At 36.9% G+C, this 72,089-nt stretch overlaps 2 protein-coding genes across 2 annotated transcripts; both read right to left on the bottom strand.

The window, feature by feature from the left end:
• Positions 1-22,535: 22,535 nt before the first annotated feature.
• On the bottom strand, positions 22,536-28,319 carry LOC115923860 (homeobox protein unc-4 homolog; the record flags this gene model as incomplete). The annotated part of the gene is made up of 4 exons (XM_030985250.1): positions 28,187-28,319; positions 27,260-27,537; positions 24,210-24,464; positions 22,536-22,607 (listed from the first exon to the last, which is right to left on the bottom strand). Coding segments are annotated over exons 1-4 (738 nt in total), but the record flags the coding sequence as incomplete, so codon positions are not given.
• A 3,633-nt stretch (positions 28,320-31,952) lies between these two features.
• Positions 31,953-41,111, bottom strand: LOC764662. The gene is made up of 3 exons (XM_030984799.1): positions 40,746-41,111; positions 34,828-35,022; positions 31,953-33,923 (listed from the first exon to the last, which is right to left on the bottom strand). Exons 1-2 carry the CDS (start codon positions 41,070-41,072, stop codon positions 34,873-34,875), a joined length of 477 nt encoding a protein of 158 aa, XP_030840659.1. The 5' UTR covers positions 41,073-41,111; the 3' UTR covers positions 31,953-33,923; positions 34,828-34,872.
• Between the last annotated feature and the right edge of the window lie 30,978 nt (positions 41,112-72,089).

The raw sequence follows: 72,089 nt of genomic DNA, 5'->3' as shown, positions 1-72,089 counted from the left end.
TTAAATGTTCGAGGTCTGGCTGTTGGTTCTCGGACCGGGCACTTGAGTCTATAAAACAGCCAGGCCTCTCGTGGCAGTCGATATCTCTATACTATTATCGAATTGAAATGGACCAAATGTCAATATCTCTCCATTAATCTCTAGAATCACATGACTTGAATAACGTTAACTGGGAATATGGAATCCAGGACAACTGCCCGATAAACTTGCCCTGAGGAAAACATTATACCCGGACAGGGACTATACATAAGGGATCATTACACCGGCCGACTACCAGCAGTTTCCTCTTATCTTATTACCCCTTCAGAGTAGTCCGAGTATAATCGACATAAGTTTCAAAGAGTATCCTAGGGTAAATGTCCCTGGGAAGCTGTCCTGGGTAGTTTTCTGAAGGGTAGTTACCTAGGAGTAATGGTCCTAGTGGCAGTTGCATTTTTTGTTTGATTTTTCTTTATTTCAAATGTAATAATAATACTTTGTACACATTCATTTTTATTATTATCATGATAGTTGTATCTTGTTGGCAATACAAATGAATAAATGAAACGAAATAGAAAAATTATCTTTTTGGTCAGCCCCTTGGCGGAATGCCCAAATACGGCATAGTTGTCCGGGAAGTGAAAGTGCTGTGGCTAGTCGTCCTGATGCGGTTTCGGCGACGTTAGATATCTATTGGCGATTTCAGATGGGAGGACATCACAAAGGACAGGGAATTTTAAAACGTTTCGCTGTACATACGGTCTCGGATTGCACGCTATGTTCCTTAGCACGTCAAAACACAAGGCAGGGACAGCGAACATGGTTGAAATCACGTGATTCTTATAACCACTAGTATCACTAAATCAAACACAATCTGACAACAAAAATCTGAAAAGTCGAAGGGGGAGGAGGGGTGGGGGAGGGGCAAATTGGAAACTCTGCTGACTGTTTTTGAGAAAAGAAACACACATAGAGACAAACAAACTACATAAGCAAACGAGTAAACAACCAAACAGGAGCTTTTACAAAACACATGCATTAACAGTCACCTACTGTATAATACAAAAAGTAGGAAGGCTCACCAGGGAGGGGGGGGGGGGGGGGGGGAGGGTTGGCGGAGGATGCACGAGAAAATTTGAAGAGAAAGTGGGAGAAAGGGGAGGGAAAACACAATGAGAAAGAAAGAGAGAAAGAGAGAAAGAAAGAGAGAGAGAGAGAGAGAACAAAAATGACCACATGCATTGTACAAAACCATTGCTAATACACTCAACATGTTGTGTTTTACTTGACATGCTCAATTTCTAAATTCCCACTGCACTCATTTCTTTCTAATCATCCAATAAATCCCGAAAAGCGATCGTTTCTGTCCTTAATATTCAGATTTTAAACTTTCAAAGTGAGTTAATGGATCATTTAATGTAGACCAAAGTTCTTCATCACAACGGTTATTTACGCTTAAAATGTACACCTTAATTAATCCCTAATGTACATTTCTATTTAGATAAGAGTATTCAGACTATTTTTAAACCATTGGCACATTTAACAGAATGATCAATAATTTGGAAATTTTGTAATATCACTATAATGAGGCCGACAAAGAGATTACATTTTATTCCAAACTTTTTGAAGAAAACAGATTTCCTTCGACTTTTATTTTTTGTGGCATTTAACGAGCATGCAATTTGTATGTTCTTTTCTTCTTTTGAATAATTATATTACACGAAATTCTATATTTTATAAAGCATGTTACGAGATATATATATACAATTATTGATTATTTCGTCGCTGTTTTCACGAAGTGACGGTAGTGAAAAAAAATTGCATTCACTTTGCGTTACGATTTTCCTCGGCTACCGTCACTTCGTGAAAACAGGGACGATTTATCATGATTAGCAGATTTAACGATGTTATGATTTTTATGAGGCCAAATGTTCGCCAACCGATTTACAGTTGGGTCACTAAATAACTTTAAAGAAAATTGTCGAAAGGAAAAACAAAAAATATAATCACTTATAATTAAACAAAAAATGAAAAAGAATAGAAAAGAAAAGAGAAAAAAAACTATCATAAAACAAAATTTCCTCCGAACAACTTCTTAGGAATAACCCGAGAACTAACACTTTTCAACTTCAAACAAACAAGTTTGACTAGATCATAGTTCATGGTGACATCTTAATATTAAGCTTCTACATATTGTATAGTACAAAAACGTTCAAATGTTAAAAGAAAAAAGGAAAAGAACCTCGACGTGACTATAATAATAGAAAATATTGCTGTCAATTTAATATAAATTTGTGATTATCACCTCGACATAATCGACGTCAAGAAAATGACCAACGAGCTATGGTAGCTTTCAATCTCAAAACAGACGCGGAGCCAAGCAATAATCTTCTCCGCCAAGTATTAATGGACACGTTATAGAATTAAGATGGCTCCTTCCCAAAGTTTGGCCACGAACGTGTGAAAGTATAATCAATCTGGTAATTGGACTTTTATTGTAGTTTGCACAAGGATTTGTTTCCTTGTGGGCAAATGAAGAGACGGAGACGTGAGCAAGATAATAAACCCTGCGAAGTTTTACATTGAAATCTTGGATTCACGAAGCACGACGTTCATTCATCTTTGATGCAAATCACATCTTGGTATTTTTATCATGTCTCATCTAATTATTACACCCGTCGTCTGCTACACCTTCTTTTTGTTCCGAATAAAAACTTATAAGCAAACAACTGTTTCTTTGAAAACTGCAGAATTAAGAAGAAGAAAAAAAAAGATTGACAGTCAGCAGCTTATCACCATTATGTCGCCTCATAATTATGAGGGGTAATATCGTGATTATGGAATTAAGCAACAAATTGTCATATTTTTTAGCACAACATGTAATATTGTATACCGTAAATGATCAGAACCCAATGTTTAATTACTGCATTCATAACCGTGACTTTATGATGGACATTTTTAGAATATGGGAAAATGACGATAAATGTTACACTATCACCATTTGAAGAAAAAAATACACCAAGTCCGGGGCATATGGTGTATTTAACTTTAAAGATAAACTTGAGTTCTGGTAGAAAAAGAAAATGAATTCTCACAGAATCTAACGGAACTTACATTGAATGTTCAAGATTACAAATAAATGTCATGTGACAAACAATTTTGGAAGAACATGTATACTGGCTGAGTAATGAGCATACTATGAAAGATGTATATGGGACAACACACATGGTGTCGGGGCTAGTACTACCTTGATTTCCTTATCTTTCTGAAAGATAAGGAAATCAAGGTCGGGGCTAGTACTACCTTGATTTCCTTATCTGAAGGAAATCAAGGTAGTACTAGCCCCGACACCATGTGTGTTGTCCCATATACATCTTTCTGTGTAAGTGATTGTTACTTTACCAAGACTCTGCCAAATCTATGATGATTTTGATGACTCCAGAACCTTGCATTACACACCATTACTTACATGCTATATGATCAACTTTTCTGATCCATTCCACACCTTTTCTTTCACAATGCAATTGCATTACCAGAACTCAAGTTTATCTTTAATGTCATTGCAGAATAATGTCTGATATCTATCAATTCCAAACTATTATTTTCGAAACCATAGTATAACAGAGATGTACAAAATGATCATTAATTTTGTGTGATATCATAATAAAATTACTTAAAGGTACTATGTCCCATTTGCAGGCCAGAAAAATGAAAAGATTAAATTTCAACGGCACTTGAAATAATATACTTATTTAGAACTTCCCTAAAAAAAAAAAAAAGGGGGGGGGGCTTGAAAATGTCTTTAAGTGGGAAAAAACGACTATTAGTTGTCGAATCGACTTAAGAGCTATAGAGCCAGTAAGTCATAGTCTGATTTTTATATCATTGTACCGAATGGTCGTATGTTTTATGCTGATCAAAGATTCAATCAGTTTAATTTTGGCCATTACAAGAAGTGGGTTATTAATGTAGACAAATGCTTACGTACCCTTTACAGCTCATTTTATGTATGTTACTACCAAAGAAGAAGAAAAGCCAGCCAGTCACTCGATAGTTTCTGACAGTGAAGTCAAGCAAGTAAACGGGTTTCCTTGCATAATTTGAATATGAGGACACTGCTAACGTTTACATTTTACAGATAGGACATACATGACATCATAATTCCTGCAAAGTTCTACAGAATTTGATGTTGGCTGCAAAAGGGACATAGTATCTTTAATATACATTATTAGCTGTCATAATATGATAAGTAACAACACACTTTATATATTCGATAGAACATAGAATCATACGATGTTTCTCAATTAATCCAAAGCATTTCAAGTTATACCTTACTTTAATAGAAAGAGTCGCAATTACATGTGACCTTAGAAAATGGCTCGCTCAGTTCTCAATCATTTCCGCTTGGAAAACTGCGAACTTTTAATTTGTCAATCAGCACTGTATTTACAATATGAACTTAATTCATCAAAAGTCAATAAACATGTTAATGCAGCGGTTTCTTTTCATTTAAACAAAGTACAAAGTAAGACGGCTGAATTGGTACACACCTGGAATACTCATCAACCTTCGTCAAAACCCGCCCGTCTCGATACATCAGCCAAACCGACCCGTCTCGAAGGATTAATCTGGTCGACTTTTAATGAAAAAAGTATCACTCAGGCCTCAACTACCCAACTTATGAGAAGTAAATTGTCCTTTCTGTCTCATTATCAAATTAAATATCCGGCGACGTCTACTAAGAAAATAAGTCGCACGATTGATGTACGCAAGTAGCCGTACACTGGATACGCAACCATGGTTTTCTTATTGGTTTTTTCCAGCCTCGCTTTCTTAATATCTACTCTTGAATGCCTTATCTTTCCGCATCTTCCTCCACAGGACGGTTACCCGATACCGCTGTGGGTTTTCCTCGCCTAGTTGGCTTTGGTAAATACTATCTCCTGCTGATGAGCGAAGAGCTATATCATACCGCTGACAGACTTATTGGTTTAGGGTTAATGAAAAAATAAATGAAAAAGCTTCGGGTTGAAGCTACTGGTGCTCGTCCGTGCGCGAACGCTACTTTACTTTTTTATGGAAGTAGCGCACCCGCTCATGCGCAGTAGATCGGAGCGAACACACGGTGCGTTATAAATTACGCTGTGTTAACTTTGGGGGTATGGGGGCAGTCCCCCGGGTGCATTTGAATGAATTGATACGGGATCGGTTTGGAAGAAATGAAATTTACGGGCCAAACATAATAAGCGTGATATGCCTGCAGTGTATAATAGCAATTAAACGCTTTGTCCTAGTCACGCTGTCAATATTAACAATAACAAACTCATAAATCTAAAATAAACCAAAACACATAGAAAAGAAATTGTTATTTTCTTAGTGTAGATCGTGTTAAATTAGGTCCTAATAAATAGCGGTTAGGACAGAAAGGTGATGTATGATCAAATGTGGCTGCAGTTTGAAATAAAGAAATGTACACTGGTGCCAAAACAATTTTTTGAACCCTTTTCATGCAGTGATCTTGAGATTATGTTTTCTTTTTAGTAAATAAAGTTAATATTTTCTTAGAATTGTATTGATCAATTTAAAGATTTCTAATGATTGATCAATACATTTTTGAGAAGATATAAACGTTGTATTTCAAGAATGAACTATATTGTCACAATCGCTTCATGAAAAGAGGTTTAAAAAATATTACTGCAAGTTCATGGGGAGCAAAAGTGAAAAGTCCACTCTTAAATAGATAAGCAATGTTACATCACTGATTACTTTGAAAAATAATAAAAGAAGAAAGTAGAATTTTTCAATTAATCAAAGTACCAGATAAGATAGAGGAGTAATGAGGAGTCAATTAGACAGTCTATTGTATCCTCTTCATCATTAGATATACAGTTAAGTTCTGGTCATACGATTGCATTGTGAAAGAAACGTTGTGAAATCGTTCAGAAAAGATTGATCATCTAGCATTATGTATTGGTGTGTACTGCATGGATTAAAACTGCAGTGTATTAGGTATTATACCCACTGAATTTCGTTTTACACGATCAGCCCCGGCATTGGGATATGTTATTAATAAAGTGTATAGCAATAATGGAGGGTTTCGTTGCAGATGCATCGTCCTGGCCATTTTTAGTGGGAAGTCAGGTCAAATTCCTCTAATACTGTAGTTTAAAGGCCGACTGTAATAGTTTGGCCGGCAGGGATTAGACCACACATGAAGGTCAATGACAGGTGGCTATCTCATCATCTCAGCTCTTAATTACATAATAAAAAGAGGATCATGGGGGACCAATGGTCACCGATTAGGAATTCTTTCTGTATAGAGGGAACAAATAGCTACACAGAGGACAGTGGGGCTTTAAGTCTTCGAGAAGCCATTGGACGAAACAGTTGTTTTCCTTCCCTATAGCCTATGTTTTTGGTTTTTTAAAAGAATTACGATAACCGTTTTGCCGACATCCATTTACAATCGATGTCACATCCCTTAACCATATCCTACCTCACACATCTCTCTCCCCTCATCAAGCGACACCCTTAAGGATGATGAGTTAGCTACTGTACCGATGTAGAATGTGAAAGGAGCGGTTGTGTGCATTGGTAACGAGCTTGGGTTCATTCCGCAGGGTGGTGTGGCGATGTCGCCATCTACGGCAGATAGTGAAAACCTCAGCACTCGTCCACGGAAATCTAGAAAGTTCATTACCACTCATTATACGAAGAGTTTAATTCAAAAAGGAGCTAAATCCATTTTTGTAACTTCAGAGAAAAAAAAAATTGTTTACCTGATTTTGTACAGGCGACTATGGAAAAGTGATATTAGAAGGTGCATTTTTTCATAATTGCTCCCAAAATTTAGGTAAATAATCTTGTTGAAAGACGGGTACTTAAGTGAACAATGTTCTTTTGGAATTAAAATAATAATTTATTATTTTATTACGTTGAAAAGTTCTACCGGAGGTTAGACGCTAACTTTGCTTGAAGCTACAGAAAAGTGCATGTCATGGGGACACAGTCTTTGTAGGGCATTTTGATTTAGGCCCCGTTTCATAAACCTTGTTTCAACAACAATTTACATTGATCCTGCTGATATCAAGTTACTGAAGTCATTATATTTGATTGGCTGTGAGGCAACTCTTTCATAGATCTAAGATAGTTGATTTTGATTTAAGCAATTTCACTAAATCATGGTCGTGTTGTATAAGTGATGAAAAGCTAAAAACTGGTGGTGATGTAATTTTTGTTCTGCCCTCCCCCCGAAACTATTTTGCTCATTTCGCCACTGGGGATCAACAAACAGAAAGCTCACACGTTATTACCGTTACAACAACACATTCGTCATTTTTTCTCAATGTTTGAAAATTAAAAGGGAAACAACATAATGATTTGCTACAAAAGAATTAGGTCTAAGCCTAATTCCATTAAAGAAACATTGTAACAATATAAGTCTATTTCTAATTTATTTTCAACATGCCCCATTATCTAATTTGAATTTCGTTTAATTGTCACGAGGCGTAATTCATCTTTCTTGTTAGGATTTAGTTAATTGAGTGCAGATCCAACCCCATCCTCCCCCTACAAAAAGGGGAGGAGTGGTAAAAACATGCCTATGACACCCGCTTTCGTTTTTCCAATGGTTTAACAGTTCCAAGACTGCATTGTAGCCTACGTGTATTGAATATTATGAGGCTTTACTGGGAAAAGTAATTATTTGTATCAGTAACAACAACAACAACATCAACGATGACACTTTGATCCTGGAAATGTTGTTATTTTGTTTTCCGGACTTTCTAGAAAAAATTATTTCTGTCACTAATGTCAATAATGTCGATTTCTGTTTTAAATTTCAACCCATGTGCTTTTCGGTGATTTCAATTATATTGCTAAACTTTGACATTTGTAACGTGTTTTGGCAGCCTATTATGTCAAACCATAATTAATATGATCAGCAGCGACCCGAATACCATATTTTAACATGTAAAACTTGAGGAGAAAGTGTAATTATATTTACATAACTTAATTTGATTTTTACATGAGTGACAATTGTTTCTTTCCTCCTATATGTTTTATGGGCGATTTCGACGATAAAACGTTGAGCGCGACTCCATACACGGCCAACATGAAAATCGTATCTGAACAAAATATATTCATTATTCATTCATTAATTTATTATAAAAAGCTCAAGTTACATCGTATTTCAGTATGAAAATAACTATAGTCAAGTTATATAGTCAAGGTTGGCCTGATAAAAGAGGAATATCATTTAATGCTACATAAGCGAGCGTTCCAATGTTCAGTCACTCAAATAATGAACGATTTTCCTAATTTCAATAATTGTTGACATTATAGGCAAAGATCACACATGTTAGTTCGGTACTATATGGCTGGTATTGTGTTGAGCGAGGCATGAAGAGTTCGTCAGCACGATGTCAGCGCCCAGTCGAGCCATACATCCCCCGCAACCCCTGGGCTCGGAGCAGAGCCTTCCCCACTCCCCAGTGGCCAATCACTCACTATGAAAGCATATCTCCGTGCAGGAAGAATATTAATTGCAACTCTCTCTTTAAAAAACATTAAGTAAACTAGTAGAATGAAGTCCTACAATATATACAATTACCAAGAAGAGCAATAGATCAATGTCTGTATGCGCACAAAAAGTAATAATAATCAGGATAATAAAAAAATAGATAAAAAAGGTAAACATGAAAATTAAAAAATAACAAAAGGGAAAGAATGGATACTGGTAAGAACAGACATTGCACGTAGGACGAAATTTACATAGTAAAATATACAGACTATGCAGTGATGTATATACAGTAAAACCTGCTTTAGTGACCACCTGTCTACAAAGACCACCTGTCTACAAAGGCCACATTTGTTGTTTCCCTTGAAAATAGTTTATCATTGAATCATGTACTAAAGGAACCTGTCTACAAAGACCACCAGTCTACAAAGGCCACTTTTTGTTTTTCCCTTGGGTGGTCGCTATAGACAGGTTTGACTGTACAAAAAGACATATGCACTTTGTATGTACAGCCAAACCTGTCTATAGCGACCGCCCAAAGGAAACACAAAAAGGTTGTAGACAGGTTCCTTCAGTGCATGTTTCAATGCGAAACCATTTTCAAGGGAAACAAAAAATATGTTTTTTTTTAGACAGGTAGTCACTAAAGCAGGTTTGACTGTAATAATAGGGAGTAGAGAAGTATGGGCGAGGGAGAGGTGTATGACGGCTTCATTCAATAATAAATATATACTGACACACTCACACATATACTTTTGTATGATAATACTATTCGGATTTATTTCCCCCTTGAATGAAAAAATATAATTAAGTAGGATTGAGGAAACATACCGGTACATGTTTGTTTGTTTAAATCACAAGAAATTCAAGCCTTCGATTCTTATGTTGCTAATCGGTGTGGGTTGAAAGACTACTATTTTGGCCGAAGAAGAAAGTCACGTGATCACAACAACAAATGTTGCAGTGTTGACCTTTGATCCCGAATAATTTTGTGATATTTTTCATTTTCTGAGCCTATTCACGGCTCGATGATCATGTTCATAACCATTATGAATTTTGATTTAACAAAATGTGCAGATAGGCGAAAATAAACTTATTTTTGTATCGCCAACAATTTAAGAGGGTCCACTGTTGTTTTTTTTTTTTTAGAGGAACCCCCCCCCCCACGAAAATGCAGTTTTGTCATTTTGTACAAGTGGCAACGATTTTCAAAACTATATTATGACAAATACAGAGTCAATAACAAAAGGGTTATGGGCCTACATTATAATCCTATTCGTGATATTCATGATTGAAGGGCCTCTTAAAGTAACAACCGAACAAGGAAATTAAATAAAACATGAAATCCCTGTTAATCGTCGTTATACGTTTTGATTTAATCCAAGGTAATGAAAAACAAAATCTTCTTTGTACAGTTCTTGTAATGTTACCTTTGTTTAAATATTATCGTTAAAATACATGACATAAGAATGTACAAGGTTATCTAAGTCTTCTCTCCCAAACGTCTTCTCAATTCCCTCTCCATACTCCTCACTTTCTCTACATCTCCGATCAATAATACATTATTTATCGGCTTGTAGACCACCTCGATCTCGATGATGGCTTAGTACAAAGATAACTCAGCGCGACACCGTCTTAAGTACACAATATCCTGCTATTTTCCTTCCACTTAATACAAACACCGACCGACTTATTACCCCCGTAGTGGTAAAGCGGTCACATGAATTATGGTCGAAGAGAGGATTCTTGCCTTAGCAAGGCGTGACCCGAGCGCCCTCTTTCGCGCTAGAATTGTGACTTATTATGAAATAAAAGAAGTTTGGTTATTAAATTTTTACGTAGCCGAAAACCATATATTAATCTTGCTTCTGCTGACAGTATTGCGGTGGAAGGATGACAATGATTAATTCTGTGAGGTTTTCTTCTTTCGTTGCTATCGCTGGCAGATCTAGGATTCACTTGATGGTGTTACGGAGGGAGGGAGGGGGGAGGGGGGTGGGGGTGGCACGTGTCACTAAAGATGCTCAGACACCACGGAAGCAAACACACAAAACAAACACGCATTAGAAAATAATATAATCATAAAAACAAATATAACAAAACAACAGCAATACAAAAACAAAAACAGCAGTAAAATATAAATCAACAACAACAAAACAACGAATACGACAACAACAGCAACAACAGCAACAACATGATGCCACATTCTCTCGGGGGTGGGTGTACACAAGTTAAAAAACAAACAAGCAAGCAACCCTCCCATGATAAAAGCTTCTCACATTTTAAAGGAAGCTTTATTGGTCCAAATATCTCCTACAACATTCGTGATACTGGCTGCATTCTTCGCTACGATGATTGATCGTGATAGCTGTGGTATAATTAGGGGGTCTTTTTTTATCCCAAAGAATGATCACAACGCCCAGCTGAGTGATGAATAATAATAGGTCTTTAATCAAATCATATCAAAGTGTGAGTGGGTTACAATGAGGGTTTATATCTCTTTCTAAATCATGAGGGGGTAATAACCTGTTTATCAGAATATGGATATAATATGTTCATGATAGTTTCTATACAGGGCTCATTTTCGCTAATACTAAAATGTCAGCAACAGCAATGTGTAATGATATTTTATTCACACCATTACACTAGAAACCCCCGACCCCTTTGAATAGCTACACACCTCGTCATTACCCCCCCCCCCCCCCCACACCACCACCACCACCACCACCACCACCACCCTGTTTCCTGGTCTTAATTATTGATTAGATAGCTACGTGCCGTCTGTAAATCATTCCAACGAGCATGATACGGCTTCATGCAGTCAGTTAGTCAGTGAAACCAAATTCCTCTTAAATACCTCATTAAAATGGATTCTCACTGCGATGCATACCAAACACACCAACACGTGAGAAAATTCATTAAAATCAGCCGCTCTCCAGATCTCCCTCTCCAAGAATTATAATTGAGCGTTTGAGTGTTATTAATAAATGAATACATATCTCTTTCGTTATTATGTATAACAAGCAAGGCGAGAACCGATCGCGGGGAATTCTGGCTTCCCTCTTGTCTTTTGTAATAAAGACCATTTCTCGCCTGTCTAGCTTATTCCAAGCCACGGTTTAGCATGGACTAAGTCATGACGCTAAAACTGATTAATATGTGACATGCCTGCTTGGGCGTTTCATAGAAAGTGATCCTTACAAATTACAAACCGCTTCCTGACATATCCCCTTTATACTCCATGTACAGAATATATGTTGCATTGTAATGAAGTCATTCGCGTATGTCAGAATAGAATTGTATGCAAAATAATGTGCACATTTTTTAATTACAATTTTAATTTGTCACATATTTACAAGTTATATGGATAATAACCAATGTTCATTGAACCTCATTTCTAAGTGCATGCTTTTTCTTTCTTCATTTTCTGAAAGTCTGGTTTAATTCGATACAATTTCGTCCAAGATTTCCCATCACATAATGCTTATACAATATTAGTTTTCAACAACATTACACAAGACGACAGTCAATGCCCCAAATTATCGTGTTGAAGGTTCATACATTTTAGGACCGCCTATTACTAAACAAAGTTACCTAGTACCAAGCGCCAAGCACCCAGCACCCATCGCCAGGCACCAAACACCAAGCACCTAGACCCTTCACCAAGCACCCAACGCCCATCACACCGGCAAATCCAGCACCAATTACCAAGTATCTGTCACCCAGCGCCAGGCACCAAGCACCAACCATCCAGCACCCAGCACTCATTTCCAAGCACCCAGCACCCAAAGCCTGCACCAAGCACCAAGTACCAAATACCAAGCACCTATCACCCAACACCCTCTGCATCATCATCGGCACCCCTATCTCCCACGTCCATGGCTGAGAGGCATTCTTCTGTAGAAGCTTCAACATTTTTTGAATTATTAAATGTTCAACCCTTAATACAACACTATACATAGTCCTCACTCCAACCCTTCAACCTAGACGCTACCCAAATCATATAATCCCGTATTGCGAAATAAACCCGTGTCCAAAGGGTCAGATCACCAGTAACTAAGACATCAATTTGATAAACAAAATAGTGAATGAACGAATAACAATTATACATATTGTACCTAACAAAATAATGAATATACACAATTTGTCCAGGAATATAAAAGTAATAAACACATTGACTTTAGGTTGATTTGATTACCGATAAGATATATAAATATATATATATGATTGGTGCATGCTTAATCACTTCATTAAAGAAGGTACAATTCCATAAGTTTTGATAGCTAAACAAAAAAAAAATCGAATTGAATGATTCATGTTTTTTAGGAGTCGTATCATACCTAGTAAGAATAAATACTTTCTGATGAGAGAGAGAGAGAGAGAGAGAGAGAGAGAGAGAGAGAGAATGTCAAAATATATACATGCGAATCATTGTTGGTAAGCTTCTTGCATTGTCGTGTCGTGTTACTCCAAGTCGGGGATGATTTGCAAATACAATAATCTAATACGCTCCCAAGATTTCCCTCGTTCCCCTTCCAGTTCAATACAATTACAGCCGGTCATGTGTGTCATCAGAAAAGACGACAAAAGTCCATGAATGGTCCCCGAACGCGTATCAAACTAAAAGCGACAATGTCATTTCAATCTAATCCACTTAAAATACAATCTACCGTCCTCACACAACCGCCACATATCAGTTTAATGCAAGTTTAAATGAATTTGTGACGCGCGTGCCTCCAGTGACATTGTTTTGCAGGCTTTTCTTTCCCTCCGCGGGAAAGCGTGTAATACTGGACGATATCGGAAAGGAGGGAGACAGGGTGGGTGAGAGAGAGAGAGAGAGAGAGAGAGAGAGAGAGAGAGAGAGAGAGAGAGAGAGAGAGAGAGAGAGAGACTGAGAGACAGAGAGACAGAGAAAGAAAGAGACAAATTTCAAAAAACACTTTCGAAAAAATATTCAAAATATGGATATGTACTTTTTAGTACTCTTAATTTCTTTTGCAAACAACAATATAACAGTTTCCATTAATTGGACTAGACATTGCATGAAAGAGCTATCGTCTTAAATGCAACATCGAAACATTAAAACAAATTTTAGAATCGCAGTAAGAAGGTTAAGGTCAAGCGGGCTTATTAAGAGAAGCGAGAGATAAACAGAGAGAGAAAGAGAGAGAAAGAGAGAGAGAGAGAGGCATATAGAGGGAGAGATGAGGTTAGAGAGGAGTCGGGGAATGCAGAGCAGACGACATTGGGAGGAGAAGAAGAAAAAAAAACCCAGACCTCGCGGGAATTTGTGTTCTCCCATTTCCACGCGCTCTTTTGTACCTCGCCATCACCTGAATCGGGGAGCGGTCCGGCAAATTCAATTACAGATGTAATTATCCCCACAATTAGGATTCGTATTGCAACCAGAAACTGGTGAGGGTGACTTCTGGTTTAGAAGTCGATCATCTAGGACAACTCTATCCCTCCAATCCATTTATGAAATTGCTTTTCCCCCAGTACACGTCGTATGCCATTCATTCCTTTATATCGCGTTTGCTTTTTCTTTTTTTCTATACATTTTGGAGGCGAAAAAACGAAAAGGATGGTAAATGGAATGAAAACATGGTGGCGCAAACATCATACAGTCGGGAAAAGTATGGCATTTGGGTCACCCTTCTTTTGAATTCATGTTGGGATGAAATGAATTTTGATCATGATTTCCTTACACAAACTTCTGATCTTGTGATAGAAACGTAATGAGCCCTCTCCCAGAAGTTAGAGCTTTCTACACTTTGCCAAGTGAATATTCACGTTGCGTTCACTAGATTAATAACGTCATACTTAAAAAGTTTTTACTGTAAAAAGTTTCATTGTCATGTAATTCCTGATGATATAACTTATCAAAATAGGAATGAATTCGCCATTTTCTGTAGACCTTATTCATATATTATTTTACGTCCGATCAAGAATCGGGGATTTATTCTTTTTATTAAGGTTTGATCCTCAAGGAATATCATTCAAACGACTGTATTATCAGAGAAAAGGTGTAGAGAAACTTTAAGGCAGAGAAAAATGTTCTAATCACAATTACAGTCTTCCGACAGAATTGCTATCTTAAACCATTTCACTTAATTCGTTGCAAGTTTTATCATTAACCGGTGACTGAAGTATGTACTCATTCCCTGTAAACTATTATGATTAGCAGAATAAGACAGAATCGTAATCGCCATACAAAGCTGGAAAACCCTCAAAAGAAAAAACAGAAATCTGACCACTTTACGCTTTTTCTTAATACTACATAAAACAAGTTGATTCCCTTTTGTAAATGAGATATATAGAATAGAATTTAAAATGATTTGTCTCTGAATAAAAAGAAATCTTCTGAGAAATCTAAACGCCTTTCTTTCACATTAAGCGAACTCGTATTCAGCATTATGGATATTTGTGTCGTAGTTTGAAGCATCTCTATATTTTCATATTCATTTGAGGCAAATAATTTGAATTGCCCTTTGAAGATATATTTTTAAGTGTAGTCTATGTATGCCATATTCTTTTGTACAAGGTTACCAAATTGAAACGGCGAGGTATAAAAATATCTCTTTCTTTATTTGAGGAAATTTCTTTCGTCCGCTATAGACACGATAGACTTTGGAATTGAGACATTGTAAATCATCCTGCCCTTTCATGGTTTCCGAAGATGACAAAATCACTGAAAGATAGAAATATTGTCAATTTCTTGAAAGAATGACGACCGAAAAAACAACATATTCACTCTTGTATGTGCTTTGAGTCGGGCATTGACGATAGAATTTGGCGGAATTTTCATATCATCTTCAATTACCGGATTAGAGCAAATTTGACAAGCACACAATGAGAGAAAGGAGAAGAGTTTAATCCGATCAGATCGAGTTACAATAACCGACATCTCCTCCAAGTTACCTTTCCCTCGCTTCCTTTCCTAAATTGTGAGGGGCAGGCGATAGGCAGCGCGGGAAAAAAAAGCGCGGGAAACGTGACATTATTGTTTTTGTGCCGTGCCAGTAAAAGAAGAAGAAGAAGACAGGGGGAAAAAAAAAGATACGTGAGCATCTGATTTTGAAGGTTGCGGGAGCAAGAGACGCACAATTCGTGCGGCAATTAGTGTAATTGCAATGCCCGAGACAGGTAAAAGCTGGTATGATGTTTATTCCTCGCCACTTTTCACTCTGGCCGCCGTTTTCTGGAGGGGCGGAATTGGGCAGCATTCCCGGGAGAAACGATGCAGAGGTTGGAGATACAAGGATGAAAAAAGAGGCGGGAAAGTGAGACAGAAACTGGAGCAAACATTTCAATTTCTGATTCCCTAAGCAGCTTCTTTTCCATTCAATTTTGTGTGTTATCTCGACATTGACTCTTGAGGGAGACAGACAATGTTGAAGCAAAGGATCATGGGTAAAGGTTAGAGCTTGTGAGCGTGATGAGCGAGTCTCGTCACTTATCGGAAGTAGGTGAAGAAGAAGAAGAAGAACAAAAAGAAAAAGAAAAAGAAGAAGTAACAAGATATTTGAATAGGAAGAAAATAGTATAAAAAATAGGAAAAAAATAGTATACATCTATAGTAGAGCAAAAATGACTGAAGTAGGTTACCCCCATCCCAGAAATAAAAGTGTGAAGGTAAATAAAAATGGAATTATGAAGAAAAATAGTATAGGATAGGCCTATCATGGGACATTTAGAAAAGGGAATCTAAATATTAAGGACAATATATTCTAAAATAACAGTGGAGTAGAAGGATCATATCATGATGAAATAGGAAGGGAAGGTTAAGAAAGAACCATAATAATGCAGACTTTACAGAGGAATAACGGTACATGGTGTATAAGTACATGTGGTTTTATACTAACGATGCAGAACTCGTGGGTTCGATAGCCGGCACGGCAGTAAGGTAGTTTATTTTCATCGCTTCCCTCCACCCAGAGGCGCGTCTTACAAAGGAGGATGTGCGATTGATTTGGATCAATCGTAACTCTTTGTAAGACGGGGCCCTGGTATAAGTAGGTACCCACTTTTGCTCGCCTTTACAAGGCGACGGGCCAGAATGCTCTATAGTAGAGTAAAGTGGATGCACACAGTGCAGCGGAATAGCTGATTCTGATAACCGGGATAATACAAATCAAAACATTGAAACATAGTTCAAGTTCAATTGTTTTGTTAATATCATTTTAATTGTAATTGTAATTATTATTATCATTATAATTGATTATTATCATCATTATTATTATTAAATGCCTTTTAATTGTCACTGAATAATTAGTGACATAAGTGTACATACCAACAACAAAACATATGATATGATCAACTCCTGACATATCCTGACATAATGTTGTTATCAAATCATTTCCCCCCTCCACACCACTATTTTTCCCTGAACGATGTTAGTTTTAAATTTAAGTGTTTTTTTCTCTTCTGTTTTTTGTTGTTCGTTTGTTTTATTGTTATTTTTTTTAATTTAAAATTTCCAACGAAAGTCTTTGTATTCGCCTTTTTTGTTGATAGATCACTCTTAATCTTCCTCAAACCATCATTTGGTACATAGCTTAGCAATTTATTTGTCTATAATTTCAGTCTTTGATTATCAGTAGTAGTCGTAATAGTAGTACAAGTAGTAGTAGTAGTAGTAGTAGTAGTAGTTTTAGTTGTAGTAGTAGAAGTAGTAGTAGTAGCATCGTAATTTATGCAATATCTCTGCTTGAACAATGCTGTTTTTTAACATCTCATTGGTATACTGAGGACAAGCTACAACCCTTAGCCTTATGCCTCAATGTCTTGTTCTAAGAGTATTGCAGTACCAAGCTGAGCTGCTTCATGCACCTTTATCTTTGTAGTAACTCCATTGTCTTCAGATGTTTAGGAAGATTGCTTGTGATCATGCCTATGGATAATGATTATTATTATTATTATTATTATCATTATTGTAATCATTATTTTCATCACTTGTGAGACATTCATCTCAACGTTCGATACCATCTTTCCATAACATCTTGAAACTGTAGATGTGGCAAACTGTACTTCAGGAATGTATTAAATTCCATATCAGAAGAATTCTCACCTGTTTCTATTTCGCCCACCCTTTGAATAAGACGACTGGGTTCAAGCATGGTTCAAGCAAAGCGCTGCTTAGAAAAGTGTCAGGCTATTCCAATTAAATAAACATAATTTGTGAGCTTTTTATTCTGTTGAAATATCTCATAGTAGTAATATAGCATAATTAAATTATTTCCGTCGAAGTGATATTACAATTCACAACAGAACTGAGACTAGTTTAGATGTTTGTGCAGTCCCATATACCCATATCTGTGTCCGTTATTTTTATATTTTAGTGCTGTTACGTTAATTGTGATGATTCCATTACTACCTCATATTAAACACATCACTACGACATAATTTACATTTAATTTTTTTTTTTTTGACATGCTCTTTCGAAATGAAGTAACATGACCAATATTCAACATAATCTTTATAAAATCAGGCACAGAGTTACATTGCAAATAATGAATTACTCATTGATTAGCTAAGAGTAATCATATTTGATAGCAATGGCCATATACTCCTGTATACCTTGTCAAAGGACAGACAAAAAGCCCCGCGTAAATCACCGAGGAATGGGGTAACGAAGAGGCGTTTGATTATTTCTGTTAATTGACGCGTTCTAATTCCAACATCAATTTTTAATTTCCTCATTAGCAAGATGAGAATTTAATCTCCGCCTGTTTTCTATTTCACGCACACCACGGCACGTCCAACCAGCACTAACCAAACAAAATCGTGATTAAATCGTAAAAAGACAAGGACACGGCTACATCGAGTAAATTATCCATATCTCTTGATTATGTTGACAAATGACCGGTAAGTGATACATAGCTCGAATTTTCTAGACGTCTATTATGGTTATTATTAAGCTTGAGAAGCATCGGACATGACATAACCAATCTGAACCCCCCCCCCAATCCACAAGGACACAAACACACATACACACGCACCGCCCCAATTTCTGACATATTTCGGTTTGGGCAGTTAGACGCAACACGCTTAGAACATAATTATTCACTTCGTTTCTCTCTTGACAAATATATAGGGGAGAGAAAAAAATAAGGCGGAGAGGGGGAAGGGGGGGGGGGGAGAAGGTACACAGCAAGAACTACAGAGAGGAGAGGGAAAGGGGTGGGGGGATGAGGGAGAGAGAGAGAGTTTGCTGGAAATACTAAAACAACATTCAGTTTTTCTTAAAGGTACATTCTTAAAAGCTCATCTTGATTTGAACACTTTGATCACTAAATACATAGAGAAGAATGATTGATGCCAAGAAGATTATGTTTGGTATCTTAATCGGGTATAGATAGGGATACAAATCAGTTATTTGTCCTTCTATAACCGATATTTGAACCTTGGAGTATTGTTGCATGTAAACTATGCCCGAATTTGCGTTTTCATAGTCATGATCCTCTTATTCGAGTTGTGTTTTTAATATAGTGATCGTCTTACTACTCAACATTCTCCTCAAGATCGTCATCTTTGCCCCTTTTATTTATCGTCGCATTAATTATTATCATCTTCGTCATCATCGCCATAATTATCATCATCCTGATCATCATCACCACTATCATCTTCATTATCAACATTTTAATGACCTTCATCATCGTCGTCACCGTCTTCCTCCTTCTTCTTATCATTTATTTGTAATTATAATCATGTTTTTTTTCCTGTCAATTTTCTTTTAGTCTCCTTCGCCTCGGATTGCCATACCGACGGTGTTCTACGGTCTAATTAATCATATTTTCTTCAAAATAAACGCTGGAGTGGAGAATCAATGACAAAACAATTACTTTCTAATTAATTACGACTTCTTTTCATCGGCTCAAAATTAGCAGATTCAATAAGGTAATGGCCGGGTTGCTTTGCAAGAATTCACCTGATTAATTCTATTTTCAAAACGTCTGACATTTTTTTCTAGGGACTGAATAGCAAAGGTCTCATGAAGGTAATTTTCTTTCATGACTGCCAATCCTCAAACCAGTAATACATTTGCTCACTCAACTGTCGATAATCGCTAAATTAATTGGTAGTGCATAAAAGGATTATTAAAAATGCATTGGATTGGTTGATTCTTTTACATAAGCAAGAAGGTAGAAGGGAGAAATAAATTGAAAAATGAAATTAATGGCGTGCAACGGATGCCTAGATGACAGCAGAGGGGTTTATTCATATTCAAAATATACACAGTAGACAAGAAAAGCTAATGCGGAAAGCATGTTTGGTAGTTACGGCAAAAAACACAACAGCAAATAAAGACAAAAACAAACACAAATACTACTGGTCGTATGTAGGATAAAGATATATTTACCATTTTGTGTATGTGTTTTCCGAATACACCCTAATAACTTCATTTAATAAAGACGAACAGTACCATTCTCCCAGGCCTATCACATCCATAACCAAACGACTCATACCAGTGTCTTATCAGTGAACAATTCTGTCAAATTTACCTACTTTCACCGACACAACAGGTCTTCCACTGATGCTATTTAAAAAAAAAGAGAGATGATAATGATAACATTAAAGTCTCACTCTAACGATTGTAGCAGACTGTATTCTCCTTCTCCCAATCTTTACCGCCACCAATATACCCCCTCCTTCTCCTCCCGCTCCTCACCACAACCTCTTCCTCCTCCTCCTCCTCCTCCTCCTCCTCCTCCACCTCCGACGCTTCATCATTATCAGCATCATCATCATCAATTTATACATTTATAAAGCGCCTTTTCATAAGATACAAGGCGCATAAATAAAGAATAGAAACAAACAAAAAGAGACAACATTGTGAGACTATAGCAATTATTAAGTAAAGGGGGAAAAGAGCTCCAGCATTTGGGGGCAATAACGGAAAAGCCATATCACTTATGTGTACTGGTCCTAGGGACGGTAGGCGTTTTACTACTGGCTGATGGTGTATTATACATGGGTGTGTGTGCAAATGGAGTAGATCACCTAGGTATGCTGGGGCCTGATCATCCTCCACCTCAGCATCATCCTCCTCATCATCGATAAGCATTAGCTCTACAACCACCACTATCTCCACCACCACCACCACCAGCACCCCCACCACCACCACCACCACCACCACCACTAACACCACCACACCCCGCCACACCCCACCACCACCACCTACTAAACTACAACCCATTAATACACATCGTAGGTCAAATAATTCTATCAATGACCACAAACACCATCAACAGAAGGTACAAACTAATAAAAAAATATCAACTGACCACAATAACCGCAAATAATTATATCCCCCATCCCGACCATTATTACCCTTTCACACTCATTGCTCTGTGCTTGGAATGAAAAAAATAGGGTCAATGTATCAGTCAATACTTATTAACAGAAACACAAATGATATTCCTTATACTGTGTACCAATGACATTTATGATTCAACTAACAATATAAACCAGTAGAATGGCCTGTTATTCATGTTTGTATAAAATGAATATCAGCATAGTTTAATACTGTGCTAGATAACACCGTTTAGTTTGGGTTTTTTCCCGGCACAAACAGATAATTCAAACTTTTTTCACCCGAATCCCTAATACACGGTCCACTCACACCTAATTCTAAGCATGCACGTCCCCAGACAGACGTAATTAAGATAACCACTTTGCTGGACACAAATGAACCACACTTCAGTACAAAAAATAAATTGCCCACGAATGGTGATAAAATATCATTAACCGTAGAAGCGCCAATCCATGAAAATGAAGAAAATGAATTGAGCCTAATACGGTTTCTTTCTAACACATGACGTTACAAAAGTCGCCATCCCTCGCTCTCTCATTATCAAGGTAAAAACACAGTCGCTTTTCATTTTTCACGGTGGTTACTTTTTGAAGCACCGTCAAATTTGATGGAATTCACGACTTCTCTAAATGGCATTTTCTCATGGGTGAAATAGGGTTTAATGAATAATGATGAACAGGTTTTTAATGACACACATGCCACATTTTATCCCCTATGAACTATTTTATTGTAAATTAAAGAAAACAAAAAGAAAGAAAGGGAAAAACACGTACCAAGTCTTAACACTCTGAAAGCATGTGCGTAGATTAAACCTTGAATAATGCATAATGAAAGTTTTAATTGCTCTAAAGAGGTTTTAGAATTCGTTAATTGTCCTTCAAGCCGCGTGAATCTTCTAAGCAGACATAACAAACTTTAATAAAGAAATACAGTTTTATTTGAGTTTGCTGAGAGTCTGAAAATGGGGTTTTTGAATGAATACATTTCAAATTGATAACTGTACCAAAATTAAAAAGAAAGACCAAACAAAAAGAAAAAAGGCTGGACGACATGCTTCCTCTCTCTCTCTCTCTCTCTCTCTCTCTCTCTCTCTCTCTCTCTCTCTCTCTCTCTCTCTCTCTCCCTCTCCCTCTATCTCTCTCTGTATCTCTCTGTCTCTCTTTGTATGTCTCCCCTCTCTCCCCTCTCTCTTTCTTTCTTTTCTTCTCCTTTTCTCTCTCTCTCTCTATTCTTCTCTCTTCTTGGTCACATCAACCCATTTTCTCTCTCTTTCATTCTATCTGTTTTTATATTTCGAAATGTTGTTTAAATCTCTTTCTCTCTATTTAAGAAACCTTGAACGCTTTTCACGAAACACACCAAAGTGTAAATATTACCAACCATTTTATAGTACGCATATAAAACAGTTTCAAGTGTTTTATTCTACTACTAATAATAATATTTTTTTTCCTTTCTACTTTATATATTATTATTTCTTTTTACTAGATGTTTTCAATATTTCATTTGTGATATCCTCTGCAATTCGGCTTTTATCCGTGATGTATTAACAAATAGAACTCTACGGCCACCCATGATAATCAGATAAAGACACATAGTGTGATGCTCCATAATATCAGCTTGGTTAATCATTTATCATTTGTTCTTATGTACATCAAAAATGTACAGAAAACATATAACCCCCTAAAAAACAAATAAAGAAAAAAGGGAAGGAAAAGAAGAAGAAGAAGAAGAAGAAGAAGAAGAAGAAGAAGAAGGAGAAGAAGAAAAAAAAGAAGAAGAGGAAGAAGAAGAAGAAGACGAAGAAGAATTGTGGACCCCTTTGAAAATCAACTTAAGTTGAAAGGGCAATCCACCCCACTTGTGGAAAAAAAAAAGAAAAAAAAAAAATAAAAATAAAAGAAGAAGAAGGAGGAGAAGAAGAAGAAGAAGAAGAAGAAGAAGAAGAAGAAAAGAAGAAGAAGAAGAAAAAAAAAGAAGAAGAAGAAGAAGAAGAAGACGAAGAAGAATTGTGGACCCCTTTGAAAATCAACTTAAGTTGAAAGGGCAATCCACCCCACTTGTGGAAAAAAAAAAGAAAAAAAAAAAATAAAAATAAAAGAACAAGAAGAAGAAGAAGAAGAAGAAAAAGAAAAAGAAGAAAAAAGGAATTTTGTATCAACTTTAACATTCAAGAATCTTGTTATTAAGAAATATTAGGCATTCCTGTACAAAAATCAGCAAAGTCTTTAATCTCGCATTTTCCCAAGATTTACTCGTGAATGGCATTTACTCAATGATACGTTACCGTTGCCGAAAGAGGACAGCAAATAATATTTGACGAACATGCGAACCTCTTTCTAGTCACATAAGACAGATAGAACAAACTACTTCTTATCACAGATTCACACCATTATACCAGTAAATCTAATTGTATGCTAATTGCTTACAGTTTACTGTTTAAAATGTTTATCATTTCCAAAGAGTTAAAAAAAAAAAAAAAACCCTTATATCAGTGAAAATATTTTCAAATTACCATTACTTTAAATCAAAAGCTAATGAAACTGCATTGATAGTTTAAAAGCCGAATAATCTTGCTAACGATTATTTGTATTTCATTATTGATCACAAACAAAATGGAACAAAAATATTCATATTATATTCTTGTGTTCTTTACAATTTTATTCACAAATGCTAGAGTTTTCATTGTAACTATGCGCAAATAAATTTGTCTATAATCATGTTTTATCCTCGTCATTGAATATTCATTACACTACCATAGTACCATTTATAAAAACCACAGTTCTTTTAATGAATCGAATAATTCGAATGTGTGAATATGCAGATCATATTCCCGTGTCAATTTAATGTATTATGGATGAGGAGAATGTGGTAAAACATGGATTTAATGTCTCTTCCTGTTTATGCAGTTATAACTAAATTCTTAATTTGGTAATGTCCTCTTCTTAATATTCAGGCTTCATCATTTTCCGTAGCCTGTCCTAGTGATTTAGCCCTTTCCCTCAAAATCGCGATGCTATTGGCTTGTCTTTCATCTGACGTCACTCTCATGCGTGGTTCAATGGAACGTCGATCGCGCTCCGTCGTTTCGGATCCGCGCGAAATGGAAGGAGCAAAAGAAGTCGCCTGAGAGAAAAACGGTGACGACTCGGGCGGAAGAAAAAACTGGTCAATTTTTAACGGAGATGGCGCAGTTGCATTTGGTGAAAGCGTACACTTTGATGTCGTCGTTGAATCGGGAAGCGTGTTTTGATGTTGATGATGATGATAACGAGGAGGAGGGATTCGATGGCAAAATAAAGGAAAGTACGAATGACGAGGTGTTTGAAGAGGCGGAAGCCGAGGGGAGGCCGTTGGTGATGTCGGGCATAGTGGGAACATCAGTCGACGACTCACGTCTTTTACGATGTCGGCTCGAAACGGTTGACGATCACGCTGTTCATGGTGATGATGCTGAACCGAAGTCTTGGTCCCTTTAGCTAAACTTATAAACGGATATGGCATCTTTTTGGCTGCTTCTATGGATTCCGTCTTGGATAACCCTTTTAATTCTGCCGGAGAAGTGTCCGTTTTCTTGGGTGAATTTGGTACCTGTTTCCCACAGGTTCTCTCGTGTTTCCGCCACTTTGCCCGGCGATTCTGAAACCATACCTGAACGAAAAGGAAAGTGTGAAACATATTAAAAGAGGTTAGGGGTTTGGATTATAACCATAGCATTATATAGGCAAATACCTTTGGAATGGGATAATTTAATCTGGTGCCCCTTCCTCTGGTCTGTACACTCTATACAGTTAGAAATCATGTCTAAAGAGAAATTAAAAAAAAAAATCATGATACTTTAAACAACAACACGGACACATAAAATCAACTTAAAACCACATAGTAGTCTGCGTCCATTGTGTCCAGGCAGTGGACTAGTACGGATTATGTAATCATTCTAATGTCCACACATTATTTGGGTAGCACAAAAAGCTATTGATATTGTCTTGATACTGGTTGATTTCTCGAAAGTCTTGACGATCGAGTACATTGACGAATTTCAAAATGTCAAACAAAATCGTATTCCCCAAGTAAATTGAGTTGCGTCTTCAAGATTGCTAGGAAAATAATCGTCTTTTCGTTGTGCATCAAATTAGATTTGTGCAGTCCCTTGATGCATACGTATATTTACTGATGGACGTTTTCAATTCAATACATATATTTTGTTTCCAAAGTTTAAAACGTAAATGCAATAAAGTGAACATGAAAATAAATTTTACGACACAACTGCAGTGCCATTAGTAAAGCAATACAAACACATTCATGACAGTTTACAACGTGGTTTCGATTGAACATTATAGACAAGCCGTGTACTGAAATAGTAAGTCGCTATTGAATTGCATTGGCTAACATTGTTAGGGTCTGTAAAAAATGGAAGCGCTCACAAAAACGTTAGCGATATATCCATGCTATTTATCATTTTCATTTTCGAGCGTGTTGCCCGAGTGTTAATTGATCCTCCCTTAATTTATCATGATATTCGTATATATCTTTCTTTAACAGACGATAGCTAGGCCAAAATTAATGACCATCTTTACACAGCTGTGCCCGCAAAAAACGTCCCCCTTAGCAACCCTGCTATTCGCGGGAAACCTCCTCGAGTGATCTAGCCTCTCTATCATACCCGCTCAAGATACTAGCAGCTGAATAATAGACAACGCTGGAATGCTTGTAAGAAAGCTGCAATTTGTAAGTGGGAAGAACTTGTCACGCTAATTGTACGGCTGGTCTTATAATCGCCTGTACTAGGGGCTTTCAATTAGAGAAATTATCGTTCATTTACTCCAAGTGGTTAAGTGCCTACGATTCGATTATAAATTTGCGTTGCTATTGAGCTGGCATGAGGAGAAGGAATGGAATTTTCACCCATGCCAGATATTTGATGGATGAATCCGCAGACCAATGATCATCGTGAAAAAAAAAGGAAGGAAAGAGTTTTTAGGGGTATTTTAAAATGTTAGGGAAAGCTATCGTATATTTGTTAGACAAATTAGACATTGCGAGTGTTTATAACATTTAATTTACTCGTTTATTAAAAAACATTTGTCATGTACATGTATATTGATTTATAACAAACACCTATGCACGAGGTAAGCTTATAAGAATGGGTGCTTATTAAGAAACCCATTAAACCATTTACTATTATCATAACATGTACTATTTTGCAAAGAATGTATGAATAAAACATGACATAAATGATTTACAAAGATGCAGGATGATGATATTCTTATGTCATGTTTTATAGTTTGGGTTTGAGGAAGAGGAGGGGGCGAAAGACGGAAAGAAGTAGATGATATGAAAGGGTTAGCATGAAAAAAAAAGGCGGGATATGGAAATGGGGGAAAAAAGATGAGCAGATGAGGACAAATGAGAGGAGACGGAAAGAGGATGGAATAGAAACTGAAAAGGAGCAGGTTAGAACAGAGTAAGAAAATGAGGAAGAAGGGGAAGAGAGGATGGAAAAGAGCAGGGGAATTGGAAAGGAACGGGAGGGAATGTGAGGAGGGAAGGAAATTGAGAAAGGAGAAGAAATAAGGGAGGAAGGGGAGAGCCTGAATAGGAGAAGGAGGAGAAGATAGACAAGAACAGACATGAGGGAGGAGGAGGGGAGGAGGAGGATGTGGATGAGCAGGAGCAGGAGAAGGAAAGAGGAAGAGGAGAGGGAGAAGGAGAAGGAGGGAAAAAAGAAAAAGAGTACATCTCCCGGGGAGAGAAAGCATGCGAAATGAGAGGAAAGGAAGGGAGAAGGAAGACGAGTAGGGATGAGAGAGATGAATGGGAGAAAGGGGAATGAAAGAGAAGGACAAAGGAAGATGGGTGGAGAGGATAATGGTAGGGGGTGGGTCACGTGGGAGAGGAGAGAGAGGGAGAGAGAGAGAGTGAGAGAGAGAGAGAGAGAGAGAGAGTTGACGGGTGCAAAGAGAGAGAGAGAGAGAGAGAGAGAGAGAGAGAGAGAGAGAGAGAGAGAGAGAGAGAGTGTGAGAGAGAGAGAGAGAGAGAGAGAGTTGAGGGGTGCAGAGAGAGAGAGAGAGAGAGAGAGGGAAGAGGAGCGAGGGAAGGGGAGGAGAAATGAGAGACTTTGGGGGAAAGAGAGGAGGAGGTAGAAAACAAAGCAAATGAAACGAGGAGTAGGAGAGTAATTGTTGGGAGTATGAGAGAGGAAAGGAGAAGAACATGGCGAAACAAAATAAGTAGAAGTTGGGTCCGAGGGATGGGAGGAGGGGAGGATGAGAAAAGATCGAGGAGGGGGAAGAGAAAGAAGATAATAAAGTGTCGGAAGTGGAGAAGTAAGATAATTATATATATAGGAGAGAGTAAGGGGAGGAAAAGGGGCATCTGAAGTAGGAAATCTGGAAAATAGAGAGATCAAACTTAGGAGAAAATAAGGAGAACGAGATGCCACATACCTGAACTCTCGCCTCCATGAGGTCGAGTCTCATCGCCAGAGCTTCCCGCATGAAAATATCTGGATAGTGGGTGGTGGTAAACGCCCGCTCCAGCTCCTCCAGCTGCCATGCACTGAAGTTGGTTCGAACACGCATTCGACGAGGCTTTCGTCTTGACGCGACGTCGAGAGCCGAACCCGTCGAAGGGATCGAACATGAAGATGAAGAAAGAACCGCCACCGAATGAGGTGTCGACATCCCATCCACAACGCTATAACGTTCGGTGAACGGGAGGGACACTGCTGGGTAAGAATTTAGAAAGACATAATTATTTATCAATATTTTGGAACCATGAACTTATCTTTATGAATGATCAATAAATTGTTAGCGATAAATAATAGAGACACAAATTGCGTATTACTAAATATAATCCATTAATTTTGACGCTGCGGGTTGGAGATTAAATGCCAGATGATTATTTTATAACTGATTAGACATGTTTGAAGTAAGTGAGATAATTTAGGTTTTGTTGTAAAAGAATTCGTACAAACATTTCACACATACATTTAATACAGTCCTAAATAAAATATAATTATACAAACACAAGACTATTTGACAATTATTGCTTGAACTTTTGTTTCTTTATTATAACTTTTGTATTTTCAAAATATAGATTGAAAGGACATCTACGATTAAAAGATATTTCTTCATTTACAAATATAAGCAAACCTGCTTTATTGACCACCTGTATAGAAGGACCACCTGTCTGTACAGACCACAGTTCTTTTCTCACTTGAGCTATCTTTATAAACAGGTTTCACTGTATCCAAAAAAAGAAACTTTGGTAAGTGTTTTGTCACAGGGTCCCCCATTTTTATCTCTTTTTTGTATTAAAGATAGAACAACAATAACTGGAAATAAGTTTGCAGAATAATGACATTACAATACCTTTCGATTGTACCCCTGTTCTTGAAGCGATCCTGAATCCTTGATGATCGTTTTCCGTCTCGTCACCGTGGTCGTAACATTTTTCAAGACCCAGAATATTCTCTATGCTGAAGCTAAGGTTTCGAGTCGACATCTTATTGCACCCAAGGTGAGATCTCCAATTAAAATACACTTAAATGTTCAAACTTTCGACACAGCTGTGTTATCTTCAAAAATCTTAGTAATTATTAAAACAAAAAGACAAACGTAACAGCTCTGCTCATGTTGGTGGTAAGAAAAGAAGAAGGTAATTCTACTTCGCGTCGAAATACATTAGCCGGTCTTCTTTTCCTTGGTAAATAAACTTTATACCCTGATTGCGTTAATATTCAAATAGAGACGTAGAGCAGATGAGATGGATTTTTTTAAAAGTCGTCAAGTTATAATTGGGAGACGTTTTAATCCAAAGTGTCCTAATGAAGATGATTCGAGGATGATCAGAACTAGACGAAGAGAAGGGGAGGATAGAAAGTGCACTAGGAGGCTGGGATGAGGAGAGGTTTTATAGGGTGAGAAAGTTAGACTGCCTGGTGATTCGGGAATTTGAAGTCCACGAACCAGCAGTGCATGATGGGAAGAGATTCTTCAGGATTATTGTACCAGTCTTTCTTTTTTTGGTGGGGGATCTTTAATTAGATGTTTGAGCCATCTTATTTCTTTGTTAGAATTATCTTGTTATAATGATTCTTATCATTCCAATGTAAAAACATAACTTACGGATTAGTGGATTAAACCTCGTGTCTCCTGCCCTATTTCTCTCCCTTTCTCTTACACTCTCACACACTCTCCCGTTCCTATATTTACTTTTATATCCATACCATCCTCTTTACTCCTCTCTCTCCTTGCCTGTCTAGTTTTCCCTCTTCTATCCTCTCTCTCTCTTTCTTTCTTTCTCTCTCTCTCTTTCTCTTTTCATCTTTCTCTCTCTTTCTCTCTCTTTCTCTTTCTCCATAGCTCTCTTTTTATAACTATTTCACTCTCTTTCTCTTTCTCTCTCTCTCTTTCTCTCCTTTTCTCTTTTTTCCTTCTCTTTATCACACACTCTTTCTCTCTTCTGCATCTCTTTCATACAATTACTTTTAGTTTTCTTTTCTGTGTACCCATTTATAATTCTTTCCCCTTTTCAAACCCTTGATAGTCCTCTTCATTCCTAAGCCCGCTCCTCCTGTCCCCCTTTTTTTTTCTCTAGTTCATACTTTCTTTCCCCTCTCTCCCTCTATCATTATTCCCTACGTTTTTTTTTTTATATTCTATTACTATTTTGATTCATTTTTTTTAAAATTCATTAAAATTACTTCATAACCAGGAAGGTCATTTTTGACCACGAAAGTTAGAAATTTAAACGGATATGGCAAAAGGATATTATGAAGGATATTATGAAGGAATATTGTGAAATCATACGCAAATAGACTTTTGTAACAAGAGAAAATTGAATGCATGAAGTTAAAGAAGACGTGATCTTAATAAATGACATATTACATAAAAACTAAATATGAACTTGAACAGTGACCACCCCTCCATTCATATGTACACACTCAAGCGCATAGACGAATGAAGTTCACAGACAAAATACCAATGTGAAAATATCTACATTTCCCGTTTTGACAAAACTCAGGTGTCAGCGTGATTCACTCTTTAGGAATTTCCCCTGAAAGCAAAATAAATAGAATGAATAACACAATACTACATCCTTTTTTAATACACAAATAACACAGACTTTCCTCATCTCCTCGTTTTTGATAGTCTCATTGGTTCCCACGGCAAAAGAAAATAGTTGTACTTTCATGAACTGTTTTCAGTCAAATTCAATATGATAATTGTCATAATCTGATCTGCCTTGTATAACTAATTGCCCAAGGTACCTGAGGGTAACCTGTGTGACGTAGCAGATTCATTTACACCGAGAAGAGATGATATTTGTATTAAAGCGGGGTCATTGTCCATTATGTTCCCAATTATTGTTCATACAACAGTCGACCGAATCAATATTATTTCTTATAGAACACGGTTAATGACCGGTTTGATACAAGAATGATAATGGAGGGAAAGGGTGGGGGAGGGGGGATTTCCTTTTAAATAGTGAATGATTGAATTGTTAAACATTTTAACATTCTTATCTTCTAAACGTTTATCATTCTGCCGAAAAAATGTAAGCATATATCATTTTTGTTCCATTATAACGTCGGAAATCTTTCCTTTGTGAAAGAAAATAGTATTTGACACATGAATTTCACAATCAATTAACCATTAAATCAATCTATCAATCAATCAATCAATCAATAATTCAATTAATCATTCAATTGATCATTTAATTAATCAATCAACCAACCAATCAATCAATCAACCAACCAATCAATCAATTGTATCAATTGATCCATAAAAAAATCCATCGATTCATCCATCAATAATCTATCAACTAATCAATCAATCAACCAATCGATAAATCAACCAATCAATCAATCAATCATTTGAATCAATCATCCAAACAAAAAATCAATTCATCCATCCATCATAATCAACCAATCAATCAATCAATCAATCAATCAATCAACCAACCAACCAACCAATCGTTTAACATTCAACATCAAAACTCAAACACTGAACACAGATTGAATCGAGATTATTCCAGTCGTCTTCAATTGACATCTAAGAATAAAACCTAACACGTCACGCACCAACAAGAATTCGAGAGGGTGGTCCCACGGTCCCCGAGGCATCTTCATCGGAATACAACCAAATAGTAACGGGGAACTCCGGGCCTGCAATTTGTCTTCCTCTGGCTGATTCCATAGTTGTTCTCAGCATGTTGCCCACTTTCTGTTCGTTGTGTTTCAAACCCGATATCCAATAATATTTTCTTGAGGGGCATAATTTAAGCCTTGAATTTCATATAAGATGGTCTTTCTGCTTTATCTCAGATGAACGATATAAATCCTATTTCTGCGGGATGATAATTTCGTTTCAATTTGCGCGGTTTCCTTAATAAGACATACCGTTCACCGTTATTCTGTATATTTCTTCTTCAATCACTACTACATGTAGTCTATATATATATATATACATATTGATTGCCCGTTTGCTTTTATGAATGTGTTTTCCTCTCTTTAGCTTTCTTTGTGTCTCTAGTATATCATCCGGTCAATAGTTTTACCTGTGTCTCAATATCTCTGTCATTTACACAATATTGACACATTTTGAATTAAAAATATAAATATTTAACCATGATTAAGAATAATAAGCGTTTAACAGGACCTTGATTAGTTTTTTTTCTCCACATTATCACTTAGCTCAAGATTCTTAAAAAAAATTCTGGGCACATATTCATAAAGCCTCCCTAAGCCTAGTTGTCAACAAGTATATACTAGCCTCTACTTTAATAATTAATGGAAACATTAGTACATTAGTAAGGTTTTATGAATATGGGCCCTGGTAACTAAGGGGAAGGGGGTGGGGGTGTAGTCTTGTATTGTACCTTAAAATATTGCAGCCCACATTGCTTCCATTACACTTTATATCAGTGGAATCCAGAAATAGTATTATTAAACGGTGGGGAGGGGTGAGGGGGCGGTGGTCTTCCCCGGACGAGGGGTGTAATTTAACATCAGGTCATGCCGTTCAGTATAAGTGGAGGGAGGGGGGGGGGGGGGGAAGTGGGTGTACCCCGACCTCAACCTTTGTTACAGAGTAATTAAGTAATCACACAAAAAAACATCATTTAATACACAAATTTATTTGACGAATACCTTTTATTCAGACACCTAAAAGTTTGTGTGTTGTGGTGCAAAGTTGATGAAAAGTGTGCTGATGATAAGTTTCTTTGAGCTTTATTTTCGATCAGAGTTATTACAACTTTCAGGATTTTGACGACCAATTCTTGACATGTTCTAATCACAAACACAATACAACGCAATCAAACCCTATACAAAATTCACACTTTCTTCTCCAAATTAATATGCATAAATCAAAATAATTGTTCTTGAGGTCAATATAGTTGGTTAAATAAAATAATTTGCTTTTGAAAAGATACGATAATGCTTGTCTATTCTGTACACGAACTAAACAGCAATAACATACTACGAACTAAATCAAACAAAGAAATTGTAAACATGCACAATGATTATTATATCGGAGCTCAAAAAATGAATAAGGACGGCTAAAAATAAAATATGTACAAAAATAATGATTTATGCTCTTCCAAGTGAAGTCTTTCAGTATACTTTTGCAGCTATAAAGGCTCTATACAATAAGGTTCTTACTCTACTATATATTCTATAATATGATTTGAACTTTACTCTAAATGCTGCCAGCATTGTACTGGCATTATATTGAATATACTCACGCAACATTGCCTTACTTTCTGTCCCTCTGGTACAATCTGATAAAATATGCATATGATTACTACACTCCCCCCTACATTAGCCTACAACATACTAAATTTCCAATCATTAATGTAATATATAACACACTCCATACGATAACATAAATACGAACAAAGCCTTTCAAACATGAACTCGCAAGGACATTTTATCCCATTAATTATACAAGCTGTCAAAGAAAATGTCAAACTAGACATGTTACATGCTACGTTCTTTTAACAAAAGGCTAATGCCTTTTCCTTTTCAAATTACCCTTTTCTGCTTTTTTTTAGGTTAAATATGTTTCTTTTTGCAATTTTTTTGTTAGTTTTATTTTTGAAACATGCGTAGAGTAAAGCTTGAAAATCGAAGTGGAATAGCTCATGTAAGTTGGTAAAACCGATTTGTTACATAAGAACGAAATGGCGTTGATATGAATGCTAAACAAGTGACAGAAAGAATTATGCAAAATTTACAGGAATTGTAAATGGTACAAGTCGATGGAATAATTTAATAAGAATAATTGTAGGAGAACGTTCTAGATCCAAGACACCACATAACGATAAGTAAAAAATTATTATACTTAGATGATTAAGATTATCCTAAAGAGGAAGTGTATTATAAATAATTTATTTTAATGAATCTTTAGTATTAACTCACCTACAATTAAACAAATATGTCGTGCTAGTAGAGACAATATTTATGATCAACGGGCTAACAATATTATTAATTTCTTGTTCAAGTGCGACAAAAGTATGTACACAGACTAAAATAGTTTTATATGAAATCTGAAAGGTAGCACGTTTTAGAGAAATAAATATTTCAGGATCATAGAAGATTTGTTGATGTTGTTGTTGATCCCAAGTATGAGATAAAGAGGTTACCATCCACTTTTGGTCAGCATATTAAAATAAAATAAAATCGTAGAACAGATAATTGAGAGTTTTTGCATGTATTTCCAATGTTTTAAAGAACTACATTAAAGAACGACTGACAATATTCAAAACCTTTCCACCTTCAGTAAAGCCTCCTTTCCTTTGTAAAGTTGTAAAGCCTCTTGTTTATTCTTTCTAAACACAAAGCTGCTAGTATGCATATTTAGACGCACGATTTGAATTAATTAGTGAATGAATCTTGGCGGTTCGTTGATCACAGCCGAGTCTTACTGTGAAAGTTCCAAATGTTTAGTTCATAAATTATGTACGATTGACCGGGTTAGATTCCGCGTAGTTAGATTCCCTTTCAGATTGGTGCCTATTCTGGTTGAGTATGTTGTGGTTGTTTTAGTTGGTTTGTTGTTGAAAGTTTTGACGAGTCTGTAACCCCTGGATGAAGGTTTGTACCTGTAAATGATAACATGGATTTGAGATTAGAAAATAAACAGTTGCCAATGAAGTGGGATTATATTTTCTTTAAACTTTTTTTATGAATTGATTGTGACAATATGATTTATTCTTAATCGATGAAGTGTTTATCGAATGGAACTTTACTGATCAATATTTACGACTCTGCATGTCGATCAATAAGGTTCTGAGAAGATTATGAACTTCATCCAATAAGAATAAACCACAGTGTCACACTCATTTCATGAAAAGAAGTATCACATTTTATGGGCGACATTGTAAATTATTTTTGCTTAGAAAACTCAAATTTCCATAACTCTTTTAAGACCAAATGATATTATAATACTGTGGAAAATTTGTGTCGGGAATGTAACAGAATGTCCAGGGCCAGTCACTCACGAGTTCTCTAAACTGGGGATAGCATAGGTCTAAGATTGAAACAAAATTGAGAAGCGATATAGGGAAGATATAAATTTAGGAACAACAATATCCGTTTAATCCCTATAATGCGCCCGGCTACTATAGGCTGTTAGATTGAGAGACAGATGATAATTATAACGAAGGGATAAAAAGAAACGAGTGACAACAAAGCTGGGAGAGGATGAGAGAGGAGAGGAGAAAGTGTGCGAGAGAGAAAAAGAAAGGGAATGAGAAAGAGAGAGAGAGAGAGAGAGAGAGAGAGAGAAAGAGTGAGAGAGAGATAGAGAAACGGATAGAGATTGTAAGAGGGTATCCAAAAAGGAAAAATGCAATTCTTCTCAAGCTTTCGTTTGAAATAATCTCATTTTGCCACTACACCTTGCCCTTGAGATAAACTTTCTCCCCATATCAATTTTGTAATTATTTTTTTTATTTCATTCTTTTAGGTAAAAAAACGAACATGCCAAGAATGAATTTAACTTACCTCCCCCCATTGTGGCGAAATCTTTGGTTCCTGTATGCTGCCATCTTACGGCTGATAGAAGACATGCCCCACTGCGCTGTATCTGCAACGAGCCTCGTACTTCTTGCCGGGTCCAACGCAGTAAGTATGTTGATTGCACTTGCAGCGGAATGTCTTTTTGAACTTTTGCTTACACATGCCTTCAACTCTACAGGGCTGTAAAAAGACGGATAAAGACAATAAGCTAGTGTTAAAAGCGTAACACCAGCGAAACACTTAAATAGCTGAGGGAGGGGGGGGGGGGAGGGGGAGGGGGGGGGGGGGGGTAAGCCGAGAAAGAAAAAGGGGAAGGGAGCCAGCGATGATATAGACAGGCTTTGGAAAGAGAGAAAGAGAGAGAGAGAGAGATGGAGAGAAAGTGTGCGCGTGTGTGCGTGTGTGTGTGACGAACGATCTGTTACACATTTTGCCAAATTATTATACATCAAAGAAAAGCAAGAAGAAAGATATTGTTTCGTGAAAGTATCCTTTGCATATTGATCATGACGTCGCACTCGTGCAAGTCTCAAAACACGTCAGCACCCAATTATATAGTAACAGTAGTTATAGTGTGTTTGTGCCTGTGTGTGTGTGTGTGTGGGGGGGGGGGGGTGTAAGATGAGTAGTTGACACAAGGGCAGAAAGTGTGACGAAGAAGAAGAAAAATCGCATTACGAAAATTGAAAACCTGTTAATTTTTCTCGGATGCCGTTATTTCAACGTGACATTATCACGATTTCTATGCTTGTTTCTGCCCCTGCCCGTCAGTCAACTTCCTAATTACGAAATGATGACGTCAATGTTGTGAATTCAATGAGCTGAAAATGATTATCCCCGGCTACTCACTTGGAATCTTAGCAACCATGCATCACCCTTAGTAGTCAACTCCCTAAAAAGATCATCATCACAGTAGGATGGCATGCATGACTTGGGCCGAAACTGCCGTGCTACCATAAGGTGCGATGGCACGTTGTGACTCTATTCATAATCACTTATAAATCATCGGTCAAAGGTCACGATTCATTATCAAAGGCATTACATCACTTGTAATATCAAATGAGTGAATTCATGACTATCATAATGTTATATACCTCACTAAAGAAATCCAGCCATCTGATTGGTCGAAATTGGAGTCGTGGTTTTAGCCATTCCCGTAAAGAAATGAAAAATGCCAATACCGGTTAACAGTCCAAGAGTGAGATCCCTCAACATTTCGGTTACCATGAAATTGGTAAAATTTTGCTGCGATACCAATTGGTTTACGTGTTAAAATGTTCTTTGAGCGAGCGTGGATACCATACAGTGCTTTTTGTCTGCGATTCCCAAACGATTGAAACTTTCAGTCATTTTTCAAGCAAAAATTACAGACAGTGTCTCAGATTTTACGTAATGTTTTAATCAATCTTTACTCAATAAAAGGATAAGGTAAGAATTCTTGATGGATTTTTGTTTCAATATAAAAGACATATAAAAGACATATCGTCTGCTTTAATATTAGAGGTCAGGCGCGCCTCAGGTTCATGGCAGGAGGTGCGCGCGTTCCCTTGAGCATATAAAACAGCTAGGCCTCTCAAAGCAGTTGATATCTCTTTATTTTATTTCTTATTAATAATAGTTCGTTCTTCTATAGCGCATTACCCCGGTCATCGGATTCAGGCTTACCCGCATATGATGAATGCACATTCTCCACTCACTGGGGAGCATTCTAGCCAGGCGTCATTTTACAAGCGCACACTCGCTCATCTAATCACATTAGCTTTCGCATCCTACCGGGTACCCATTAAACACCTGGGTGAAGAGTGGCACATGTAGATCATTGTCTTGATAAAGGACATTAGTGCCGCGAAGGGACTTGAACCGCGGACCTTGCGATCAACAGTCCGGTGACATATCCACTCGACCACGACACCTCTACAGTTCTTAACACGTTAAAATATGGTGCACATCGTGAGGCTTTGAATAATTGTAAACCCAAGCCAATTTCATCAATGTTGTTTTCATTGAAGATAGAAATTGCGAACCCATTACCTGGTAAGGTTTTCAGCTTGTTGGAGCGCGCATATTACTCATCACCACCATTGGTTTTGTTTACTGCAAATAGCGCAAATACAATTTGTCCAATATTAAAGAAGTTTGATATGTCACCCAATGAGCTCGTTAAATGCGCCATTAGAAAGGCGATTCAGGTAGACAATACCCCTTCGAATATCACCCCTCCTACAACAATTAACCCCAGACTAAATAGTGTGGTACAGTATGTCACTGAAACAGCTCCCGTAGGATTTTTGTGCCAAAGTTGATTTTTTTTTTGCATTTTTGGATTCATAGGGGTCCAAGCTATCAGAAATTGATTGGGTTCAAATTTTCCCGCAGACACCAAATTTCCCTATTGCACGTTATATAAGCCATTTTGGCGCCCAATATGGACCCCCCCAGGAAATGAAGGAGGGGTCCGAAAATTTGAACCCCATCATTTTTGGCCAATTGGGACCCTTTTGAAGCCAAAACAGCAAAACAGCAACAACAAACTAGAAATGCAATCGTGTCGCAACGATGTGCGTGCAATGACGCCGTGTTTCTACGTGTCAAAGGAAAGAGCTTCTCTCGGACTATCCAGAGCAATTTGTACGAAGTCTGTAGCTTCTGTAATATTGGAGATAGGTAGGGCGAAAGAAAGGCCTCAACAGTGACCTTGATGGGATGGTAGTGACTATGCCTACGAAGTTTGAAAGAAATTGGGATAGGGGAAAGAACCTAGAAAGGGCTTGCAAGCACTGCGTGCAAAAACCAATGGGATTTGTTGCATGTTCGTCATTGCAGTCAAGATCGTTCTGGGGGCCAAAAGCGTGAACCCGATATGCCCCATAGACAATTCGTGTAATGTATGGGCGGAAAACGTACAGGATCTGTATTATGACCGGAGTTAAATTGTTTTTTCTCTCTCTCTTTATGTCTCTTTATGGGCCGTATTTGGTATCATTAGAAAGAGGATTTCATGGTAGTTATTGTAAACAACTCTCTTTTTTTCTATGATAATCCTATCGAAACACGTGATATAAAATATATTTATAGGACAAAATGGCGTCTTAAATGGCCCCCTTGACCAATTTCAAAAATCCGGCCAAGAGGTGCCCTGCGTATTGCAAATCGGCATGTCACTGCAAATTTTCAAGGAAAAAAAAGGACGTTTAAGGGGCGAAAAGCAGTCTGAAAAAATGACGTCATAGCCGATACATGTTAGATTCGGGCGGAAACTCGGCGGAATTCGTGTAGTGACCTTTGTTCAAATGCGATTTACTCACAATTTTCAGTGTGAACATATACTATACTTGGTATCAGTCGAAAGGGCACTTCATTGCGGTCAGTTTGACACCATTATTATCTGCGCGCAATGTATTGCACGCATTAAACGCGCTATTACGTAATGCATAGTAAATTCATCATTTTTGGCGATTACTTTGCGCTGACATATTCGAATTTTACCAAACTTGGCGGACAGTTGTCACGTATATGGATACATATGTCTGCCAAGTTTCATTGATGTAGATATAAAGATCGCTAATTTAGAGCAATTTGAAGTTATTTCTCAATTTTCTTGAAAATGGCGAATTTGGAGGGCATTTTTCGCAAAGTCGGTCAGTGTTAGGGTATATAATTTTGTATATGGCTGGAAAGGGCATATCTTCAAGTATCTAAATCCAAAAAAGGGTACGGGTTTGCCAAGCCATTATGGAGATACGGCCACAGACAGAAAGCCAATTCCCAGAACTTTAGAGGGCGCTATTTATGTTGTGCAAAGCCATTGGAGCGTGAAATTTGGCATGGCTATGTGCAATTATGAGATAAAGATACTGTAAGATTTAAATACAAAACGGAATTTATATGAGAAAGTTATGGCAGTTTTAGATTATTTAGGGGTCCATTTTTCAAGAACTTGAGAGATTTTTGACGGAGTCGGTTTTAGATTTGAATTTCGAGTATGAAGATGGCATTTTGAAGGTCAAGTCATCTGTCGCAGATGAAAGAACATCTCTCAGACTATCTAGAGGAATTTGTTACAAGTTTGTAGGATCTAGGATAGTGGAGATAGGAAGGAAGATATAAAGGCCTTAAAATGGACCAGAAACGGACAAAATGGTGCTTGGACGGTCATGCATGAGTGATTTCCAAAATCGAAGAATGTAGTGACCTTGATGAGATGTTAGAGACCATGCCTATGAAATTTGAAAGGAAAAGGACATGAGAAAAGCACCTAACTAGGAGTCACAAACACTACGTGCTAAACGAATGCGATTTCCAGACGATAAGGATAAGGAAAAGGAAAAGGAGAATATTAATGGGGCAGAATGTGAACGAAAACAAGGCAATGACGAAGGTCGTCATTGCAAAAACAAAACAGGAAAAAACAAAATGGCAACAAATCCTACGGGCTTACATACCATACCGCACTAAAAGCCCCGCAATAACTTCCAACTCAAAAATCACACTTATGACTTTAATGAATAGTAAGTCTTTGAATTAGGCATAGGAGAGCTGTCTCGGGGTATTTGCCAGGGTTAATAAATGTCCAAGGGGTACTTGTCCTCATGAGTTAGCGTACAGGGCAATTGTCCTAGTGCATCTTTCTCCAAGGGTAAGTTGTCCTAGACAGGAATTATTTAAAGCCCCTCTGTACTAGTTTGGCATGGAGGGATTAGACCTCCCCGCAAGGTCACTGGCAGGTGGTTATCTCATCAAATCAGCTCTCAATTAACGTAAGAAAAAGGGCATCATGGGGATCAACGGGTACCGCTTAGGCATTGTTGGCTGTATAGAGGGCGCAAATAGCTATACGTAGTGCAGTGGGGCTTTAAGTTCAATGACCCTGTTTCATATTGAGGCCTATTGATAACAACTGAGATATTGTTTGCTGTGAATTGAAGGGGAAACCAAATCCATGCATGGCCGAACATGGAAGGAGTTTGTCATCACTAATTGATAAAAAATAGCTCCAATTAGGAAGCATAATGACCCTCTAGTATTGGAAAACTATCGCCTCATTATACCTACTAAGAGCAGTTAATGAGCTCATTCATGTTTATGGGTACGGATGATTGACCATTTGAAGGTCGATATGCCCAGCTGAGCTCATCGTAGTTGACTGCCTCGACTGTTTTGGAATTCATCGCAATGGCTTCCGCGCCTGCTCTCACACTTGCTAGCTAATATCCCCAATTCACTAGAAATGCATGGTAGAAGCGTGGTAGAATTTCCCTACAACCTTATATTTGATTTTACTACAACTTCTGCTGTAATCTACCTGCGATAAAGGTGATGGCGATATAATGCCACATTCTCGCCCCATTTCGAGACCGATGACATGCACTGCCTTTGCAATCTAAGTAATAATAATATGAGGCTCATACGTTTAACAAACCCTCGCCACAGTGGTACTGCGAGCGGGGCAACTTTGATTTGGTCATATAATATTGTGTAAGGAAAGCGCGCACACACATCACAGCTGAAAAAAGAAGAAGAAAACAAAACAAAAAACAAGCAAACAACATCTGTGAAATTTGAAATTTGTCTGTTTACGAAGTCATTTTCCGTGCTGGAGTTGCTCTTTTCTTGTTTTACTAGATAACGATTTAATATCAAAGGTTAATCTATAATTTAAAGTGGAAGTCCACCCTGATATAAATTTGGTTTTAATAGAAACAGAAAATGGGAGAACAGGTCAGTGAAAGTTTTAAAAAATTCCGATTAAAAAAATGTTGTGACTTATCTTGCGAGCTATTGGCCCTCCCATATTTGCCCTGCATTAAAAAACTTCAAACATGCATAGTTTCCCTTAAGAAAATTTCCAAATATACATTCACCTTACATAATATAAGTGTTGCAAATATTAAATCAAATCTCACCAGGAATGATGTGTATGCTGTAATGGATCGGTCCAGTGAACTTATACCCATAAAATTCTTATTCCACCTTGCTCCCCTCCTGTCTCGCTCGTAGAGTTCTAGAAGGTAGTCCTGCGCAGTCTGTCCTTCCATTGGCATCATTCTTTTATCTTCTTCTTCCCCGATCGCTCCAGCTTCCATCATCGGCATCTCATCGATTCCTTCTAGGTCGGCATCACCGAGGAGACCGGCGACGTCTCCGGCGTCCTCTAATTCGAAGGCATAGCCTTGGACGAGCGAGATGAGGCCAAGACTCAGGCAGAGGAGTAGAGTGGTGTTTGGTGCCATGTTTTGTCACAGGTTTAGGCTGATATCGCTTGGGGTGGTTCTTTGCTTCAATGGATTGCTGTGGACTGGTTTGATATCCCTAGTTTTACCTGTGGACAGATATAAAGAGAAGCGATTAAGAGAATTTAAGAGACAGAGAGACAGCGCGAGAGAGGGAGAGAGAGACAGAGAGAGAGAGAGAGAGAGAGACAGAGAGCAAAGTCAAATATATATCAAAGACATATTGCAATTTATTGACTGAGTGCATTCATGTTGCATTAAGCAACACATGCGAGAAGGGGCATACCCTCAAGGTTAAATCAGAAACGATCGAAGAGACATGTTATATTTTGCGAATAATCAGTCCATTATTAACAATAAAATATAATGCATGAATAGAACAATTGTTATCATTAATTATTGATCAACTGCCTAGCAACCAGTCATCGACCGGTCCTTTCTGAAGCATTTTGCGATGGTTGATACTCGATTCCGTTCATAACAGTTACTTATCCATTGTGCATAAATCGTAATGTGCTCTCGACCAGCATTGCAAAAACCTGATGAGAGATTAGAGATACAATGGACATAAACACACAGAAAAAGAGCCTTCTATACTGAATCTATTAGCTACGCATATGTAGATGAGGAGTTTATGTCATTATTACCAATAATACTGGAATCTGGAATACTAAAAATAATGTACGCTTCTAACAATGAATTCATGATGATAATGACTTAAGATTACCCCCCCCTGAAATTAGTTTCTGCGAATATAAAAAGAGAGAAAGAAAGAAAGAGAGAGAGAGAGAGAGAGAGAGAGAGAGAGAGAGAGGGGGGGGGGGGGGGGACCACAAGGCAACGGCAGATATTCTGCGATTTCTTCTGCATTTTTCTTCTCATATAATTTAGTGCGAGTGAGATTGTATTTGATAAAAAAAAGAAAAGAAGGAAATTGTGCCGCCCCCGACGGTAAATTCCGGATCTTTCATTGATATCATTTTCAATTCCTTGAAGTGTCTCCTGAAAAAACTGAGCACCGCCCCAATCCTTTTAAAGATGACCTTGATGTATTAGAAGGAAACAGGATTATTTTCAGTTTTTGACACACTTGATACACTCCAGCATAAAGCGGTCAAAGACATTCCATATATGGAATGAGACGATAAAGAAAGTCGCGGTGCAGTAAACATATTCAACGATTATGTATCGTGACATTTTAAAAGGTATAATTTCAATGTTTTGGAAAATGGACGTCTTAAAAGTAATATTTAGTTTCAATGGATGATGACAGAAAAGCATAGATTTTCGTTTTCCGTTCTCTGGTTTTGAAATCGCCATGTTTCAAAAGGCGATCACTTCGACCGAGAACAATTTAAACACAATAGTTTCGTACGCACAAATATGACCGAAAATATAAGAGGACGGTTGAAGACATTTAAAGCCCCACTGCACTACTTAGCTACTTGCGCCCTCTGTACAGCAAACAATGCCTAATCGGTGACTATTGGTCCCCCATGGTACCCTTTTTCTTTTGTTAATAGAGAGCTGATTTGATGAGATAACCACCTGTCAGTGACCATGCAGGGGTCTAATCCCTGCTGGACAAACTAGTGTAGAGGGGCTTAAACATTACATTCATCCCTGCAGATTTAAATCTCTTTATGGTAACCACGTCACAAGCCTCTTGCTTTTAAAGGTGATTGACTCCTTATTCTATGCATTTTAATACATGCATTGATTTTATATTCATTAATTTTGTCCGTGTGTGTTAAAAAAAGGTACCGAGTATTTAATAGTTACATTAGATTCGTTTCTTTTAGTTTGCTGGACAAAATGGCTTTTGACTATGTCATCAGAATACCGTTTATTTATGTATGTTCATGTATCACTGAAAAAAATTGGTTCATATTCTACTAATCTAATTACTGAAACCCGACTCTGGACATAAGATCACGTTTAGCAAAGGGAACACATATATTTCAGGCTAACTTCCTTTGTTAAACACGATTTGAACAGAACTGAAATCCAGCGTTGGGTTTAACTTTTTTTAATAGAATACGGGCCGTTTTGTTTTAGGTGAAATTACTATTCATGTCCCGCTATACGCTATGAGCTTCAAATCACGTCTTACAATGGCGCCATCCATTGAGAAGCATTCTACTTTAAATGGGCGCTTGTATTCAAGCAAATCCTGAAAGTTGCTACATAATCCGGGACAGTTTAGGGAACAACGGCATCGGGATGGGGGGGGGGGGGGGGGGGGGTAAGGCAGCATAATGTGTGATTACGTGTGATTTAACAAGGCAACAAGATGGGGGTGGGGAGCGTTCCTCTTCCCCTCTTTTCTATTCATTTTGTCGATACTTTCAGATTGGAGAAAGTGCCCCTTGCCCTCCCCCCCCCCTCGTCACCACCACTTCGATCCGGGAAAGTCAAGGACAGGGATGTCACGCTTTCAAAGAATTTATCGACCTGAAGTACACGTGGGCACGAGAATTTGATTTTTATCATGAAGACTTTCTTTAGCAACACCCTCGTGGAGCATATGGGGTCATGCCGTAACCTACATTCCTCATTGACGTCATATTAGGTATGTACTGTTTGGTCTTTATTTATTTATTCATTTTTTAAAATTTAGTTATTTATTCATTTATTAATGTATTTATTAATTAATTAATTAATTTATTTATCTATAATTATTTGTTTATATGTACAATTAATTTTCTATAACTTTTCTTTCTTTCTTCACTTCTTATTAATTTGATTGATTAATTAACTTATCTATAATATATCTTCGTTAATACAAGCAGGGGCACTTTTATGGATTAAAAAGTATGTGTAGTATAAGGGCTCCTTGTAATTTCATTCCTTCATTAATGTAGCTTGACATGCTGGAAATGACGGATGATTCAAAAGGCCTGATGCCAGTGGCATCTGTGAGTCAAGGATGCGGGGGAAGTCATTCATTGTCGTCGTCCTCATGCCCCACGTCCTTCATTCGTAACGGTAAAGTCAACTGTCTTCTGAAGGACATGGCCGATGGCTATACTATACTAGCATGTTTTAATGTATTGTGTGAATGTAATGAAAGTCATACGAGCGGACCGCCAAGTTGAAAGAGAGACGGGGCTTTGAATAATTGATAAACTGTTATATTCCATTCAATTGATATACTCATACAGAAAAACATTTCGAAAAAACACCCTAGATAAAACTATTTTGACAGAAGAAATGTATTCGTCATTTGATCGCGACACGACTACTCCCGGGGACAACTACCATCCGGACAACTATCCTAGGGGGTAGTTGTCCGGGAGTAGTTGTTCTAGGGGGTATTTGTCCGGGGGTAGTTGTCATAGGGGGTAGTTTACTGGGGAAAAGTTGTCCGGGGGTAGTTGTCACGGGGGTAGTAGTCCTACACTGTTAAAACAAGTATTACAATTTTTAATCAAGTTGGTTAAAATTTTAATCAACCACGGATTACCAGGTGAATCACACAATCGTTGGTTAAACTTTAACCAACAGCCTGTTGATTAAAATTAACCTGTGGTTGATTAAAAATGTTAATCAATTATTGGTTAAAAAAATTGGCTCAATGTTGGTTAAAATGGTGTTGATTAAACTTTAACCATTTGTTGATTAAAACTTTAATCTTTTGTTGGTTATTTATGCTTTGTTTGGGGCTGATTCACATGATGTTGGTTAAACTTACATGGGTCGTTGGTTAACATTGTAACCATTGTAGGTTAATTCTTTTTTTGATTCACACGATGTTGGTTAAACTTTAGTGGGTTGTTGGTTACAGTTATAACCACTGTTGGTTAAACTTACGGGGAGGTCTTATCCTCGTGTTTGCAGGTAAGAAATTGTTTAATATGATTATCATCAATGCTAAGATTGTAAGGAAGAAGTGAAATAAGGTTCTTGCTCAAATTAAAAACGCTTTGTGTCCCGGTCCGTAGGTTGTAGCTCAGCCAGTAAGTGTAACCGATGACCTACCCAAATTGCATGCATAAAGACGTTTCACTTTATGATGACATCTTATTTTATATTTAATTGTTTTAAACAATTAGATTTAAAAAATAAGATTATTATTCATGCATGCAATTTGGGCAGGTGATCCGTAATAAGCCTACACTTCTCCTTCTTTAATTGGGTCTGCCTCCTTCACGGTTGAAGATTCTTGCAGACTGATGAGTGTGTGTGTGTGTGTGCTTACGAGAGCCAGGTGCACGGTGCAAGTAAAATGTTACTTATTGGTTGAGCTACGTACAGCCTAGGGGACACAAATCGTTTTTTATTTGAGCAAGAACCTTAGTTCACTTCTTCCTTACAATCTTAGAATTGATGATGATCATATTAAAATAATTTCTTACACTGTTAGAACAAGTATTACAATTTTTAATCAAGTTGGTTAAAATTTTAATTAACCACGGATTACCAGGTGAATCACACAATCCGTCGCTGTTTTCACGAAGTGACGGTAGTGAAAAAAAATTGCATTCACTTTGCGTTACGATTTTCCTCACTACTGTCACTTCGTGAAAACAAGGACGAATCGTTGGTTAAACTTTAACCAACAGCCTGTTGATTAAAATTTAACCTGTGGTTGATTAAAAATTTTAATCAATTATTGGTTAAAAAAAATTGCTCAATGTTGGTTGAAATGGTGTTGATTAAACTTTAACCATTTGTTGATTAAAACTTTAATCTTTTGTTGGTTATTTATGCTTTGTTTGGGGCTGATTCACATGTTGTTGGTTAAACTTACTTGGGTCGTTGGTTAAAATTGTAACCATTGTAGGTTAATTCTTTTTTGATTCACACGATGTTGGTTAAACTTTAGTGGGTTGTTGGTTACAGTTATAACCCCTGTTGGTTAAACTTACGGGTGTTTGGAGGTCTTATCCTCGTGTTTGCAGGTAAGAAATTGTTTAATATGATTATCATCAATGCTAAGACTGGAAGGAAGAAGTGAAATAAGGTTCTTGCTCAAATTAAAAACGCTTTGTGTCCCGGCCCGTAGGTTGTAGCTCAGCCAGTAAGTGTAACCGATGACCTACCCAAATTGCATGCATGAAGACGTTTCACTTTATGATGACATCTTATTTTATATTTAATTGTTTTAAACAATTAGATACAATTAGATTTAAAAAATAAGATTATTTTTCATGCATGCAATTTGGGTAGGTGATCCGTAATAGGCCCACACTTCTCCTTCTTTAATTGGGTCTGCCTCCTTCACGGTTGAAGATTCTTGCAGACTGATGAGTGTGTGTGTGCTTACGTTATTAGCCAGGTGCACGGTGCAAGTAAAATGTTACTTATTGGTTGAGCTACGTCGGGAGCTACGTACAGCCTAGGGGACACAAATCGTTTTTGATTTGAGCAAGAACCTTATTTCACTTCTTCCTTACAATCTTAGAATTGATGATGATAATATTAAAATAATTTCTTACCTGAAAACACGGAGATAAGACCGTCCAAACCCCCATTTCCTCAGCGTCCTCGCGACAACCTCCATTGTTAATTTTGTCGCACGCGTAAACTGCATGTACTTTGCATGTACTTTATTTGTATGTCGAGCGATCGCTAGCTACGCGCTTCGATATCGTTCCGTTGGGTCACGTGACCAGTACTTTAATCAACATTGATTAAACTTTAACCGGAAGGGGGCTATCATTACTGTCGGAATTTTGTTTTTAATCCATGCTGGGTTACAATTTTTGCCAACGTCTTAGACTTAACCAACATAGGTTAAAAGGAATAATTTTGATCTACACTGTTTTTAACCAACGCAAGATTAAAAGTAAATTTTAATCAACATTACATTTTTAACCATGGTTGAGCGTTTTTCAATCAACAATTGTTTAACCCGCAGTTTTTTAATACTTGTTTTAACAGTTTAGGGGGTAGTTTAATGGGAGGAAGGTGTCCGGGGGAGTTGTCCTAGGGGTGGTTATCCGGGGGTGGATGTCCAGGAGGTAGGTGTCCAGATACGGCTTTTGGGTCTTCAGTAAGCCTCATACATGTATAGCCGATAATGGGTTAGAGGTATATTTTCTGAACAGAATATCATTACAGATTATCTTGTTTATGGAAGTCAAGGACCCCCCTCTATCCATCTTTGGACACGCCCATCATTTTTCTTTCAATGCGACTTCGTTGATTTCTATTAAAAATGGAACCTCGCCCCGGAACTATTTCTGAACATTGATACGAGGAGTGCATCTGAAAGTAGGCTGGGTCTACTGTCAGTAGGGCTCATCATTTGGTATTATAGAGTAGCCCCAGTGAGGGGGTGATATGACATTACACCACATTGAGTCCTCAGGGAACCTGTTAATTGGAGCGTATAAAACGAATCTGATCGCACCTATTTTATTAAGCCGCATGCGGGAAGGGGTGAATGTCTCTTGACCACTAAGTTACGTTCAATCAGCATTTCAATCAAGTGGAAATGCTTCCAATGGGCAAAGTGTATTAGACAGGTGGCGTATTCAGAAATCCATATGGGGGTGGGGGCGTGGGGCTGTCCTGGAAAAGCCAGCGCTAGGGGATCTAGAAAAATTCCCCAGAACAGGGCGGGGGCGTATCCGTAAAATGATAGTGGGTGGAACTGCGCTGTCAAAGAAAAACTAGCGCTAGAGGATTTAGATGAGTGTCCTCATAATAATTTGAAGTGTTTATGTCTCCAAACTTACACATACTGGGCAAGTATACTCCTCCTAAAGTTTCGCTTTAATTATTTACGAGAAAACAGACAAGTACAACAAAGGGTTTTAAATGATCTTTTTATTTGTCGTCTCTTTCGTCTGTTTCCTTGAAATCGAGATAATAATCTGATGATCAAAATATATATCAAAATTAATATCAATATAGCCTATAATCTAGGCGGAGTGCCGAGCTTTTTTCTTTGCTGCTAGACTAACCCTAAGCAGAACGTCTGATACGGCTCACGGTTCGTAGTCTCGCCGTATCAGACGTTCTGCTTAAGGTTAGTCTAGCAGCAAAGAAAAAAGCTCGGCACTCCGCCTTATAGGCTAATATCAATAGAATAATTCCATATAATAATCATGGGCGGAACCAGGAAGAGAGGGTGATCATTATTATCACTGGAACACAGACTCGGGAATCCCATGGGCTCTCACAAACTCACTTAATTGGGAGTTGGGAGATAATAACAATAATAATAAAATTATTATTATTATTATTATTATTATCATTATTATTGTTATTATTATTATTATTATTAGTAGTAGTAGTAGTAGAAGAAGTAGCAGTAGCATCAACAGCAGCAGCAGCAGCAGCAGCAGTAGTAGTAGTAGTAGTAGTAGTAGTATTAGTAGTAGTAGTAGATGTAGTAATAGTAGTAGAAGTAGTAGTGGTAGAAGTAGTAAGTATACTATGTTGGATAACATTGTTTAGCACGAGCTTAATCTGACACAAGAACGAGATCAAAAGATAATACTTTCCCCTTTTCCGTCATAAAGAACCGACTTAAAGTAGGTTCTTTGGATCGGGGATGGGGTGGGTGGTCCCCTGCACACCTCTCTTGGTTATGACATCCATATACCGGATTATCTGTCATATCATGCTTTGAATAAATCCTCATAATAACTATTTCCGATATCAATCCATCAAACGTGGAATTTGAAGTAAATGATTACATACACGCCAATTTTCCAAACCGCACGGTTGGGGGTTAAAAGGCATTCATTAAATTACTATCACACAAATCGTCGAACTGGATCACATTTTTTGTGTGTGGCTTAATTGTTTAGCTTACATAAGATAGATAACACTCTACACTGGTAACACAGGGAATATTAATGACTATCATCTTTGAATTCATGCAAATATACCTTTTGACGGAAGGTGACGTTGAAGGTTCATTTCATACACAGATAAACAGATCAGATAAGTATACCTGAACGTCTGTATAAAGGAGATTTTCTTTAAATAGACGTACAAGAGTAGGTGTACATTATATTCAAAAGTAGTATATTGTCATTATCAAAACTCTTCGAGTGCTCTCAAAACCTTAAAATCTCTCTCGGTGTAATAATCCAAGGAATTTAGCTGACTGGTAAGTCAGAATGATAGCTGATCACGCTTGACTTGCCGGGTGATATCGTATGCGGTTATGAAGAAGGACCTTTTGTACTGCTCCATCTCAGATCAAGTGGTCCATCGAATCTATTTGCAATCATTAGAATATTGACAAATGGTACATGCTACTTCCGTCTTTTCATGTTTAAAGCGGCTAAAAAAGGAGTAGTTAGAGGGGCAAGCGGGAGATCGGTTTTTCTTTGAGGTGAAATTATATTAGTCCCTATACAGATACGTTTCACATACCTGGATGCCGATAGAAAATAAGACACGGAGGCGATTTCGATGACAGATTTTTGCCAACATTGCAATTAGGCAGTGATAGTAAAAACAATTTTTTTTATGGAAAAGAGTTGGGAAAGTTTGGAAATACGATGTCACGCGAACTCAATATGCAAAAGAAAGTTAGAAAGTGGTCTAGTTGATAAGGTTTGCGGTTCAAGTCCCGCTGCTGCACTATAAGTGACTTTTAGATTTGTACAAAGACAACGTGGATTGCTACGATCGACGTCCTTTTAATGCACTGCCTTGAATAGACGTCACACGTATCAGTCCACGCAAATCTAAAAGTCCCTAATGTCCTTTGCCGAGACGTTGATCTACATTTGTCGCTCTCCACCCAGGAGTAGTAAATGTGCACCTGGTAGAAGTATACATGTGTTGAACTCAGGGTAATAATATTACCGTGTGTAGAGATCTTGAGCATCCCCTGGGATGGATACATGCGCACTATAAATATAGCTATTTTTTTATTCTTATTACTCTTCCGAACCTTATAGTTAGGAAGACGCGATCCATGACGACAAATCAACTCTTCATTATGAATATAACGTGCGTGCAGTTCACACTTCTTCTTGTTTGCCCTCGATCTCCCATGCTTATATCGGGAACATGAAAACAAACATCCTTGCGTCAATACATTGATTGATTATTAATGAAAATCAAACGCAATTAGGCCTACGACATGCCATCGTAGTAAAACTAAAAGTGTTTATTTTCTGGCATACGACGTTATTGCTAGCACAATGACAAACACGAATGGTTTCTAATTATCTAATTTATTTCCCAATGTTTAAATTTGCTTTTCAATGATGTCAGCGTCGAGAACTATGTTGTATTCGTATCTCTATTATCTCTATTAGTAACACTCGCATTCACTCAGAATGATAAGCAAATGAACGTAATATCTGTTGAAGCTAAAAAAAACATAACGACGTTCTGTTACTAAAAAGACGCTTCATTAATTAAAATCATTGGAAAAAGTACAAACTTCATACTCGGTGACACTAACATGTGTGATGATGATGATGATAATGATGATGATGATGATAATGATACTTCGCAGCATTTATTCGACACCATATGTTTGTTTAAAAACCTTAAGGGCCCATATAGGCTCCTCAAATTGACTCGCCATTTGATTTGAAATAATGTCATTTTGGGGGGAGAAAATGAATCATTTCAGTTTAATCAGTCAACCATGTAATGCCCAACCAAAGACACGGACGACTTTGAAAAAAAGAGGTACTTTCTATCTATTTTCATTATTTCTTCAGGCATCTTTTCTCTTAAGAGTATAAAAACACCTGAAATCGAAAGGGCGGAAGGTATCTAGAACTGCGGCATAGTGCGAAACATGATCATGAAACCCTGATTATCTATACGCTTCATGTCTTTGCGTTCCGAACCTGTTTCTGACCCTAAGTCTATTCCACTCTCGCACAGCATACGAAACTGGTTTGGGAGCTGTCTAACTGATTAAAAACACATTCCTTCACAGGTGATAGACATGACACAATCAATTACACGCACCACGCATTCTGATACACGCCCTTTAACACGCGACGATTGGCTAATGATCACGTGATACGTTCTGTGGTCACGTGTGATAAAAGAGTGCGCCACGGCGTAAATGAGCGTTATGATAACCGTCAGGTATTGTCGCACTGTACGACTAAAGTGTCTTCGTGAGCTACTTAAATCCCAACGCTTCGCGACATAAGGCAAAAATAGTCAATGTTGACTGAATTGCCTTAAATCTAATCCAAAAAAAATACACACAAAAGATCAAGTGTCTCAGAAAAACTTGAAATCAAATTCAAACTATGGTTCTGCGATGAAGGGTAATAATAGATCGGACTTTGTACTGGTAATATTTTAAAACATCTTCTTGCACAAAACGGAGGAACCTATTTTTTCACGTATCCGTATGGATCATGTAATAGTGGCATTAATGGTAATAACAAAAGAAGATATGAATGTTGTTTTCTTATGTAACGCGTATGTGACGATGCCATAATGGTTATAATTTTATAATTGATTTGATCATTAGTGTTTCCGCTGGCTTGATAATAGGCTTTAAGTCTTAACTACGCCTATCACTTTTGACACGATTTAGTGTCATTGCACTTTGTCATTATATGCTACCACGCTTTCTTGTTTGTATTTATGCATTTCATTGATTCACATTAGTAGAGACAACACATCAATTACATAATTAAGTAGAGCAGACAAAGCGAATAAATAACAAGACATGAAGAGAAAAAAGAAAGAAACAGAATGCAATTGAAAAAATGTTTAAATATAAAGGAATACATAACAAATAATGCAATATCATACAAAAGTCATCTTCTTTTAATCCATGGTAAATGTTTACACACAGGACTCTTTCTGTACGTTCTGTCACATTCTAATTCAGTCTAATAATCATCAATTAAGAAACTACCCTACTGGGAATATTTCTTTGTGTTCAATCATTGGTCATTCTTTCCCAAACTGAACAGTAACTCTAAAAAAAAAAAAATCATTTAGTAGTTGGGCTTACATACAAAAACAAAATATTGTTGAATACACATCAAATGCCATTGCCATTTTCATAGTCAGTATTTGTGACAACGTAACAAAATAACAAATAGAGATCAACGTGAATATTATAACATGAGCTAACTTTAAGGAAAGGAAAAGGAGAGCATAAAGCGAGAAAAGAAAGCATCGGATTATAGACAAATAAAAAAAAGAAGCAAAAGCACCTCTAAAGAGTGATTCCCCTTTCAATGGCATTACGATTAATACCAACCAAATAGTAAACACACACCTTTTATCACAATAAGTATAAACAATTCCTTGTCTGCAATGCACCTGCAAGAGGTGCAATGACTTCATATACGCCACATTACTTTTTCTCAAAATGGATAAATGTCTAGTCGCATCAAGTCCAACATTTATCCCGGTATCCAAGAAAATACAACTGTTCAATCGATAAGTCACTTAAGAGTCGGAAAAATGAAGCCCATTGTCTCACGAGTTAATCGAAATCTAAGCTGTTGAGATATGACCCCATCACTAAGCAGGCTCGTGAAAGCTTAATTTCCTCATCATTATCATGATTGCCTGTACTCTGTCACTCCATTTAGTTCATGGATGCACATTATTACGCTCTCAATGAATGCATAATCATGATTAATTATTGTAGCATTTATCAATATATTCATACTTCTGGGAAGATATTAGCCAATTAACTATCATCGCATTTGCATGAAACTAGGTACAATGGCACCAAGGCGCGCAATATTTTTTTAAAGATTATACTCCCTGTGGTCTGAGCAAAACGATTTGCACCCACCAAGATATGAATTTTGACAGGGTCTCTTCTCATCACTCTGACACAAGATAAGATATTTTAATGCTACATGCTCAATTTTCAATGTTGCAGCAACAGTGTTGGCCGTTAAGTTGTCACTTCTTTTCATGAAATGATTTCGACAATATTATGATTCATTTGTTATAGATATGTTTATATCTTCTCAGAGCTTTATTGATTAAACCTTATTGAATAGTCTATAATCTATAAGATATAAATATTATCAATCAAGAAAATCTCAATTTGTCACAATCTTTTCATGAACTACAGATGTAATACAAAATTGTTCCAACTATCTGGGTAATACTGTCAAACCTGTCTATAGCCACCGCCCTATTAAGGGAAACACAAAAAGTGGTCTTTGTAGACAGGTTCCTTTAGTACATGTTTCAATGAGAAATCATTTTCAAGGGAACAAAAAATGTGGTCCTTGTAGACAAATGGTCTTTGTAGACAGGTGGTCACTAATGCAGGTTTGACTGTAGTGTAGTATATTAAAGAACGTTAGCACGCGCGCTAAAATACACTCAACATAAACACGCATCCTGGGATAATTGAAAAAATGCAAATCGTATAAAAAAGCTTAGAATATCTGTTTTTTTGAAAATACAACAATAGGAAATAGAAAAACAAACAAACAAATAAACAAACAAACAACAAACAAAACTACTTAATCCACTAATGTTCGAGAAAGAAGACTATGTTCGTCAGTCAACGTCCGGTGTATATGAACTTGATTGTCTAAATGTATTATAACCACCCGGAGGGATGAATGTATGTCTGCATAAAATAATGAAGGGAATACTTATCATCATCTTGAAGGACGGAGAATGGTACTCACTCGATAGCAAAGAAGGAGGAATTGAATAAACTCTTCAAGTAAGAGTATGCATACTTGTATTTATTTCAGTGTCTGATAAAGGATGAATATGATTATGAGAGACGTCTTAAGCAGGAGTCATGTATGATCGCTCCTTTAGATTGTAACTCATCAAATAGACACCATTAGTGATAACAGTGATGATGATGACGGTGACGATGCTGATGATGATGGTCGTGAGGATGATAATGATGATGTCACTAATACTTATACTAATAATACTACTTCTGCTGCTACTACTGCTAATGATAGTGATAACAATCATAATCATAATAATAATACTCTCACTTTAAGAATTTATTCAATTCCTCCTAATAACAATAATAACATTGATAATAATGATAATGATAATGATGAGAACAATACTGACACTAATGATAATAATACTTAAAAAGATGATGATATTTATAATAAGGATGATAATGAAAACATTACCAATCTGTATTACTATTGTTCTCCCGAGGGCTCTGCTTATCATGATATAGCTTATGATATCAAAGGAAAGGTGTAATGTCAGGTTCTCTGACACTGAAAATCCGCTGTATTTTGATAAATCTTCTTTTCATTCATTTAAAATTATTCGTCCAACATTTTTTTTCTCGTTTTCTCTCTTCCATATCATGTCACATGGACAAAAAAAATCATCTACTTGTACCACCTTCAATTCGTTATCACCACCTAAACCCCACTTTATCCCATGCACAAAATCCCCCCGGGGTAATCCAAAAAAAATATCATCCCTAATGCATTTTGCACTTCCATGTCTTTTCTCCACCTCCTACCTGTTTAATGTCCCTTTCCTTTTCGCTTCATGGTCTCCGTTATCTAAATCATCTCGCACGCATTATTCAATACAAAAAATGACAAATAAAAGTGCATTGAAAATTGTCCCAGGACTGCATTTGATAACAGATTTGACAGACCGTTAACGTCATCTTGTCATGCTAAAATTCACACTTGAAGCGAGGATACTTGCCTCTTTCTAAGACCCTCAGGAAGATGAGGTCTTGAGGGGACGCGGTATGCCAGATTGAACTACTCTATAACTAATTGAAAGATTTGCTTAACGGGGAAGGTATGATCTTGTCAATCGTATGGAAACGATATGAATATACTATGAAGGATATTATGAAGAGGAGAGTACACATACATTTATCAGTTGTATTTGAGTTTTGAAAATAGAGGGGTTGGGGGGTTGGAGAGTAAATTTGAGGAGCGGTGACAGGGTCTCCGTGTGTATGAGCAAGGATGTACCAGAACCTCCTTGGTATGAGAGAGAAAGAGAGAGAGAGAGAGAGAGAGAGAGAGAGAGAGAGAGAGAGAGAGAGAGAGATAGAGTGAACGATCGAGGGGGAGAATGTCAAAGAGAAAGAAAAAGAAAGAGAGAGAGAGAGAGAGAGATAGCTAGAGAGAGAGAGAAAAAAATAATCAGATATAGATTAATAGAGAACTTGACATAGAGAGAAAGACGGCGAGCTTTAAAGGATAATTCTTTGTGCATCATTCTAGCCATGTCTTCTAAATGCAGCTAAAACCATGACAACGAAGGTAAATTGTTACGGACAATTTTCTTTATAAAAATGTAATGTAATTTAAATCATCTTAATCATTTCAACCATTATGAATTCTAGTACAGCATCCATACATGTGACAATAAAATGGTGATGATAATGATTATAATATCTTATTAAAGAATTCATGCATCCATCCCAGGGGATAGTCGATGCGCCTACAATGTAGTATTTTAAAACCTCGTCTTTAGCCCAGCTACCCCCAGGCGGCGCTAAAAAATATTCAAGGAACAATTCCTTCGTATAGATGGATAGTGGAAACGTGAAATAAGGTCTTGTTATAAGACTTTGGTGCCGGTGTGGGGCGTGTAACAGGCACCATGTGGTCCAGTCTGGTGTCGTTTCCATTATTTCACGACACATCTAATGATATTATTAATGGACATGGTTATGTATAATGACAAACTACAATAATAATGTAAATCCAATAAACACATCTATCAAAGAGAATACTAAAGACATCTACTGAGAATTAAAATGCATATTTATGCAAAAATATAGCAGAAAAGAGCGAAAAGGTCTTGAATATTATTTTTTTCCAAACAGTTTGCAGATGGGGTTAGTATATACACAAGGTGTGAACATTTTGCTAGGATGTCGTCAACTTTCACTGCGTTGAGTAAACTTTAAATACCCTATCAAAATTGCAATATTTCGAGACCTTCAAACGATTCATCCTGTCAAAATAAAATAAACCCAAATCGTATTACGTTTATAACCATCCATTAAATCGCCATTTTAAACCTATTCAAAAAGAAAACATTGAGCGTCGGTCGTTTTAAAAGCAGAAGAGTAAGATCAAAGATGACTCGAATTTGGCCACTCATGACTCATCATTTTCTTATTACAGGATAAATTTAAATCCATAGAGAGTGCAAATTAGCAATTACAAAAATCTATGGAGTTAATTTCTTGTGAAATTGGCAAGGCTACGTGATGCCTGGAAGCTTAATCCGCGTCTCACATCTTAAACTGAAATGGAAAATAGGTGTTCGATATCAGCAGTGAAGGCCAGACGAACAACCAAATCAAAAATAGAAAGAAAAGACAGCAAGAAACAAACATACAAACCCACAAACAAACAATAGCAAAACTAACAGTAACGAAATAAAATCCTTTTATTTTCATTTTGTGCAAATATTAAAGGAAACTCAAAGAGTCTTCAAAATGCATTTTATATTCCGATAAAAAAAAAGGGGAATTGAAAGAGGAAAAGCGATCATTTCGAGTTGAAGGAGCAGAGCAAACACCTGCTGATAAAACAATATTAACAGGCGAAAGTTCTGTCAAAATGATGATATCCTTATACTTTCATAACGGGAAATTATCTGATTTAAGGAAAAATGACCAAACACGAACCCGTTCGTTTCTTTGTAATGCTCTCATTAGAAAGATCACGCAATAGCTTTACAGGCTTGTATGCATTTAGACATGACGTCATACATTCAGTCGTGTTCACTCAGGCTATCAAAAACAATCATCAGCTGTCAAATTCATTATAAAAACGTAATGCTGGGATGCCATCTTTTTACCATTTTTGTGTAGAAATTAAAGATCAAAGTGAATCGTCGGAGCAGACGTTTGCAAGTACGATAGCGATACGCGGTTATGCGCTATTATCGGCTATAATCGTCTGCGCGAATTTTCCCCCGGAAAATCAATCAGATTGATAATGAACTTAATCATCACCAGAAGTGTGAGAATACGGCGTGGTCGAAGAGATTATGAACCGCATGCAAGCATGCGTTTATTCCCTTAAATCTGACAAAAATCATAAAGAGAGTCGGCAGGGTGTTGTACTTTAATATAGGAAAGCAATTCCCCAGCTTCCATGCCATTCTATTTTTACCACTGCATATGCATGTGAAAATTATGAATTAACCAATAACTTAAGATCAGAAACATATATATTTGTTTTAGAAAATTTATTAAGGGAAAACTGTCTTTCTTCATTACAACATTACTTGTTTTAACCACACTTTGGGTTAAAGGAAAATATTGTTCTATCCACACGGGCGTAAAGTTAATGACTTGCCTTGGTCAGATGTATGGTATGATAAGAATATATATATGACCGAGAAGATGCCCTTTTTATGTAGGCCTATATACAGCAAGAAGTTTGATATTTAGATATACATTTTACTGCAATTAGCAGTAATTAAAAAAAAATGCAAAAAATAAAAATAGGCCTACTTCAGGAAAATATAAAGGTACTCATATCTGTTTAGAGAAATGATCATTTGATTTTGTAGTAATATATATTGAACAATGATGGATAGGAGAGCTTAGCGGAAGTTATCTAAACATATTAGCCGAGGCCATTCCATGAACATATTAAATACGCTCTAATAATCTTATGATGCCTTAGATCCATATCATATTTATGAGAAATAAACGGGTCAATTTCAGACAGAACTTTGATTTCAAAAGACTTGTGATGGATCTTATGATGCTCATTATGGTATCCCATGACGAGAACCCTGAATATAAATATTTGCTCCAATCAAACATTATTTACTCAGGATGTTGATAATAGCTGATAGGGTAATTAAGATCATGGAATTCTGAAAATTTAATGATTTGCCAGGTTATTAACACTCAAGGGCTCTCTTTTAAAGCCCTCTCTGTCCTATGACTAATTACAAATCAGGTCAACACGGTGATTTAAAATTAAGGTCATGAAATTCTGAAAAATTAATGATCCACCGGGGCATGATGTTCAGGGCTCTCTTTTAAAGCCCTCTTTTTCCTATGACTAATTATGAAGGAAGGTCAGCACGGTAATCTTAAATGAGAATGTAATTAATCTGCATAATAATAAAGCCATTAGACAGGTTAGAAGCTAAATGTCGCAAGTAGCTTTTTTTTCTTCAAAAACTTTGCTGTTCTGAAAGACGAACATTGGTTTTTGTGTTTTTCTTGTTCATTTCTGGATACAAACATGTAGATAAAGATATAGAGAATATGACTTTCTTTACATACGAGTAGAACATATTTAGCATTTATTCCCTCCGGCTCTTGGGTAATTTTAAACTGGCTATTTCAGCAACAAATATATTGTAGAAGATTCATTAATCTATATACATAACGCTGTGTATATAGTGCATTTAAAAACAAAAATCGGGGGGGGGGGAGTGTATGGTGAGTGTTTCATTCTCATATAATCGGCTTACCTTTCAGACATTACAGAAATATACCTTCCAGACGAAAATGGGTCCTAATAAAAAAAATTAAAACGGGGCGATTATTCTGTTCACAATGCTGATAATGGACCTCCTTCGTGCATTTTAAAGCTAATGTATATTCGCTCATACAATATTAATTCTAGATGTTGATAGTAGTTCGCTCTGTATTAAGGTCGTGGAATCGTAAAATATTAATGATCTGCCTTGGAATCATATTCAGAGCTTTGTTGTAACCACCATCCAAATCAGGACACTAATTACGAAGACATAATCATGTCAGTCTCATGAATAATAGCGATATCATACTGCAATTAATTTTTGGATACTTCTTTACATACTAAAGTTTTCATAACTTTAATTTAGCCTCCATTCAATCAAAAATTCTCATCTTATGACTTATCATGTCAATTTGATGAATAATATCGATCATCCAATACAATTGTGCTTAATAACCATCAAGACATTTCAGACTTGAAGAGTATTATAGCAAAATCTTTTAAATGATTAGCGCTAGAGTTTATGTAACAACAATTTAGCACTAAAGTTAAAATCTAAAACTGATAAGGCTGTAAAGGTATTGTGTATGTAACTGGAGAGCTTCCCTTCACACAAACACAAACACACACACATACGCATACCCACACACACGCAGCAACCTGTAATGACGTCCTTATGTCCTGTATGTGCATGCTAATTTATCTGTTTACAAATAAATGAATGGAAAGCTGATGTAGTACGCCGGTAAATTTATGCAGCTCAAATTTTAGTTTAATAGGTGCTTATGCCTCATTACCCCTGAGAGTGGTGAAGTAGTGTTCAATCCGGGCTTCAACGAAGTTAAATCACCCGCAAACATCCAATGAATGAGGGTCAAATTGGTGTTTCTGCTTAATATGTGTGTAAGTGTGGAAAAGCGATTCTGAAAATTGGATTAAAAATATGCAATCATTGTCTTATAGGCCAACGCGCACAACTTTCCTTTTATTATTCTATCTTTTTCCCTTTCTCTCTCTTTATCATGTTGGAAAAGGATATTACATTGAATAGAAATTGATTCTCCTTCTATATCTTAAAAGAATGCTTGGGGCTGCATGAATAACTTTGATAAATTTGATTTCACCTTTAGAAACCCAATTAGATAACGAACCATTCTCAAAATATGCCTTGTAATATGCCGAAACAATTATTAAATATCATCAATCACCCCACTTCTTAACAATAGGGACTAGACGAGAGCGACGAGTCAAGCATTTCATCTTGGGTCACAACTACTGAAATATTACACATATTCATTATCTCAACCATCACGTACAAAACATTTAAGGGTCACTCTTGCAGTATTTTTTTAATTTTAAAATTTCACAATTTTCTAACGTCAGATGTGAATCTTGACAAAAAACCGCCCGTCTCGGCTGCTTCATCATCTTTATTTTGCTACAATTTTTAAGACTTGCGTAATGTCTTGCGTAATGGATTAACACCCAATTAGATTAAGTTGTCAAACGCATCATTTATTATATGAATAAGTCTGCACATAACACACATTCATTGTGGGAGCCCTTTTCCCTACCTATCTGCTAAGAAAGCACGTGTTATGCCTATAGGAAAGCAACCAGCAAACCGACGCGCGACGGATTTCAGTCTTCTCCGATATTTTTCCGACGGTTGGCCAGCTTTATAATGGGAGTGGGGGGGGGGGGGGGAGGACCGGTGTTATCACTGACAACACGAATTAGGACATTACAATTTTTGCTCATTTCTCTTTACAATTATATTCACTTTGTAATGTAAAAAAAAAGTAATCAATATGACGCGTTAAAGCTGATACTCTAAGACAATCCCAAATACTGAGATAATTACATAAATAGAAAGCTTTTAACCCCCATAATAACACCAAATGGAGTCCACCCGACAAAACAAGTTTAGAATAATGAATTTATTCGAGTAAACTCTACCAAAATATCTAAGTCTGAAACCCGGAAGTGCACGTAGAGTCGGGCCTCTATCCGTGACGTCACGAACGGGAGTCATGGGCTCAGTGAGAGTGAATGGCAGTGATATCCCTACGTAAATGCTATCCTGTCAGAGCTTAGATTTGTTGTTGTTAAGGAGTATATTTGATGGATTTTCTGTTTTCATTTGAATGAAGAATAACGAAGCAACATTTTCCAGTCGCTGATTTCTTTTTATATCCTCATATTCACCTATTTGGTAGAGATTTAAGACGAGTTTACTGCTTTGGAATTAAAGTTAAATCGTGCACTTATGAATAGGCGGATGCATTATAAATTATTGTCATCAGATGTACATGAGCAGTTTTGTAAAACGAATAGGTCTAGAACTGTGATAGTACTTATCATAGATGTGTGTGACTGCCTCAAAAAGGGATACAGTACCAGTTAAACATTTTATGTTGTAAAATATCAAACTTGAACGAGATCATGCAAGCGCGCTTCCTCTATAATATTTTGGCGAGTGATGCGGCTCTTGCATGAACGTTCGTGGAGCGAGCAGAATCGGGAGGTAAGACCAAGCCGCTGCTCTAGGCGCTGCTTGCTTGTGATGGAACGTACGTGCGCTAGTTATATGTTTATCGGCAATTGCAAGAGAATGAAAGTGACGTTGCCAGCTAAGAAAAACAACTAACAAAGACTTGCTCCTGACTACCGGTGTCAGAATTGGTAGATGAAGGATGTTCAGGGCCAAGGAAGGCGAAAGACATGGGAAAAAGGAAGAAGAAACCATCGGGAGATCGCTGCAGTGTATGGTAATGAACTGTGCATGGGTAGACAGCTACTGTTCACTCCGTGCCTGGGCCGATTTCAACACCAAAACAAAAATTACATGGTGAAAATATCGACTAATAGCACATCGTTGGCATGTATATGTCATAATTTTAAAAAGGGGAATTGATAGTAATACTATGAAGTACTAGGGGAAGGTAAAGAATTGTACATAGAATTATGATTTATTAGACTTTTCAGCCTTTGAAACAAAAATATGCAGAAAATCGTATCACTCTGCACATGTTTGCTATGGAACATCCGGGTACGTGAATATACTCTCTCCCGGACGTGAGGTCATAAATAGTAGACCAGCGTCGTGACTGATTTTCTATGCAAAGAGAGGCGGATATTTTAGACATTTCAATTGAGGATTTCGAGTAGACAGAATTTTTTTGTGATATACTAAGTAATTGAAAAACTTAAAAATAACATATACTTGCCGTAGGTAACAAATTAAGGGACATTTATTTGCTTAGAGTATCAACTTTAAGGCCCATTACTTTGATTTGATCATTAACAAAATGATAACCATTGTCATGAAAATAGAGAGGGGATATTAAAAGGGAAAAGATTACAAATTCCAGCTAGTAAGACAATGGCTAAGCTGCATGCTGATAACAGAGAGCAGGCACTAGACAAAAGGAAGGGAAAGGGAGAGTATGGTAGGTAAAAAAAAGGGAAAATGTGCTCCCAAATAAGGGCAGAAGTCATCTTTTGCTGTCAATTTATTAATCGGCAGCCTTGAAAGTACAAAGAAGGATATGTGAACATGGTGACTATACAGAGGCCGGGCTAAATTTTTCAAATTAAATATGATAATGATGTTGGTGACTCACAATTTTGATGATGTGCACTATTTCTGTTGAAGACATAACTGTGCCATTGCTCGTTGAAGACCTATACAATTTAACGTGTGTTCGGCAAACGTTTGAACAATAATCGGTAACTGGTTGTTTTTCGTTCGTCGATCAGACTTTTTCTCGACCAGATATCGCCCAGTAATAGTCGGAAAGAACTTGGGATCAGTCGGAAATGAGTCTGGAGACTGTCGCCGCCCTCGGAAAACCAAGATAAACCCTTCCTCCTACCAGTTTGATCGGCAAGAGGTTTTTCATACAACAGCGTAAACCTCCAGCCGTGCAAAATGCTCCTCAAACCAATCGCCGACATCTGACAACAATTTAAAGACTGCCAAAAAACCTGTCAGTGATCTTTGACAACTGACTCTCAACCAGTGGTTGTCGGGAGTCGGCGACAGGTCGTATCTCTAGTATGACCTCGCTTTCAGTCCCTGAGAGACTGCAATTGATTATGATTTCGCTACTCCTAGTAACGAGGACACATCTTCATATCTATACTGAAATTGCAGATTTTTAAGAAATTATGTTTCATAAACCTGGTCTTTGAGTTTTGGTCATGTAAAAAAATGGTGACAGCAACTGTCTCGAAGCTATTGGAAGACATCCATTAAGTAGTTGGGATCATAATCGTGATACGAATTTGACCCAATCCTGCTAAACGTCACATGCAATCCACACAAAAATACGTGTTTAAATGATTTTACACACATATAGGTTATGGCATTAAAGTTTCAAAGTTTTCCACCTATATCCCGTCTTATTTTAAATATAAGTTACATGTATATGGAGAGTAATCCATTTTAGAAGCGATTTTCTGCTATAATATACTTTTCCAAACTTACATGAACAAAATGAGAAAGCTCCTAGATCATTATGTTTTCTTCACTTTTACCTGAACTCAACCTTTTTTTCAAAACCAGAAGCCGCAACCTGCTTCTTATCCTTGAGCTTGGTGCATCAAGACCTACTCTATATGACCGTAATAGTTGACATTGACCGTGATTTTTAAACGAGTTTACAAGATGTTATACAGTGGGTGACATGATAGAAGAAGACAGATGATAATGGTGGAGTCATTGGAAGCTCTCATTCAATCTCGGTGAATCTCTTAGGGTCTCTAGGGTGGATTGGCGAACACTCTTATAATGAATGAAGCCATCGGTATACACGAGCACCAAACACTGAGGTCGGACTGGTTCATTATGATGTCCAATATCCAAAACTCACATTTAAACAAAACAGAAATCCCATTCTACGCTTTCTTGTTAATTGTACTCTTTATGTGCTGAAGAGACCACAAAGTATGATGAAAATAGAATAAGTATATCAATAGACTTGAAAAACAAAATAATACCGACCCTATGCCGCATTTTTTACTACCCTTGACAACCTCAAAATATGTTTTTGTCCTACCATTAATCTTTTGATCGTTGGTTCACCATTTTAACTTTTATAATTACTACTCAGCACAAGAAAACAAAAGCATTCAAAGAAAACAGTAACTGTGTATTTTTCACTTGCAATTAGTTTTTATTTTCACTTCATTTAATATTAACTAGTCGTTATTTTCTTTTAATTTCATGATGTCTTCATATCCAAACCTCATAGTCATGATGATAGGAAGTAGAGGTTATGTCGATATACTATTAAATCAAACAACTGAAACCCAAGCATCATTGTCGCAGTAGTGCTACCCTCCAACTCAGTCCTTCTTCCGCAAATGTTTTTTTAATGTTTCATAATGTTTAAGGAAATTTAGTATTTATGACAGTTTATCATTTCGTTTTTGAAAATAACAATGCATATATATATTTATTTGCTTATTTATGATTCATTGTCAGAAAAATACTTATTGTAATTTATATTATTATTGTTATCGAAAAACTGTATACCTAAATGAATGCAGAAGAAAATAAAATAAAATCAAAATAAAATCAAACTCATTTCTTCCTGCTTTTCTTATTTACGTCATAAATTATGCCAAATTTTTCTTCTCATCATTTATGAATAGATCCAAATCTTAGTCACGGTCACGGTGTGTCATATCAAGTCCTAGGACCGACCTTTTCAGCAGCCTTGGAAAGGCCATCTGCTTTTCATATCATCAATTTTATCGAGCTTTTAACTTCAATTAAATCAGTGTATACGTGGCATGATATAGCGGCGCCATGCAGGGCAAGTGGGCTGCCATTCAATCTTGTTTAACATTACCATGATAACAAGGAATTAAATTAAAAGGGTTACCAAAAAGCAGTGTCTTTTTCTTGTGAGAAAGGTGGAGGAACTATGATATAAGGGATAATTCGTTTTTTTTTTAACAATTAAATAAATTCACTGTCAATCATTAACGTCTGAGTCAAAGTATTTATGTAGTAGATATTAGCGAGAGCGTATTATATTCGATACTGTTATAACATGCATTTACTTATCAATGATTAGCATTGACATGCAAATTAATAACGATAACGGATGCCAATATTTAAATGTGAGATGAATATTACTCAAGTAATATAATGTGGAATCCGCATTGATATTATACGCAACAGAATACACACATTTCCAGTCCTCACACACATGTCATTTTTGAGTAAATTGTCAATGACAAGAAATCGAAACTTCAAATTAAATTGGTCTCCTTGAGATTTGCTTCCAACTATGCCAATCACAATTAACTTTCAAAAGTGATTCAATCTTTAAGGCATAGAAAAGCCAATCATAAAATATAGTTGTCATAATCTGTTAAGATTTAAAGATATGATTTATTCTGGGGAATTCTTCGCGCTTATCATTTTGTTAATATTCTTAATCCCTTTGGGAAATCTGCTAATTCATCGTCGAGACATCATTTTTCTCTCCATAGTTCGAAGTCGGTTAACACGTCTCCGAATCAAGTCTTCCGATCATTTGTTACCATGACAACTCTTGAACATGTCAAATCACAAAAAAATCATCCACGGTTCGCAATGTGAAGCACAAATTAACCTGCTGTGACGAGCCGCGACAGTTTGTATGTCAACATACTTTATTTGTCACTCTCTCTAGCTTTGTGTCATACGTTTCTTGTCTCGCTTCCTGCGGTCACCGTCTCATCCGTCTCTCTCTCTCTCTCTCCCTCTCCCCCTCTCTCTCCATCTCTTTCTCTCTTTCCACTTTTCCCTTTTGATTCCTTCTCTCACCTCCTTTGATTTTCAAGATATTCTTATATCCTGTCGAACCTCTAATAACCTAATTTTCGACCATGTTCGTCAATTTGAACAAATATTTTTGGCACACACATTCTCAAACATTCAAAATTGAGAAAACAAGAAGGCGTGACGATGTTTTATTATTTCTGTTGATGCAACTGAGACGCGTTGGCGTTTTATAATCGCTGCTGAGAAGTTAATAATGCACAAGTTACATGCGTACCATTCCTATATGCCCAGGGTGCTTTCATATTTGCTTTCATTGTTATTGCTTCTGTCTTTGTTAACAAATATGATATATGATATATCTTGTAGAAATAATAACCACAATGTTTTAGTATGAATGATGACAAGGATTTAAACATAGAAAAGTGGATTGTTGTAAACTTGACTGCAGGCATCCTTTCGTTCACATTTTTTGAGTAGAAAGTAAACCATACAAATGTTATAATCATCATCTACCTCTTCCTTAGTCCTCCTACTTCTTTACCTCCTAACCGTCTGAAGGTGTCGTGGTATAGTGGTTCAAGCAGTTAACTCTCAATCCTAGGGTCTTCATCCTCGTTTTGAATAGTTACCATGTAAGATGCGAGAGTCATTGGAGTTTGGTCATGATTGTGGGCATCTGTGAAATGGAACCTAGCTGAAATACTCCAAAGGGAGTGGAGAATGTGCATACATGTTGTGCGGGCCTGCCTGGATCCCATGAACGGTATTGATATCTGCCAAGCGCTAAGAGAATTTGTATTGATTGATTTCAATTGGATTAGGTACCTTACAAATCTCATATATTATCATGATTAGCTATTTACGCCTTTCCCCCTCTTCTTCCTGATACTGAATCATTGCTCTTTGTTTTTAATAAAGGTGAGGCATATGGTGCCAATTTCGTTCCTACATGTACATGTACCTTCAGAATGTGAGTCATCTTTTTAATTCTCCATTTAAAATCAGTTCCACAACGTCTCAATATGTTATATAATATAATGTATGACACATAACGTGATGGATGTCAAGAAAACTCTGGGCGTTATGCCTGATAATGGACTTGGACCATGTTATTACAGTCTCGGTCCAGTTGTTGCGCACTCGAGCGCTACCAGTATCTCACCATGCAACACGCTATGTCATGTATACAGGTCACAAGTATTAATGGTATCTTGTAATATGGGCCGATGTTATAGGCTTAGTTTGCAAAATCCTTATACATTGTATCTCGCGAGATTGTACGACACATACTCAGGCTACAATAGCTCCTTGGTCATTATATAACACCACGCGAATTCATAATTTCAACCTTGATTTGACGTACTGTAACCTGACCCGTAGATAAAACTAACCCAAGCATATTAAACCCAATCTCAATCGAAAATGATGTATCTCGAAGCATTGTAATATTGATGCTTCTTCCGAATCATTATGCTTCTAATTCTTCTGCCGGTTTTTCAGTCATTTTTTGGTTTTAAGCTGCAATTAACGATATAATATACATACACAAAAATAAGCCACAACAAAAACTGCTCTGATATGCATAATATGCATCAATCTTTGTTAACTCAGTCTTCTTCTTCTTCTTCTTGACTAGTCTATAGTAATGTGTTCATACAATAAGTAGTCTATGTTTAATATATAATGAGATGCCGGGTATAACCCGAGATCATTCCAGTCATTAAAGTTTCATTACATATACTGCCATTCATCAATAATAATATCCAGCGCACACTGTTTATGTTTCTTGTTCCCAGTAACAAAGGCTGAAAGCAATATGGAGGAAGCAAAACAGTATGATACCATGTTACCGCTATATTTGTTTTACCCCAATGCTACTAAGACAAGTATAGTTGTAGGTAATCAATCATAGGGGCATACGACCTAGAATCTTATCCAATTGACTTGGTAACTATGGATTATTGCTTTACCCAAGAGCACAAACGTATCAACTTGGTCCTGAACTCTGAACCTCCCGGCTTATAACAGGCCACTTGAATACCACTGAGCAATCAAGCCTATCAACAGTTGTATTTTTTCGGTAATTTTTTTGTTAATTTGGACATATTTAGCTTACACAATATTCATTGTCACATTTACCAAGATACGGTGCTAGTAATTCTAAAAATAAAAACAAGATTGACATCTAATACCGATATCGCACAAATCACAGAAAACCCGTCAACAACCAAGTGATATCGTCACGTTCACTTTTTAAAATGAATCTTCGCCTTTCCATTACATACATATTCGATTGGCAACTCAGTTGTGAAATACCTTATAGGCCTTTCCAATTTTCACCCTTAAAAGATTCTCACACTCTGACTTCGAGCAGTTTGAAAGACAATACCATTTCACCTGCTATTTGGTGTCCTCTTGGGAGATTTTCCCACCCAATTAAGATAGAAACTTACCCACGGAGGCGCCAGTGCGTATAGCGTGCGGCTCGCATCTGAAATGCCAATCCTGTACTGACAGAGGTGCACATGTACTTTTCAGAAATAGAAGCTTTTATATCGTTTGAACTTCAATGGACTACGCAACCCATGATTTTCAATAATTAAATGATCTCGACAGAAAAGCGAAACGCTCACCACATAGGAATATTAAAAGGAAATACATACCTTACGTAGCCATATTTATATTAGGTTCCTTCGGGAAAACGTAGACGACTAAACACATGCAACTGGATCGAAAATTTGTAAGTGACTGGTCTAATCTTCAGTGTTTGTTTCGCACGTTATTAAAATACAAATAACATGTCTAACTTAGCGTTAAGAGAAATCATTTGAAATATGAAAAATAGAATTCAGAGCCTTATTTCTTTATTCTTATGAATCTTAATAGATGGTACCGGCACATAACCAGTTTACTGCCTTAAGATGATTATGTCACATCAATTATGTTCCCAGTATTACATATAATATCAAACATGAGCCAGTTTTGTCAATTTGAACTATAAAGTTCAATACTGGCTCGTACAAGTGAGATATAATTTTGAATAAGAACCATCCTTATCTATTTTAAATGGAATGGAAAACTGAGAGACAAAACTTACAAACGTGACCCATGAAATTTCTTTTGTAGGGCGTACAGCATGACTGTATTTTTGGTCTCGTTTATAAAATAATACGATTTTTTCCCCCTAAAACATACGCTTTAAGATGTTTGTAAAAGTATATATTTTTTTTTACACTGCATCAATACAATCTCACTCCGAATATGTATACATTGAAGGTTAATGTACATTAATCTTCAATGTGTACTATTTCGGAGTGAGATAACAAGGAACCATAATTCATGTAAAAGAAGCGGTCTTTCTTAGTGATAGCTTCGTTTTGGAGGTCAAAACCTTTCCTTGTCATTTTCAACATTGAGCTTTTCGGTGAATAATCACGATAGGGGGAAAGAAAGGGCTTTATAGTTTGTGCTATCATCTCCTTTAAAACAAATTGGAAGATAAAGAGAAATAGGAGAGAAACATCTCAAGGGCATATTGTCACAGCTCAAATCACATCGAATGATATGTTCAATGCATTCGTCACCTTCCTAGATGGAAATGTCCGGCCAGTTGGAAATTACCCGAGCTTTATCCCCTCATCTGCAGAGGAACGCCAGATCGAAAATCTCGGAAATTAAAAACGACAGGCATCCAATAGATTTTGGTGCGGGTATGATATCTGAGTTATGGTTTTAGTAATGGAGCCGGGCAGTGACAATCAATCAGTCGGCCGGCTACAAAGGTTTTCTCAAAGACGGATCATGAAAGGATTATCAATGGACTTTATGCATGATTGACAGTTGTTCTGACAAATGCCATATCTACACAAAAACTAGGTCATGTAGTAAATGGGCGTGGTCGTTTGTACTATTGTTTGGCTATTAAAGCAACTATTATCACTGGCTACCGATGGTAACTAACCCTTGTATCAACTTCTGTTTTTTAAAAAATTGATTAAATTTATTCTCCGTTTCAACATAACATAATCAATCAAGTAAATATTATATATTCAATAAGACATAAACAATGTAATAGATTGTACAATAAGACTGAAGTACTGAAAACGAGAACAGAACATCGATGACCTTAATATATGAAACAGAGGGGCATGCTATATGGTTGTATTATAGCGCAAGCCCCTAAAACCTAGTTACATAATAATAAGAAAGTTTCGGTCACAAATAAAAGATATAATAGTAAAATTAAAAAAAGCGAAAATTACCCCAACCCCCCCCCCAAATAAAATAAAAATAAAATAAAATTAAAAAAATCGAAAAAAAGGTATACCTGAGTAAATGTATAATAAGAGAAAGAGAGAGAGAGAGAGAGAGAGAGAGAGAGAGAATTGTAGAATAGGAAACAGGAACATGAACTACTAATATCATACTTTATTCAATACTTCCTTACGATTGTTGTGGCCTCTGCTGTATTCAGGCAAGGAATAATTGTGATAAACTTACATCGCAATTGCAGAGCAAACATTGGCATTAGATTATAACATTCCACTCTAGTTCATAGACGTACATTAGTCATTGTTTGTGACATTCTGTTTCTTAAGAAAGCATCTAATATAACTTTCCAAATTCTTACCAAGGACGCACGCATTTATCAGTAGCAGAAGGCGAAATTCCGTAATTCCTTCCCTCGATTTTAGTTAATGTTTGGTTTTCTGTCTTCAGGATCTTCTGTATACTGCAATGCCCAAACAATTTACAACTTGTTATAAATCAGACGCTTTTAAAACAAAACAAAATAATCGGAAAACCGTTCCCCTGTTTACTCATATGCTCTGTCACCGTTCTTCTGACTACCTACTCCTATGCTGAGGAACCGTTCCTCTTACGATTATTGCTATGCCCATGCAGAAACCCTCCCTGTGACTACTCCTGCGCCTCGAAACTTCTCTTACGACTTCCCCTAAGCTCAGAAAACGTTCCTCTTACGAATACTTTTATGCTCAAAAACCGTTCTTTTGACTACTCCTACGCACAGAAACCGTTTCTCTAACGAATACTGTTATGTTCAGAACCCGTTCCTCTTACTATTCCTACGGTCATTAACCGTTCCTGTTACAGCTGTTGTTATGCTCAGAAATCATTCTTCTGACTACCCCTAGGCTTATATCATAATTTATAAAGAGGAGACCCCTTCCCGTTCCTGCTATAGGCAACCCCTTTCCTCATAATCTGCTAAATTAAATCCCTTTCACTTAAGACCTCCAATATTTCGAGGGTTTCATTTGAAAACTATCCATGTCAGGAAAAATGGTGTTAAAAAGATATTGAAATAACAATTAATTACAGGTGCTTTCGCAGAAGAACAAGTTTTACACACGTACTAAAACAAATGTCTTATCCAGTTTATCATGATGTAATTGAATTTATCCCACTAGGACAAATACTTGGATATATATATAGATAAAGAAATAATTCAAGGTTTCGGGATACAACCCCGGAAGACCTCAACATCACGACTATTCCAATACTTAGCTCCTCATCGCCTCGCGATAAGTGCGGCAAACGTTGATCAACTAAAAGCTTTACTACATCCGACAACCTCTTTTAAAACATTTTCTCACAGACCGCCTGAGCAATATTCATAAATCGATAAGAAGGGGATGTCACATGAATTTACCGGAATAATCGTATACATTTCCGATACAAAAACGTAATAAAACATCAAAGCGAATATTGGAAGAACAGGATTCTTTTATTGATTTTCCTTTAACGATTTGATGGGGCGATTCAGTCAATGATTTTCATGAATCTTTGATCTGAGGGAGGATGCTTAGAGAGCAACCGATAATCACTTCTTCGGCTGATTACACCTTGTTCGGCCTGCGGTATTTTGTTTTCTTTAAAATCATCTTAACACGAAAGAAATACGTGTGGGAGTGGGTACCCGCAGGTTGCCTCATTCCTTGAACCAGCTTTTTAATTTTTTATCTTCTATTATTTATGAAAACACAGGACGTTTCATCACGTTTCATGATGCTAGTTAGAAAAGATAGCATTTCGTTGAGTATTGGAATCGACTTTTTGCATGATTGGAGATTGAAAGCAAATACGGAATGGCTTGGAGGAGATTTTGATCTCATTTTTGCCGCGTTTTTATACCGGAATCTGGTAGTGGGATGAAAAGTACAGAGCGAATCTTCATCACCCCCATCTGACGGACTACCGGATCAAGAGCGTTCAAGATGCATTTAACTGTATTTATGCAAGATGATGGATTGAATGCTATTCGCTTAATGAGAAGGAGGAGCGGATATAGAAGACGAAATTACAAGATCAATCAGAATTATGTTGGTCATGAATCCAATTTATCTTTAGTTTTAATGTTATAATAAATCAAAATATACAAATTACAAACATAATGGATTATGGAATGCATAAAATAAGTATGGTTTAGATATGCATTGGACGATTATTTCATATACTGTTCCGTGTCGAAGCATATTAGACAACTGATTTTTCAAAGGATCAAGAACAAAAATATTTCACTTTAATTCATTTAATAGGCTGAGGTACACGAATTGATAGCAGACAAAAGGGGATTTAGTTTTTAGGATATGGAAGAAGGGGTGTATTAAAGAACGGACATCCAGTTTGGAACATTGCATTGTATAATTTGAACATAATATGTATCGGCCCATGCGATATTGGCAGCACAGCTAAAGCCGGGATAATAATCCCCAAGTTTGGAAGTTTAGTGATTGTAATAAGCCCTATATAAAAAACCGAGTATTATTATTATTATAATTACTTTTGGTTTCCTTAAACATTTCTAGTCTTTACATTTAGTTGTGGTAAAACTGTGGTGTACGT

Source organism: Strongylocentrotus purpuratus, unplaced genomic scaffold, assembly GCF_000002235.5.
Source record: "Strongylocentrotus purpuratus isolate Spur 01 unplaced genomic scaffold, Spur_5.0 spur5_scaffold_14, whole genome shotgun sequence".
Lineage (NCBI taxonomy): Eukaryota > Metazoa > Echinodermata > Echinoidea > Camarodonta > Strongylocentrotidae > Strongylocentrotus > Strongylocentrotus purpuratus.
The sequence above is the reverse complement of the archived record's forward strand: the minus strand, read 5'-3'. Positions and strand labels throughout refer to the sequence as shown.

Coding starts and splice junctions, on each gene's coding strand:
- LOC764662 (XM_030984799.1), bottom strand. CDS start 41,072: ATGGCACCAAACACCACTCTACTCCTCTGCCTGAGTCTTGGCCTCATC. Junction 35,023..40,745: donor CAGCATACACATCATTCCTG/GTGAGATTTGAT, acceptor GTCTTTTTACAG/CCCTGTAGAGTTGAAGGCAT.